Source organism: Girardinichthys multiradiatus, chromosome 18, assembly GCF_021462225.1.
Source record: "Girardinichthys multiradiatus isolate DD_20200921_A chromosome 18, DD_fGirMul_XY1, whole genome shotgun sequence".
NCBI lineage: Eukaryota > Metazoa > Chordata > Actinopteri > Cyprinodontiformes > Goodeidae > Girardinichthys > Girardinichthys multiradiatus.
Window position 1 is genome coordinate 22442895 of NC_061810.1, and position 54611 is coordinate 22497505.

The following is a 54611-nucleotide window of genomic DNA, read 5'->3' on the forward strand; positions in this document are numbered from 1 at the left end:
AGCCAGTTGGCTTTAGGTGAGATGAATGCTGACATATTGTCGTAAACTAAAGGTAGGAATGTCTCTATTTCAGCTAGCACGCTATTTTACTGTAAATCTTTATGGTGAATCAGTTTTCCATAAAGAGGACACATTAGTTGTTTCAGTGTTGACACATATCAGTGATGAAGAAGCCCACACTACCAGAACTACACTGATAAACCACTCATTCATTAATAAAGAGTGCGGTAATGTAGAAACATTAACAGTAGTAGTAGATCATTTAAATCATGATCAACAAAAGCTGCTTTGCAAATTGTCTGTTTATGTTGGTGTAGAAACGCTATAAACAAACACACCATTCAACATTTAGCATCCTCCATGTTTACCAGCTTGTTGACAAGAAGCCAAACGTAGCGGAGACACATTTCTGCTCCTTGTATCCCAACCTACTGCGTGTAAATAAAACCTTCCCAACAACAATAGGAATTCCTCTCCTTTTTTCCTCCCGTGTTTTTGTTCTGTTTGACTCGCACCGACACTCCTGATGGATGGATGGGAGTCCTGCAGCAACAATGACGCTTGTCCACCTTGTGAATCGACATGACAGGGGAATTTCGTTGGAATTGTGCTCCACGCGGGGGTTCGACCTGGACTACGGGAAGGAAAGAGACACGCTGAAAGCATCTCACGCAAGCAGACACACAACAGCCTGCAGGAATGTGTTTTCCATGGGGAGTAATTAGCACATCGGGGATAGACCCTGTCCCTCTTACAGTGCCTGGACCCCCCAACCACAACAAACACGCAGCTGGTTTTAGTGGCATCTACATTAAGTCAGAGATGGTTATCAAGAGGAAGTATCTTTGTAGTTGCAAATCATCCACTTTTGCAACAAATCGCCTGACTTCGTTTTCATATACAAGGATTGTTCCAACTTTTGAATTTGGCTGAAATTGCAAATTTGAAGATGCAAATAAAAGCTCAAGCGTAAATGTGGCCTCAGAAATTTATTTTTTTTTGACATATTTTTAAAGAAAATGCAAGTAGAGTGATTGCTTCATCTAGATTCACATCATCAGCACACGTCAGCAGACGTTTGTATATCTAAACTATTAAGATAGAATTTTGGTGACTTTTAAGATGCCTGTTATTGATGTGTTTTCCTTACCAACAATACATACACAGACAATATAAACACAGCTAGCTAATGAAGTATGGATTTCCAAATAAAGATTTTATTAATCTATTTCTAAAACAAGAAAACTTCATTCGTTTTTTGTGTACTTGGTTTATGGAATTAAAGGAGGCCCAAGAATGAAGCTGATCAGCTTGAATTACGTAACATTTATGGGTGAGCAACTTTTAACAGATTTCTACATAGACTCTGAGCTAATCAAGTTGCCTTTGAGTTCCAAAGGGTTCAACCTTAGGCGCTGGAGCCAGAGTTTGACACAGATGACCCTCAAACCATGATGGATACGGCCCTGGATGGAGATGCTGAACCAAACGGTAACAATGACAGCGACTATCTTTAGAATCTGTATTTCTGTTTCAATGTTTCCATCTGGTTGCTTTTGTGCATATTTACCACTCATACAGTGGTGATCATACAGCCTTGTACTGCAGGTTCAGGCATGGGCGGAGAGGGGTTACTGGTAGGAACGGGCCTCTTAGAATAAGTATTTTCAGCAGAAGTAGCAGGTGATGCAGCAGTTCTGTGGGTCTTGAAAACCATCTCAGTGAAACGCATCAAATGGGACATATGTTTTTTTTTAATAACTTGATTTGAAATGATCGCTGCAGGGCTTTGATAATATAACCTGTCCATTCCAGTCTTGTCTGGTCCTCTTTACAAACCAATTCAGTGTTTTCTTGTTACCAAACCTCACAGAAATCCATGCATGTTCTCACATACACCTCAAACATTTTGCTGCTTCAAACCAAATACTAGTAAACCCATTTAAAGGACTTTGATTAAAAACATACAAATACAAAAGAGAAATACAAACAGATACACTCAAAGGCATTTATGTGATGTCACCTGCCAGTTTCTGCCAGCCTTTTGATGGGAGGGTAGATTTCATCATGATTTAATAGTGATTTACAACAAAATGGCAAAGTGGAAAAACTCACTGATATGTTATTTTAGAGATGAAAACATATCTATAGTAAGTTGGGTTGATTTTACAGAAGTGTCTGGCTAGTATCGTTAACATCTTAAACATTCATCTTAATTTCTTTTTACTGAACAGTGTTGGAAATAACCTGTCGAGTTCCTGGAATACCATCTACATGGAGCTGATGAGGATAAACAGAAGAGGAGCAACAGGCCAGCAGATGTTTCACCAAACGCCCCAGACTGTTGAAGTGGCTGCATATGGACAGTAGATCAGGTTTTTGCTCTGATACCTCCAGGCTGTTCCCATCTTTCTCCTCTAACCCTCATATGCATCTTCACTTTATAGTTTTAGGAAGCCAGAGTGCTTTTCATGTGCGTGTGTGTGTGCGTGTGTGTATCCATTTACCTTTCCCTGCGGAGGAAGACAGGAATAAGAAGAAGAGGAGGAGAAAGAGGAGAGGCTCTTAGTCTGTCCGTCAGGCTATTTCTGACTGCTGCCATTTCTCTGATTAGATTATAGAGAAACAGAAACCTGGCCCCTCAATAGTCCAATAGCCTCCCTCTATCTCCCCTCATTTTGCCTTCTGCTGCGTCTCTCTTCTCCTGCATCCTTCCTCCCTTCTCTGCTGTCCATATGTCTGTCTCTGCCTCTCCATCTCCGCCTCCTCCTGCTGGATGAGAGTTAAATGTGCAAAAAGGATGCAGAAACAGAGAGGATTGGGCAACAACACAGCAGCATTACGACTTTCTTTCCTCAGATCTGTATGTTTGCTTTCCATTTTCTGGATAACCCTGCAATGAGCTGTGTTCGAGCAGCCTCGGAGAGGTGCAGCAGCCAGGTGGAGGTGCTGAATGATGAACGACTACTAGTGGCTCTCCCATTATCATATTTGTCCCCGCTCTTAACGGGGCATTTTCATCCATGTCCCTCCGCGCTCTGCTCCTCTCTCCTCCTCCCTGCCTCCCTCCGGCTCTCATTGTGCTCCCCCAGGAAGGCGATCGATCCCCCACCCCACCCCACCCCACCCCTCAATTATACCTCTCAGCTCTCGCTCTGAAGATGCGCCTCATTCATGCAGCCTGCAGAGAGCCACAGTTTGTCACTGAGCAGTCCCTTTGGACGCATATCTTGCTTGAAACATTCGACCCGTCGTTTTAGCGACTGCATTTGTTTCTGCTCTGTTATGATGACCGGGAAACATTTTCATAAAAAAAAAAAACCCGACAACAATAGGGTGGGTAGGTTGCTACACACCAGCCCGTCCTCCCTTTTCTTTTAAAGAAAAGGAACAAATCCATTCTGCCTAATTCAAACCTTGCACAGGGACAGCTCGCGTGGCAGATTGCAGCCTAATTAGTTTAGAGGGAATTTAATTCAATTAACTTTCCACAGCTCCGCGCGCCCCGCCGCTGGGCTGCTTTCAGAGCGCGAGGCCAGAGCTCCAGATCTAATTAGCGTGTTTGGAGAAGCTCTCCTGCGCGCGGCCGTGCCTCGCTCCTCCAGCTGTGCTGCTGCTTCACAGCGCGTGCGTGTATGTGTGTGAGACACTGTGGTCTCCCGGGAGATGTTGTTTTTTTTTTTTTTTCTTTTTTATCCCAAAAAAAGCTTCTTTTTTAAGTAACATGCCGGTGTCCATTAGGATAATACGGGTCCGGGTACCGCAGGAGAGATGTAAGCAGCATGTTGAATAACCGCAGCTGCTCTGCGTCATGTTCCGTCTGATGGATGCGTGTCCAACTCAACTTTAGAGTGGACACACACACACACACACACACACACACACGTACAGAGGGAGATGGATGTAATCTGATGGGTTAAAACGTGCATTTGCTTGGGAAAAATTGGAGTTAAATCAAGGTGAACCTTTTTGATGCGTATTTATTTTTGGCTCATTTTAGTTTTAGATTGTTTTAGGACAAATAATGATTTTTTCCATGTCTGTTTTCATAAGGCCCAAGGAGGAAATTCATTTTTCGTGTCCCTATTTCGTACCATTCCTATTTTCGTTTCGAACAATGTACTTAAACGATTGCGTATCAGTTTATATGAATGACAGATACCCACGTTTTACATCTGATCTAAATTGTATATTATTTTTGTGAGAACCTTCTTTTCCCCTTGATTCTGGTTCTGATCTCTGTCTAGGCCAACTGAAAGACGAAGCGCGAGGATTCCCTTTGTTATTTCGTAGTTTTCCGGATTTGGTCGTTTCTTACCCATATTTTTGGGGTAAGAAATGTTGCTGTCTTCCACAGGAAATCTTTGTACGGAGCGTGTCTCAATTCATATATACCAGGTGGTCGTTTCGTACCCGCTTTAATCCGATTTCCAGCGATTTTTTATACTGTTATTGTGGACATGTGGTTATATGACTCTAATAAACAATATCTAACAGCAAGCAAGTCTAAGTAAAATGACATCATGTTATTTTGGTTATTCAGGGGTCATAATCTGTCATATTCATGAGTCAAGTGGCCCATATGGGAACCACAATCAATGCAAATTGGATGTGATTGCTTTAAACAGTCTTTAGAATGAAGTCAAATTGAAATTGTACATCTGATTTGAGAAACTGTGTGACTATTTATCGTCATAATTCATGATAAATAGAAAAATATGAAATAGTTTAAGTATGAAATTGTTAGTTTGCGGATGCGAAATAGAAAGGCTGATACAAAATGGCAAGGCGTAGGTACGAAACCAAAAAATGCTTGACCAACCTCCTGTCCGCGTTGGAGTGACTGAATAGTTTCCTTGTACTGACTAAAATATTTTAAATCATCGTTTGAGGAGAGGTACGATATGGTTTTTATTCAACTCTTATTCAAGTATAATAACTTTAAAATTGTAGATCTAAACAGAAATTAGCCTTTTGCGTCTTTATCATCGATGTTCTGTTGATGTGGTGCATCATTCTGCAGATGTTTGGCGGCTGATGGTTCTGGGTCATTTTGCCCCATTCACCTATTCATTTCATCTGTTCCTACTTCCATCTCGTATACTTGAAACATGGCGCATCAGTTTGTTCTCCTTGATAGTTAAGTTCTGTCGTAACACGTGGTGATAAATAAATTAATATACCAATACTAAAATCTCATGCATTTTACATTTAATTGCATCTGTTTACAGTAGATTGTGGTTCTGATCCCCAAATGGACCAGCTGACTGAACAACTCTCAGCGACCTATAGATTATGTTTACTGTAGTAACACACCCACATTTCCTTGCGGTGAATTATGAGTTGATTATACATAATTACCCTAAATAAATGGGGCTCTATCTCCTACCAGGAGGAAGTTAGAAATGAAACAACCAAATCTACAGAGTACGAAACGGCGAACGTTCAAAATGCCCTGGATCCGACTGTGGCGCTTAGCTGAACTTTTCAGGAATATATTGAAAACCAGTTTAATCAGGAAAAAAGTGGTTCGTTTTATATTTTAGAAGAGGCGGCTTTATAATTTAGACGCGGTTGCCTCCGTCTCTCACCCGCATGGATGTGCTGGTAATTGGGGAGCTGATATGCGGGGAAATGCAGGCGGTACCGCCGGGACCTCTGGGGCACTTCAGCCTTCTTCTCCTCGTCTATCATCCATCACTGAGCAAATCAAATGCGCGCCGCCATCCTCTGCTGTCGCTGTTGCTGGAAAAGGCGCAGGTTGATGTGAACGGCGGGATCTGCGAGCTCTGAATTTATTTTATGCGCAATCAAATCCACCTCTGGAGCGAAGAGGGGCTTCAAGAGGGGGCGATGACACGACACATTTGAGTGACACTGCAGGCAGGCAGCAGGGCAGGAGAGCAGATTGCAGAGTCCTGATCAAAATAAATCAAAGCGGAATGTTTACAAATAAGAACAAAATGTTGTTTGTTTATTGTGATTTATATCGAATAAGGTGCAATATAAAATCATGAACACCCTTCTATGTATGTAATATAAATAAGATGATGGAAACGATCGACCGTGCGTATTTACGCACGGAGAAACCTGTTTACATCCAATATATAATTGTGTTTACCTCGGCTGTATATATTGCAAATATAAAAACCAAAATTCAACAATGGGGGAATTAAACTAATTTTGTTCATAATAACCGAAATATATTAAATCATTAATTAAATTATGCTAAAATATAATAAAGAAAAATGCAACCAACGCTTCATCAGTTCTAAAGCAACATAGTGGTTAATTATACGGAATTTGCAGCCTAATTTAGATGGTTAAAGAGGAGAAAGGTCTACACTGTGAGTTCATGTGAAGATTTAAATCAAGCCATGTGTCTCTTCGTTAGTTTAATTTTTCTAAGTTATTTTTGCAGTTGTTGCGTTTAAAATCCACTCCATTTTTATTCCTGGGTTTACCTGCTTATTTAAAAAAGCTCCACAACAAGAAGGTTAATATCCAGAATCAATAGCTGCCCGATGTTTGAAGCAGGAAAAACTGCTTTAGACTCATGGAAGATGTTTTCTTTCTTGAAGTGTTGGTGATGGATGGAGCTGGCAGCCTTCCTCTCTGACTGACAGCTTCACTTGGATTTTTAACGGCAGGGACACAAACCTGGACGGGCCTCCCGCATGGCTTTGTCTCGTCCCTCATTTCGCCTTTATCCTCACGTCTCTGTCCCTTCCACCTCTGCGTGTCTTCTGTCGGGGATCGCAGCCATCCATTATATAGGAGCCCGTCCCAAAGATCTGCAGCCGGGTGGAAAACCATCACACCATTACAGAGAGAGGAGTCAGAAAACACTCTGGACAATCTGCGTCCAAAATCAGAGAGGGGCAATTTGTCATTTTTTTTTTTTTTGGAATAATTACTGATATATTTAATGTTGCAAATAGTTTATATTTATAATAGCCATTTCTCTCCAATCATTATAAATTGTGTTGTTTAATAATATGATCTGTGAATCACTTGATCATCTCTCCTCATTAGTCACAACCTGCACGTTTCTCTGCACACGCTGTTTTCCCTATAGCCAGCGGGGCTATAATCCCTAAAGTCAGGGTTCCTCTCTCAGGGTCCCTCAGGAGTCTCTAAGGGACCCATTGTGTCCCCCCGTGTTGACTCAGACGCAATGAATGCCAAAGCTCTCCGTTACTGTTTCCGGCCCATCGGCCCCATGAATGTAAAAGTCCAAAGTTAAACCCTCTGCGGAGGAGAGGTTACCCCCCCCCCTGACTGCGCTGCGTGGAGCCCTATGGGGCGGATTAGTGGCCTGGAAGGGACCGGTTCCTCCTTTTGAAGGGATTAGTTTAAATGCTTGAAAGCGGGAGAGCTAGAGTCGCTCCTGGATGCTCTTTTTGATGCGGGAACGAGTTTAACTTTGAAACAGTTTAAGTTTCTCGGTAAACTCACCTCTGAACCCTGTAGACGGAGATGCGCAACAGACGGTTGGGACTGAGTGGAAGAATAAAATAACAGAGGCTTTTTGTAGGACGTCCAGCGGCCTCTCTGCAGAAGTCCAACTAAACCTATCCTTATTTATTTATTTAAAAAATAAATAAATAAAAAGAGCGCGCATGAAATTATGAATAACAGGGAATTTGTGTTGAACTTACACGCATCATTATATCTCTGCAATGCAGGACTCGATTTATGCCAGGTGCCCTGAAGTTGAACTTGCAGACAGAGCCGGCAAAAGGTTTCAAAAGCAGAATTTAATTTTGGACCCACTTTTAGGTAACCCCACCAGCCACAACAGGCGCACCGAGCTCCAATTTAGATTGGTTCTGCTTTTTTGTCTTTGTTTTGACATTATTTTACTTTAATTTTGTTTATGCATTTCTATTTTCTGAATTATTTTTACTTTTTTGCCCTTTTATTTTGGCCTGCCATTCAAACATTTTGGTGGTTTTGAAAAATTCTTGTTTAATTTATTTAGCGTTCTACATTACACAGCTACTTCACCATGACTGATGTCAAGCAACCACAGAAAAATAGGCTATTACTCGCTGACCTACTGTATTTGTAAGAGGTTATGGTGTACCTAAAATGCTTTCCCAGCTCAGACATAAACAACATAAATGATTAAATCCGCTTTTAGGTATGACTCTGCTAAGATTACTATCAAAATATGAAGGTTTTGCTGAGTATATGTTCAAATAGTGCATTTGTCAACACAATCCAAGTGGGGGTCCAAATTTCCTCAAGCCAGCATAAAAAAAATATCTGGTTCAAATCAAGAATTTGAAACATTCTTGAACTGGGGAAAGCTTTTGATACTGTTAAGCATCACATACAGTACTAATAACAACACTGACTTGCTTGAATCTTTCTGTGGGTGTAATATTTTATCTAGATTTACCTAAGAGTGTAACATCACACTTCTGAGAGAAAAACATTGGAGTCCCACAAGAATCTGTCTTAGGATCATTGTCATTTAGCCTTTACATAAATGATCTGTTAAGTTGCTTTCCACCAACTGCAATGTCAGATGTATGCTTATGACACCATTCTGTGCGTGTACACCAAAACTGCACAATAACAACTGTCATGAGTAAAATATGTGAATAGTTAAATTCCCATATCCATCTCCAAGCCTGTGTCCAAGAGTATTTGGATAGTTTTTTTAGGAGTAAACATTGGCCTAGACTCCATTATTTTGCTGCAGGGAAAAGACTGGAATTAATACAATCATAATATCCAGGCAATATATTTGACCATCAACGTAGCTTCAAGCATTTTATAAAAAAATAAACAGTTACAGAATAAAATGTAATTTGTTCACTGTTGGTTTTTGCTTTTCACAGTAACCTTCCATGTCCTGTTCTCCTTGTGTGATTTTCGTAAGTTTGTCCATTTTATTATTAAACCACTACAATCCTCATCCCACGGTCCTGTCTGCGCTCTGGTCCCAAAATTACCCACAAAACACGCTGTCCCTTTTTCAATTAAATAAACTTGCAAAGTTTGCCTGTACCTGGGGCCGGCCCCTGTCCACACTTAACTTGCAAAAGTCTTGAACTATGCGCAAGGACACATGAAACGTGCCTGTAGTTGCCTGCATAAACTACGAGTACTTGAATTTGTATGGGCAATATGAGGAAAGTGCATAGTAGCATAATCTTACATATCTAATCTGTTATAGGATTCTTTTTCTTTGCAACATCTGTGCAGACCTTTAAGAAACATTGCATGATTACAGAGAAGGGAGCTCAGTGGCTTATTTCTTTCAGGCAACATGCTCAAACCTGTGCATGTGCAGGAAATGTTTAACCAGGGCTAGCCAACGATTGTTTGGGGCCCTAAGCAGAAAAGTAGCCTGTTGTTCAGATATATGATAACAGATTTTAGTTTTTTACACCTGTAGTCTGAGTGAGAAGTCAAACACCCATGCAGCTTCCACCGGCCTGAATCCTGAAGACAGCAGCTCAGTTAGCATGTGCCCTGGGTCGAGTCAGCTTACCACTAAAGATTTTAGCATTATGATTAAAGTTAAATTTAAAAACTATATAAAAACCTTATTTTTTTAACTTACAAAAAGTAGATTTTTTTTTTTTTTTTTGCTCCACACTGCAGTTTAAAATGAGCACGGGGAGCCGCCCTGCCTCATTCACCCTCAGACTCTCTCCAACCACACAACAACTGCTGTAAACAGATCTTATTATTACTAAAGTGAACACGGAGTGGTGAATGCACGCATGCGCGTGCGTGTGGCAAGTTAATGCCATTAAGGAACATCATCATGCAGCCTCTGGTCAAGCAGAGATAAGAGCGCGCACTTTTGATCCTTTATTATGACATTTTACGCGCGGGCACGCAGGCCAAACTCAATTAATTCCTCCTGTACGCACCCAACGTAATTTTGGTTTGTGGATCATATTATTCGGTGAAATTTACCCTCTAATAAAAAGCCTGTTAATTTTACCAAGGGCGCACATAAAGCAGGGAGCAGCAGTGTAAAAAGAAAAAGCATCCGTACATGTTTGGAGAGCATTTGCGCTCCTGCAATGCCTCCCGGTTTTAGAGCCTCTGTGTGACGGAGGGGCCGCGCGGGATATGACTTATCACATTGTATGACACCGTACAATAAACTTAAACCAATTTATGGAGCGTCAATGCGTTTATGGTTAGCCCGTCGCGTCGCGTCGCGCCGCGCTCGTCTCCGCAGCCGCTGCAGTTCCCCCCTCTCTCCGGTCCGATACGTCAAACTGACGCGCACTCTGGTGACACGTCGGTAAAAAGTGATCGGAATCAAATCAGAGCTTTTAATCTCGCCAATCACCGTCACATCTGGACGTTTTCCCTCACATAAAGACTCGGGTGGAGGAGCTGCGGCTGCTTCTGCGCATCAGTTGGAGACGCAGTGTTGCTGACCAGCTTTTGGAGGATCGCGGCCTGCTTCTGCACCAGTCTTACAGGGATTATGCCAATAAGAAAAATAATTAGAATATTAATTTTTTTAAAGGTTGTATAAATTATTATAATAGGAAAAAATTAGACCCTAAATTTCAAATATTGTGGAAAAAATATCTAAATCATTCCTACATAAAATTTGCGGCAAAGTATTTTCTTACGAAAATGCGACAGTTTATTATTTGTATTATTAGTCTATAACGCCAAACACACACTTGTAGAATTATTATCAATTTAAAACCAGCATTTTAAAAGTTTCTAAAGTATCCTTTTAAATGAGGATTACTTATGGGCATCTTCAAATTTCAACGTCTTGATCCAAAAAGCCCAGCTTCCAGCTATAGATTACATACCATAAGTTGTAAATAAACCCAATTGAATTTGACTGCACTATATAATAATTATAACTAGGATCGAACTGGAACATATCCAAATGCATGTGAATCTGCCTATGACTGGATGCGATCGGGTTGATAGGTATTTCCCGAAAATGAACCGAACCTGTTTGTCTCATAAAGTGCTTTGAGAAAACATTTGCTGAATTGATGCGATATAAATAAACAGAACAGCTCTTCATTGAATATTCCATGCGAAATTAACGCGATTACATGGAAACACAAGAGGGATATTTATTTCTCGTCACATCTGGGCTGAGCTGGAAAAGTGAAACCCAGCAGAATTAGATACGTCCGATTATGGAAGCATGGGCTTAATAACTGATTTGAACGAGAAAAAGCTGCTTGTCTGGTAGACTGCTGCTTAAACTCATCCCGTGGACCGCGTGGGCGGTGCAACGAGCACTGGTAGGATGGAGAAGATGGGGTGGAGGGGCAGTCCGTTTCCACGCTCACTCACTGGTGGCATTGTCATGGAAACAAGACCACCGCTTCGCTATTGTCTCGCGCCCTACAGAGTTTATTATAAGCACCGCGCGAGACCCAGCGCGCGTCAAACGGAGCGCAGCGCGGAGAGGAGAGGAGAGCACAGCTGAAGGCACGCACAGACAGAGGGAGGTAAAGAAGGAGAAAACATCTGGATTATCCAGGGGGAAAACTCTGCAGACAGAGATATACAAACTAAAAGAGTTTGGGAGAAGAAAAAAGTCGGAGATTCTCGAGAGAAAAGCCTAAATCCGACACGCCGTTACCTCCATAAACAAGCAGCAGCTGCGTGAAAGCCGCGGACCGGTGTCTGCACCGGCTCACCTCCATGTATAAGATGGATTACTCCTACCTGAACTCCTACGACTCCTGCATGGCGGCCATGGAAGCGTCGGCCTACGCGGACTTCAGCTCCTGCAGCCAGGCCAGCTCCTTCCAGTACAACCCGATCCGGAGCGGGCCGTTCTCCAACCCGGGCTGCACGCCGCTGAGCACGGCCAGCTGCACGCTGGGAGCCCTGCGAGAGCACCAGCCCACACCGTACTCCTCCGGTAGGAAACGGCTGTTTTAGTCGGCTCCAAAGACTTCTTGTTAATTGTGCTGTTTTTAAGGCAAGAGGAGCAAGTTGGAAAGCTGCGTGTTTTTTTTTTTTTTCTTTTTCTCTCTCATGTTTTTAGTTGTGTCAAAAAGAAAAATGATGAGTTACTTTTAAGAACTGAAATTGCTCAACTTTCGAGGCCGACACAAAAATGTGTATTTTTCTTTATCTCAGTATTATATTAATAATTTTGTGAGCACCATTAGGCAAAATCATTAAAGGTTTGCAAGAATAATGAGCCTATACCACATAACAAATTAGTTTAAACATTTTAAACTCAACATGCCATTTTTCTCATTTTCACACTGAAACCTCGACGAATCTGCATATTTTATTATTATTATTAGCTACTATGAATTTTACACGTTAGGCATGAACCCAAATATATTGCACACTGTATCTGAAATTAAAATATCAGATGCATTTTACATGAAATACAATAAATTCAGAATACATGTAATTTCTGAGAACATTCGCAGAAATAAACGAAATGTAAATTTTTATTCTTAAGATGAGAAACATAATTATATATGTGGCACATTCCTTGATTTTTCAGAAAAGTTGTCAAATATTGTTTTTTATTTAAATTGTATCTTTTTGTAAATTTAATAAACGTTTTATTAATTAAAAATATCCGTGAGCATTCAAAGGGACGCTGCAATTTTAGGCAGTGATTTCCCTGCGGACTGAAATTCCGTTCATATGCATATTGTGTTTGTTCCATAAACAAATTAAACTTTTTTTATTCCCTTTCAGTCCCCTACAAGTTCTTCTCGGACCCTTCTGGGCTGAACGAGAAGAGGAAGCAGCGGCGCATCCGGACCACCTTCACCAGCTCCCAGCTGAAAGAGCTGGAGCGGGTCTTCGCCGAGACGCACTACCCAGACATCTACACCCGAGAGGAGCTGGCACTGAAGATAGACCTGACCGAGGCCCGGGTGCAGGTGCGGGGATCAGGCTTTTCTTCTTTTCTCCTGCACAGGGGCGCCTCCAGTAGGCTCCTTAAATGGGTGGCTAGATTGGGGCCAGGGTGGGACCCCGAAAACGAAGGAGTTTTATGATTAATGAACAAATGTTGTGCCTCGTTAAAACGTGGTTTCCCCGTTTTCATATTCATAAATTATATTATACATAAAGGTGTCTGGATTGGGGGTTGAATCCATTGCCCCTCCTGGTGCCCCCTTGGTGACTGCTATTACATACCAACCAGTTTTCATCCATCGGTCCTAAGGTTCCTGTGTTTGTGCCTACAGGTGTGGTTCCAGAACAGGCGTGCCAAATTCCGCAAGCAAGAGCGGGCAGCCAACGCCAAGGCCAACAGCTCTGGTGGCAACACTGGCAGCAACAGCAGCAGCTCTGGGGGGAAGAAAGGCGGAGAAACAAGATCTTCGTCAGATGATGACGAGTCCAAAGAGTCCACCTGCAGCCCCACACCCGACAGTACCGCCTCCTTGCCCGGCTCGGCCAATGGAAACCTGGGGAGCCCCGCCAGCCTGAGCCCCAGCCCGGCCCCCACCAACAGTGGCTACACCAATGCGTCCAGCTCCCCGGTCCTCCAGGGGCTGAAGCCGCCCAGCTGGTCCAGCCTAGGGCCGTCCAACCCGGCTGTGGCCCAACCGGCTGCTCAGACTCAGGAGATTCTGAAGGCCTGGCAGCCGGCGGACAGTATGACCGGGCCTTTCGCTGGAGTTCTGTCCTCCTTCCACAGAAAACCCAATCCTGCCATCAAAACAAATCTGTTCTGAGGCAAACAAGGGGAGAAGAAAAGGACCAATCAGGAACAGATAAGAGCTTCAATTTTTTTTTTTAGTTGGAGAATCAAAACAAGCCCATCATGTTCTGGTCAGAGCTCAGATAATACAAGGTCTGCTAGTTCAAGCATGTTATGCAGATGTACAGAACCTACTTGGACATGGACAGATTCCTGTGACTCTACTTTTCACCTGAGTTGTTCCTTTCTAAGACCAAACTGAAAGACTTTCTCTATTTAATGACATTGAACTCTACAGTACAGCCCCCAGTTCCTTGCATCTTCTCTGTCTTTGTTGCATACCCACATTCCCACACTCTGCAGCAGCTCCGATGACTCATGGAGGTCAGGTACGACCTAAAAGCAGAAATCCAAACATCACCGATCTTTGCTGAGGAAACAAAGCAAACCTTTACCCTCAAGCACAACTAGATAGACAGTCTTTTGTGAAATGCCCCCAAATCTCTTTGCCAAGCGGAGTGGGGGTGCCACCAAAATCCAATTAGAGCTGCTGGGTTCAGACCAGACACCTCCCCAGATCAGCTCATTCCCTCCTCCATATGCAACATGTCGAATTCTGACTTCTAAGAAAACACTTTCCACTTTGTTCAAACTCTAAAGGGTGCAGGTTTTGGAGCCAAACTTCCAGTTTAAGCCTACTGCACATCCACAGAGCTGAGCACACCCTGCAAATCTATGGGTCCAACTGCATAACTGATCTGTTCTGCTGCTGGTAAAGCAATGCAACCGGATCCCACAGACAGAAGAGGTTGCTTTCCCTTCCTTCAACCTGCTTTCATCAGCGTTTTAGACTAACACAGGATTATTTGTTCTAAACTTACATGAAATGTCCAGTTTTGTCCCTTAATGCCTCAACCTTGGGCTTGTTGATGCAAAACTGCTGGTAAATTTTCTGTTTCCTCAGAATAAAAAACAACATGTATTTATTAATATTTTTCACATGTCTTTGAGTGGCTGTAAATTCTGTAGATAGTAATATAAATATTAGATAGTTGTCCCACCTTTTTTTGCTTTTACAGATCTACTTCACTGCAAAGCATCTGTCTCACAGGAATGTGTGGAGCTCTGGTGAATGAGAGGTTATAGCACTACTCTGGATATTCTAATAAATCTACATTATGAAGGCACTACGTGACACATCTCATGATCTGGTTTCTTGCATGTGACAAAATGTGGTGTTTTTGCATTTCATCGGACTCGAGGATTTCCTGAAATTAAAAACATGAACTGTTCAGCAGACTAGACAAAAAGAAAAAAAATAAGGAGAAATATAAGATTTTAATTGAAAAAAAACCAACAAAACAAACAAAACAAGGGCGAATAATTAACTTAATACAACCAAAAGCACAAGGCTACATACAAGCTGAATGGAGTGGAGGAGGTGAAAAATAACACAGGTAAGTCTCTACTTCACAAACACACACATATATAAACACATCACTGAGAACACTGAAAGGCTTGGAAAGATTAGACACATTTAAATGACATGTTTGGCTGTTTGAAATAAGTAAGCCACAAAGAAAACCGGGAACAACAAACTGGGAATCTGTTTCCACAAAAGGGCTTGATTTCTACATCCGAAGACTCAAGTTTTTTTCTAATATTGTTTCACTGTAACGTGTAAAAACAGTAAATAGTTAAGCGTGACCCTGTGAAAATGTTGTAGAGCATTACTGAAAAAGGAAATCATTGGCAAACCGCTGGCTAACAAGTAACAAAACTTTGTTCCTCAAGTTTCCAGAATCAGCGTCTAGGGAGGCTGTGTAAGGGGGAAACAGCTCCACCTGCTGGTGAAATTAAGGAACACGAGCCCAACAATTTGTTAAAGAGGAAAATATTGCCATAAGTACAAAATATGGACCTAAACAGCAGAAACATCTCCAGTTATGACAATAAAATCAGCTCTTAACCATAAACAACATTATGATGGCTAATTAAATCTGTTCTAGCAAATCTCCTCGGCTATATTAACCAATTCCCTGAACGCTGCGGCATTTAAAACAGTTGAAATGAAGAAAATACAAATGTGACAACGTACACAAATGCCAGCTCAAAAAATGGAAATGTAGCTGCTTAAAACACGTAATATTCAGTCTCATCAGACCTTGGTGCAGCATATATGACCTGATGTGTGTTCGTAAATTTATAGCCATCCTTACTCAGTTGTACAGGAAATGTTCCGTACTTGCACATCATCTGCGGGTAAATATAATGTTTACATTATGGCAAACTTTTTTTTTCTCTTCTGTATTGCAAGATCTCAGTATGAGATGTGCGAGAACAGTGGGTGACATAAATGCTGCATCGAGGTGAAAATACACAGTTCCAGCTCTAAATGTATCAATTTGGTTAGCTGAAAATTCCCTTTATAATCAAAAATAAACTTATAATTTTAAATACATGCAGAGACACTGACTACCGACCATAAATCAAATAAACTGTGGCCCAGACATTACCAAATACATGATCGGACCAAAAAAAGTGATCTCCGATTATTTGAAAATTGCCTAGATAGCTTCATTTCTGTCGCTACATCTTGTTCGCCCCTATCCCAGAACCTACAAACAGCTCTTCCCAAACTCTGATTTCCAAGAATTAGGCTTTGAAAGTCTCAAATTTGCCCAGTTCTTAATGACTCCTCATTCAGAATCCAGTTCCCAAGTAAAAAAGGAAATGGGCTTTAAATTTCTTGCAGCCACAGGTCAGATCTGATGTCACAGCATACATTGCACCGCCCCCATGCATCAGTTTTACCGTTATAACTATGTGGAAATAATGTTCTTACTGCATTCACAGCGAGGGATTCTGTAGTGATGCTCGAAGGACTGAAATGATTAAATAAGGCCACATCTACAACAATAACAACAATAACAACACACATACAGTACAAATGAAAGAGGACGTTGGGTCACCAAGTGTTCTTGAAAGTACAAAGGGAGTGCAATTCTCTCTCAGAAGGCACTGTCTGGCATCACTTAGCAGGTTCCAGCACGGACTGGGTCGGTTCAGCTGAAATCCGGCCTTTTAGGAACTGGTGTGGCTCCGTGTCGGTTAAGATAAGTCAAAGACCAATTTGCTGCAGTTTATTTTTGCTGCTGCTGCTGCCTGAGGCTCTTTAGCAGGATCTGCTTGTGGGCAGGATCCAGCACTCCGGCCTCTTCCAGGTCCTCCTCAGTGATGTCACTGGAAAAAAACAAAAGAAAATGACAGTGGGAAATAAATGAGAACTAGAACTGAGGTCTCAGCACAAACCCTGTTGTTTTAGTGCTGATCAGAGGTTTACATGAACTCATTACTATTCAGATTAATTTGGGGTATTAAATGGTTTATTTAAACTGCTCCTCTGTGGGGGGGCTGCTTATACAAAAAAAAAAAACAACTACAATGAATTTTAAAAATCAGGATTGAGTGGACAATTTTGAATTTATTGTGCATTTTCCTTAATCCACTTAAGGTCAAAATAATGCATACCGGCTCAAATATCTAATATTTGGAAAAGCTCCCAAAACAAGCTGCAGAGAAACCAGGTGTTTTTGTAGCAATCAAGTTTCTGGCATCATGTTGGCTGCATATTTAACAACTCGTCTTGACAAAATCGGTAGAGCTTAATTAAACTGGTTAGTTTCCTTGCACAGACCAAGCTTTTATGTGCAACCAATACATTTGTACATGTTTGGAGTTAAAGTCGGGGCCATTCCAGAAGCTTAATGTTAGCCTGTTTTAACCATCATTGTCCTTCTGGAACATCCAAATGTGTCCACGTTTCAGCCGTTTAGCTGTTGATTTGAGCAGAAGCTGAAGAATATGGAGGTGGTCCTCCACTTTCAGGTTTCCAAACATTTTGCGCAATGCACTAGTTCCCTGGCTACAAAAGAGCCCCACAGCATCATGCTGCCACCTCCATGCTTAACAAATATTACCATGTTTTTATGTTTGAAACCTTCATCTAGACTTCTCCAAACATTCATTTTGTCCACACACCTCAATGTTTGTATCCTCTGACCAGAAGCATTTGTCTTGTCCGTGTGAGCAGCCAAAAGTGTCAGTAAACCCCAAAAGTTTTGGTTTGGAGCCAGTTTGTTCCAGCAGCTTCCAGTTCATGACCGGCTTGAGCCTCTGGGTCGTTGGTAAACATCTTCACCGCTTTCCTTTCATCAGAGGGTGACAGTTTGAGTCAGAAGGTTCAAACTTGACGCAACTGCGACAAAAATGCTAACATTAAGCTGGACCTACGTCAGCTTCAACACGTGGGGATATTCCAGCGCAGGAAACTTACATACAATATCAGTGTTGGGACCCCAGCCATGGGGACAACATGAATGGCCAGTATGAGCTTTTCTGGAACTTTCAAAATGAATCGCATTAACAGGAAAAAGTTGTAACAGTGGACTTCCTGTGACATCACTGTCCCAATAAAAGCACCGCTCTTGCTACATCCTGTCTCTTCCACGCAGGTCTCCAGTGAACTGAACGGAGGGACACAGCGCGCTAATGTCTCTTTGCTGGCAAACAGACATAACTCTTCAAACTGGATCCAAGAGTGTCGTACGATCACGCGATCATATGCACTAAGTTAAGTAGAAATTAATTGCTGTTTGTGTATCCGGTATTCATTCATGAACAAGGGAATTAAGGTACAAGCGTTGCTTGACTTTTCTCTCTGAGGTCTACAGAAGCAAACTGTGTTCCAGAGAGTTCCCAACAGAGACAATTCAATTCAACTCAAAGATACTTCATTGATCCCCGAGGGGAAATCAGAATTCCAGTACAACCCATCCGGGGGGACGGGTCACCGAGGCTTTGCTGCCCACTCAGGCGCCCTGTGTCTACGACGCCGAGTCGAGCAGTTTTTCCTGGTTTGAAGGAAGGACAACCGGGACCGCATCACCATGGTTACAGCAGTAACGTGCAGTTCGGCCGGCTGACAGAGCGAGCCGCCCCATCCAACAGCTACAGAGGTTAGCTGGAAGCTAACTCTTTGTTCACTGTGGATGTTTTCTTCAACTTCGTCGCCCCCGACAACTTTTCCTCAGCACGGTTCACGTAAGAAGTTAGGTTTGGGCAGAGAGAGAGAAGTAATTTAGAATGAAATAATCTAAACATTTTCCTTTTATGACGTTTGGTTCGTTTGTGTTGAAACTCAGCCATCTTAGTGCTAGCAGATTATCTGCTCAGCACATGTGCTCAGTTTGTTTTATGTGTTTGTTTTTTTAAAGGTGAGACTAACTTTATTTAAAGGGTGATTTTAAACACAGAAGATTGGCCATAACGTGCCGTCCACGCTTATCATCAGAAGCAAACACACAACTTTAAAATACCGTTAATAAAAGGGTTAAAATGCATAAGCTATTAGCATCTTTTGTTAGTTTTAACCGCTAACAGCTAAGAACACGTGCTTGCCTTCTAAAGATCATTTACCCAAAAAGGTTTTTAGTTTTCAATCTAGAAAATAATATTTCCCTAAATATTATTTTACTAAACTTGAAAACTATGTAAACACCATTAAGCCAATTTATCCAGAAAGATTTGGTTCTTATTCAAAATAATATTTCCTTAAATATTATTTTAATAAATAAAGGCAGCTAATTAAACGCTGTTGAGAATTAGTCATCCAGAAGGTTGGTTTTATTCAGCAGATCATTCTTAAAACATTATTTTATTAAAATAATATTTTATCTGATCTTGCATTGTGAATGGTTGTCTAAATGTTGCTGATTATTTTCTAGGTTAGTCCTTAAACTAACTTAACTTCATTTCCAGATTCTTCAAGATAATCCTTGGTTCTCAAACATAAACATTGCATGGTAATGTTGCATCACTCTTTTGGTCATAATTTTCAACCATCTTTAATCAACTTGTTTATATTGTACGTAGCCCATTAGTCTTCATTATTCTTTAATTCTGCTTAGTAGTTTAGTTGGATTGTTTTAGCATAATAAAGAGTTTGTTGATTGAAATATGTTTGACTTTGAGTTGACTTATTTTTGTTAATAAATCCTTGTATTTTAAGAAATTTTGTGAATTCATTCCATGAGTTTATGCTGTTCAATAATGTCAGAGCTCGTCTCACACCTTTCTATTTTGTCCTAATACCATCACCTTACTGGGCTGGTATTCACAGGACAACCCTTAACAGACTGAAATATTATTTAATAAATATTAAAGTATTAATATTAAATGTTAAATCATATATTCATATTCATAATTACAACATCAGCTCAACTATTTCTGAAAATTATAACTGATAAATATGCAGCCATGATTATGTCAGAAGCTTGTTGATGTCTACAGACAGCTTTAGGTTTCCTTGCAACTCGCTAAAGAACATTTATCCCAACATTAATAGGAGTGTATGCATACATTTCAACCTGTGAGATAATCCACAGTTAATTCAAAACTGGGCACCAAAAGTTAATATGTTCATTTAAAATTTTTCAAAATCATTCATTTACAATTCCAATTTTAATATGCTATCACTGTTATCATTTCAAATAAATGAAGATCAAAAAGAAACTAATTACAAGAAAGAGCACATCTTTTAGGAGCTTTTCCTCTAGCTTTCTTTCACTCTAGGTCACTTGGTACAGTTCTTCCATTACAGTCTCCCACTGCATTAATCCGAGCACAGACGGTCTACGTTTGTGAAGACTACCTGAGGAACTCCAGATCGTCCCAGCCGTTGTGTAGAAGCCCCTCCTCATATTTCTCCAGACCCAGTCTCTGCAGCCACTCCCCCACTGATGACTCTCCCACAGACAAGGATGAGCTACTGCTGCCCCAGAGTGCCTGAATAAGAGAAACGCAGAACCAACTAAATACATCTCAGCTCAATGCAGCTTCTGCAAAACCTATTGTATGCCAACCACTGCAACACCATTAAATGACAGAAAACATTGAGGAGCTGAAACTGAAGAAGGAAACTCAAATTCTCTGGTAAAACAGAGAAATATTACACCAAATCTGCACTGCAGCTGTTAAAGTTTACAGTGCTTTTCAAAAGGTTTTATTGTTACAACCATAAACATCAATGTGTTTCATTAGCCTCTATGTGATAAACCAGGAACAGAGTCATTGCTGAAAGATTACTGAACACAGCAGACATGTGGAAGAAAGTGCTCTGGTCAGATGAGAACCAAATGTACCTTTTTGCCCTAAACAGGGTTTAGGACAAAAAGACCATGAACGTGGTGGTGGCAGCATCATGCTGTGGGGATTTCTTCCTTTAGCAGGAGAAAGGCAAGCTGGTCAGAGTTGGTGGGTGGAGCTAAACACAGAGCAAACCTCAAAGAATACCTGCCAGAGGCTGGAAAACACTTGAGACTGGGGTGCAGGTTCACTTTCCAGCATCATAACATCTCTAAGCATGCAGCCAGATCAAAGCATGAAAGAAACTGTCCTTTTAAGGTTTCTTCCACTTCACAATTCTGCACCAATTAGAATGTTTTTCACACAGGTCACTCCTCCTGGCAGCCGTTACACTGTATAACCATACCATGGGTATGAATAACTTTGGGCAAAACAGTATGTAAGTAACCTTTCTCACCTCCTCTGGCATGTCCTCTGCAATGCTCTCTGGGATAGGGTTCCTGGGTGGGAAGGTGCGGCACGCGTCCAGAATACCAATTGGTGTTACTCGAACAGGTGGTGGCGCAGAGGGAGCTCGGGGAGGCTGTCCAGGAAACTCACTCTCACTCAGAGTCTTTGCCATTTGCAGCACAGAGCAGGACTGATCGTCCAATGCCCCCCCCCCCCCCCTCGCCTGAAACCCTCTCCCAGGCCAAGAGGCCCACCAGGACCAGCTGATGGGATCTTGACCTCAGCTAGGTCCGGGTAAAGAGAACGAGGCTTGCTGAACTGGGCCTCTGCAACGGTCTCTAGAGCTCCCTTAGGGAGAGGAGGAGGGGGGAAGTCTGGAGGAGGACGATTCAGCGTATTTCCGACTGTTCCTGCAACGCCTCCTCCTTGAGCAACTGCCAGAGCGGCACCTCCATCATCCTCTGAGGAGCTCTCCTCGCTGATTCCGCGGGCTAGGTGTCCTGCCACACCTCTGTGGCAGTGAGTGAGCCCAGAGGTCGCAGGAGGAGGTTTGGTACGAGCCCCAGCTGAGGGAGGTGGGGCTTTAACAGCCGGAGCGGTTGGAGAGGTAGAAGATGGGAGGAGCTCAGGAGAAAGAGCAGCAGCCGATGGGTGGGGAACGCCCTCCAGGATGTAGTAGGCAGGATTGTTGAAGCTGTTTTTTCCGATAGACGAATCCCCTTCTGGTGTGTCCTGTTTGGGTCTGTGCAGACGAAAGGAAAACATCCCGTATTTTAATCTCTCCTTAGTTGCGGATGGTTTATCTATTTGATTAATTTTTGTGGTTAGAACATGAGTGTCTCTAATGAGTTAGTACCTTGCTGCAGTTTCCTCCTTGCAGCTTTTTTCCCCCTCCTCATTGACCTTTCCCAGCTCTCCGGGTTGTTTACGATCTACAGACTGTCTGCACCCAAGAAAAATCAAAACAGGTTAGCATGCAGCTCCAAAACGGGACTGCAGGGTACCGACGAAAGCTTTCGGATACCAAAAGATATTCCACACACTGATTTTAATTTCAAACCACCAAGTGATTAAATACCTCTGTGTTAAAACAATTTAAAATAAGAAGTTTTAGTGAAATGTTTATTTCAGTTTTATTCCAAACATGAAGAAGTTTGGAAAGGGAACCTATGCATGGACGGGAAAGAGCACGCAAACTCCACGAAGAAAGAGCCCGGGCCGGGTTCAAAGGCAACAGCGACAACCACAGGTCCACAATCAAGATGTAACATGTTAATAACATTACAGGGTATATTAAACATTTATGTTTTCTATTCAACAAAGCTGTTCAGACTCCTTAAATGTCTGGTGGGTGTGTTCACTGAAAAACTCTTTTCTCGATAATCTAGTTTGTCTTGCAGGCTCAGTTGGTCATGTGGTATTTAGATTGTGCCAAATATAAAAATATTCACACATTTGTCTACGAAAAATATTGAAAAGCAGAACTTGTTTGTAGTTATTTCTGTTTTAGTTTATGTAAAATGAAGGTTTTTCGGTTCCCTGACACAGTTTTAGTCTCATAATGTCAAAGATCTTCTACTTTCTGTACAATAATTATTTTTTTTCTGACACATAGAATCAATATTAATATTTATTTAGTTTATGATTACGTTATCTTAACTTTAAACAGCATTTATAAACCATATTTAAAGCTGTAGGAATAAACAGTTAATTTGCAGAGTCAGTATCTCATTAAACCAGTGGCACATATTTCACAATAAACTTCCTATTTGTGAGCATGTTCCTTTCCTGTCTGAATGCTTAAAATGAAGACAAATACATGGTTTCTGGTTTACTACTGCTAATAACAGGAAGCCGGGTCACTGTGCTCTATTCTGGTCATTCCCAGATCGAAGCTCTGACGTCTGACACAAACTAGACAAAGTGTCTACCGGTTGTGTTGTTTATACACGGCTGGGGCAGGAAAATGTTTCACAAAGATTTCTAACCCTGTACAGAGATTTTATAATATAACGACTGCCAAAATGTGAGATAATGGCATTTCTGTTAAATCTAACTAATGTAGATAAATATGTTAGGAGATGCATAACGAATACTATGACAGATATGAATATGGAGGTCAAAACGTCTGTAATGTCAGCAAAGTTCAAGCAGGGCAGGGTCAAGCTGCAAACTGCACATTTTAGCAATCGATAAAATATTCTTAGAGCGTGTCTCATGAGCTTTTAGTTTCCTAGTTTTAGACAGCCACCTCAGCTGAGTGAGCAACAACAAAGCAAAAGCTTTTCGTTGGTTTGTTCTTTCGACCTTTCCCAGCCACTGGTTCTCCTTAAATTGTGCAGTTTTATGAGATGACCTGGTTAGTTTCAGTATCATTAAGCAGCAGTCAAGCTACACAGGAGTAAATGCAACAGACATGGCACCAAACGTAGAAGAGCAGCGTTGTACTGACCTCACATACTCGTGTCCCGCTCTGGACATCATGGTGTATTTCCCTTTGGGTCCGCCTGTCTCATCTTGGTCCACACTGATCCACTCTGAAACACAACAACAGTTCAATCGAACCTGAGACACTGAGAACTATGGTAAATCTAAATGACCTGAATGAGTTATGCCTGCAAATATAAACACCTAAAGACCCACTAAGTTTTTTTTTCTTTTTTCTTCTTATTTAAACTCCCTGCCTGCACCTGTCTCTGATCCAACACTGTTACATTACCATACAGCCGCTCCCTGGTGCCCATCCGTTCGGCTGGGACTCTGACCCTCATTGACCCCCGGATGTTCCCCGTTTCTTCTCCTCGGTGGGACAGGTACGTGTGGAACTGCTGGGCAGTGCTGCCAATCATTGATTTAAGGGCCAACACACACTCTCCTAACAACAGAAACAACACAGTTGATGGTCTTTAGGGCTGCAACAAACTCCCCCCTCTTAGTCCACATCACAATGATCTGTTCTTACCATAGGACTCGTATCCATCCACCGATTTGACTGTCAGCAGCAGATGTTGGTCCTGCAGGTACTCGATCTCCGACAGGAGAGGTTTGAGGGTGGTAAGCTGCTTGCTGGTCCAGCCCACACGCAGGAAGTTCACATTGTCGCTGCTCTGGCTGTCGTTCTCGTAGCTTTTCTTAAACTCTAATGTTAAAAAATGCAGAGGAACGTGGAGAAGAACGCAGGAGGATGAGGGAACAAGATGGGAGGGAGATGGGGAAGAAAGAGGAGCGAGACGTTTCATTTACATGTACACATGCAGCACAGGTCAATAAATGGATGCTGGCTGAAAGGAATACTGACTGTCTGGATTTAGGAAAGGAGGGACGGAGGGAGGGAAGGATCAAGGCGCAAAAACAAGAAACTGTAAGTTTTATCACAGTCAGGTTTTTTTTGTGTGAAAAGAAGGTCTGAGCTGTAGTTGGGTGTAGGATTTCTGTCTCCACTGAGAGGATTTTTGACTCACCTTCCAGACAAGTAGAGTAGAACTCTATGAAGAATTTAGTCCGGCTCGCCGTCTTCACGATGGCCTCAACGCTCTCAAACTCGATGTAGGCCTGCTCTGAAGACTTTGGTAGACCTACAGAGGAAAAAAAAGAAGCGAAGATTAGAGAATGAGGCACGGAGGGCGAGAGAGGATGGGATGAGTGAGAGTAAAAACATGAGTGGGGAGGTGTGGATTTTATAGGAACAATAGGAGCCATTTAACTAGCATCAAGTAAAGTATATTACCTTACAAACACATATACTAAACCAAAGAGGTGCATAATTTGTAGCATGTGCAAATCTGAAAAATGTGTCGGGCCTTCGTATTCAATCTTCTTCACTCTGATACCCTTAAATAAAATCAAGTGCGACAAATTCCCTTAAGAGGGAATTATTACGCTTTAAAGCAGGGTTATATTATCCCAAGCTGTCAGCTGTTATTTAAAACACTTTTACCTTTTTTGGAGACAAACTGAGATGTCACTCCAACCTCAAACGTAGCAAACACAGGGGAATGATCACTGGTCACAACATCATCTGTACAACCTGGAAAAAGACCACAATTAGCCATCGAAATGTAGTCAAAAGTATGCTAAGCCACAGACACAAATCTGTCTTGTTTCCTCTGTCTCACCATAGGAGTTGCACACAATGTGCGTTTCTGGGTAGGACTTCCAGAGGATTCGGTCACACCACGACGGCACATTGGTCCTCATCTAAAGAACAACACAAAGCAGAATGTTCCTTCGGACCCACGTAAAGAGGAAATGCAGATTAGTACCAGCTGTGATGTTTAAATCTTGAACTCACCCCTGTAGCCTTCTGTTTCTGCCACACATATGTGTCCCTTGAGCCTCGCTCGTAACGGTAGGTGGGGGGGAACGAGATCTCTTCTTCGGCTATAAACAAAATGAAACTGCTTATTTTTCTGTAAAGATCAAAAACGTATAAATGAGAACAGTTCATAACTTTCTTTCTGTTGTGTTGAGTCATCTTTCATATTTGATGTATGAGCAGAAACCTCCAGATGTTTTTTAAACAGATCTGACATCTAATATGAACATAATGATTTTATTCTGGAGGTACAGACCATCGGAAGCCTAAAAATAAGAAAGTCCCAGTTTTAACCTTTTTTTTTTTTCACTTCTAAGCTCTAACCTGTTTTAATCCAAACTAATGTTCTGTTTATATTCTGTTTGATTGGTACTTTGTGTGTTTGGACTGGTGTTATGCAGAACCTCTGTACTCCACTGGACTTTCCACCGCAGACTCTAAAGTACCAGGTTGATTACGCACATTAACAACAGAGTTTGGTGATTAAGTAAAAAATGAGTGGAGTTACCCTTGTTGCTTGTGCAGTTTTATCTAGCACATTTTTTCCCTCCTCCTAACTTTTCATTTATATGCTTGCATATAGCACTTTGAACAGCAAGCTTCTTTAGAAGTGACCTTTTCTGGTGTAACCCCAATGTGAACAGTGTCACTAGCTGTTTGACAACCATGAAGTCAGCAGTCTGCAGGTTATGCAGGTCTTAAAATAGCTATAACTTAACATTTCTGTGTCTCATCTAATATTCACAACTATTTGCGTGTCTACTTTCAAAAATATCTGAACTTGATTGACAACCCATTTTTAATCCATAGGGTTTAATATGAAGTTGGACAACCATTTGCAGCTGTAATGGCTTCGACTTTTCTGTGAAGGCTTCCCATAAGGTCTAGGAGTTTGTTTATGGGAATATCTAAACATGAGGTTTGAAGGTCTTGACTCTGCCGAAGGTTGGCCACCTCTGCATCAGAATGGGGTCAGCATTTACTGAGTTCATGCCTGAGTTGATTTCATGCCCAATGGCTTCCACTTTGTTGTAATACCACCAACAGTTGACAGTGACATATGTAGTGCCAAGGACAATTAACGAAATGACTTATGGCACAGGCAGCATCCTGTCATGGTACCACCCTGGAATTCACCGAGCTCCTAGAACCATTCTTTTGCAGATGTTTCTAGAAGCAGTCTGTATGCCAAGATGCTGAAACTTAAACCTGTAGCCATGAAAGAGAGTGGGACACCTACACTTATTGATTTAGATGGGTGTATAGTGGAATTACTGAATATGAAATGACCAAAATAACTTTGCATTGACATTCTAATTTATTGAGATGTACCAGTAAATTTCTACATGTCTTTTGTTCTTTTAAAAAAAAAAGGGAAATAAGATCCTGACTTTATTTTTACCATAGCTGTGAAAACTCTGAGATCCATCCTTCCTAATGAACAAATTTTGATTTTGCATTAGAGAATCTAAGACAATACGTCAGAGTCAGGCCAACTCTACCTCGACAGAACACACATTTCATTTTTGGAGCATATTCGATGTCTGCTCTTTGCACGCTGAAACACAACGGCTGATTTAAGACACTTACCCAGTTTCAAGGTTTCAGAAAGGATAATGGTGTTGGGTTGCATGATTTCAGAAAAACATCAGAATGTCGCAATGACGATAAATAAATGAATACTTTGGGCTACGGTGGTAATGTCCGCCTGCCTTGAGTTTATTGCGATCCCAGATCCAAGAAAGTAAGAATCATGGCATTCATGTAATTAGTTAATATCCATTGCCATCAAAGCAGCTCTTTGTGAATAATATCACGCACACTGATATAGTGACGAGGATACATTTGTGATATATTGCGCTGCCGTATAATGGTGTTTCTTTTATTAAGGCAGAAAGGTGTAAAACTAAGGCATGCAGTAAAATGCTTTTACAAAACAATCAGATCTTCTGAACTTAAAGTAATCATATTTTTTTTCACAATTTCTGAGCACAACAAAGAAACCAATGATTAAAATGTCTAGATGGAGGATCAGCTTAGCTTGAATCTTTCTATATTTACCGCCTGTTTTCTGGTCTGGTTTCTTCTTTACTTGTCCTAACTGAAGGAAAACTTGTGGTTTTGGTGAACTATTCGAATGGCTGAGACGATACTTTTGGTAAGTGTGAGTCACAGCTTAAGCTGTAGTTATGTGACCACTGAACCTTTTGGTAATGCTGAGATTACTTCCCCACATTTAAGCAAATCCACGCTTCTGAAGATGTTTTTGTGCACATGACAAAGATCTAATGAGGGATACAAACCAAATCGTAAAAACACTTTATTCTTCTCTCTCTCCAGATTAAGCTGGTCCACTTTCAGCAGAGGCTCAAATTCCTTCCTGTTAATATAATTTAAAATTTCCTGCAGAAACATGCAAACAATGGGGACACTGGATCAGAAACCAAGTTTAATGCAGGGTTACTGCAAGTTATCATGTGGATTTTGTTCTGATTCACCTGAATATCCATATCCAGCCTGTAGTTGAGGTCTCCGAGCCAAAAGAGGTGTGTGAAGCGCAGTGAGATGTCAAAGGAGCTCAGTTGTTTGTCTCCTAAAGACAGCAGTCGCAGGATGTCAAGGTAGTTCTGGTTCCTCCTGGAAAGGGTAATTTATTGGATGACGGGTGAGAGGAGACAAGATGGGAAAATAAGACACATTAGAGCTTTTTCTACAACGAAAAACAGTTTTAAAGTTACCATAAGAAGCAAATTAAAAGATTATATTGAGTATTCACTATTAAACAAAAACACAGCGAGGTATCACTCTAAGAAACAGCCCTACAAAGCCATGTCTCAACCCAAATCCTCCTCAGCTATCCTGAAACCCTAAGAGCAGCAAATCGCTTCATGTGGTTGCTTGACTGTTTTCTTCAGATTTTTGCAAAGTGTCCCGCTGTAATGGCAAAACTATTCCACTTCCGTCCATTAGGTGGCAGCAATGCTGAATACAATAAAAGGACAATGAAAACAGTGGACGGTCCAGTCTGCCTAAGGTTGATTGTGGATTTTCTATTTTGAAAATCAGGTCATTGATTGGAAAAGATGAATAGTAGCAGCAAATAAGTTTAAAACATCTGAATGGACAACTGCGATGGACTGGCGACCTGTCCAGGGTGTTCCCCGCCTCTCGCCCATAGACTGCTGGAGATAGGCACCAGCTCCCCCGCGACCCACTATGGAATAAGCGGTAGAAAATGACTGACTGACTGACTGACATCTGAATTATTAGATTTAAAGGAAGCAAACACTACTACTACAACTAGTAGTCGTTCTCAAACTTTTTCTCTTCCAGCTAACAAAATAAAAGTGACAAAGACCCACAATTACTGCTTAAACCACACAAAAACATTGCAGTAAGACATTAAACCAAAAACATCTGCACAACACAACCAACCACTTTCCTATGTTTACTCTCTTATGACTAAGGTGATTTATCATCATCATCTATTGCATAGATGTGATAATATTAGTCATTTTTTATTCAAAAAGATTTCTGGATGACTAAAAAGAACAAGATACAACCTCCTGTAGTGTGGCTGGGCTAAGCCTTAGGTATGGGTCTAGTTCTCTCATTTCGGGGGAACTCAAAGTAGAGCTGCTGCATCTAAAGGAGTCAGCTGAGGTGGCTTGGGCATCTGATCAAGATGCCTCCTCGGCATGTTCCTTTTAGGGGTTGTCCGCAACTGGGAGGAGAGCAACCGTACCTGGCAATCTTCTCATTCCCTGAGGTCAGATGACAGTTCACGAAACCAAACGACGTCCCATTGAACATGAACGACACACCGACCGCTCCTTTGTTACCTGGACAAACATTCAAAATAAGCATCCAATGCCATGAAAGTCTGAAAACACAACGTACTTAATTCCTTGGTTTTATAACATTAATATAATTTTGAAAGTTTGAGTTTACAAAATAGTGACATCATAATGAATAATCTTGATAACAAGTTTAATTAGGCAGCCAGTTATTGTTACCCAGTGTATTAGCGATTCCTGTCTTAACACTGGACATCCCCACATGGCTGATCCTGTTTTCATGTTCAGGTTTCACCAAAACAGCAAGTTTAATGTTCCACAGCGTCTGCACAGCGATCTGCAGAAACAACAACAATGAGGAACCTGTGGCGATCATTTCTGCATTTAGACTACACAAAAAGAACCCGGTCCTACTTCAGCTTTTTTTTTTTTTTAATTTGCCCCAAGACATGAGATCTGTTTTTCCTTTTGACCACCTTATGATTTAAACAGATTTGTGAGGTATAGTGAAGTATTTTCCTCACTGGTTTATAATCCAGCTCCGTCTGTTCCTTCAGCACGGTTCGTAGGGACTCCACCCACTCTCGATCACACACCGAGTTCTCCTGCGATCCGAACACGTAAAGGTCGTGGGGGATGGTGACGGTCATCTCGTCCAGAGTTTTCCCCAGGCCGCGGCACAACACCCAGGAAGCTACAGACTTAGGCGAAGGAACTGAGCCTAAAGACAAAGAGCAAGTCTGCCTGTTGTAATAAAACATGTCATACTTTGGAAAAATATCAGTGAGAGTTCCAGGATGCTTTTATGTTCCTGACCCATATTCCAGGTTCCTATAAAAATGGAAATCATGTCAGGCTCATCCTGGTTGGAATGTTTGTTCTTCATTAGCTGCAGCAGCTGGCAAAATGCCTCCCGCTTCTGAAAAAAAAAAAAAAAAAAAAACACATCAGAGAAAGTATTTTCCAGACTAAGATTTTTATTGAAAGACTTCTCTTATTTATTTTAAGTCAATTATGCAACGCAAGGAATGTCAAAAAGCGGTAGGACTAACGACATTGTGTGTGAAACAGCATTTCTACACACAATGCGAAGGAAACTCAAGGCACAAGGACTAAACATCTGTGTAGCAGTAAGGAAACCACTGACCAGTGAAGCTAATTAGAAAAAAACACTCCAGTTTTCTAGGAAACATAAAAAATAGGACTTTGGAGCAATGAAAGACAGTCATGTGGTCCTATGAGACCAGATTGACCCTGTTCCACAGTGATGGGCACATCAGGGTGAGATGATAGGGCCACCACAGAGTCCAGAACCTATCCCCAGTAAGATATTGGACAGAAATAAATGTTGTGACACTGCTGAAGCTCATTGAAACGATGGCACAACAAAGGCATGGCGTAATAAAAGCTAAAGGTGGTCCAACAATATATCAGAGTGTGCCACTATTTTTCTGGCGGGCTGAGTACCTTTTCATCACGGTTTAATGGAAAATCTATAACATCGTGCTTTCTTTTGGCTTAAAATCACTGTAGGTGTGAGAGACGTCATATATGTAGTGTTTATCAATGGATAGATAGATGGCATGGGGCCGTTTGGATGACAATACTCAAGGTTTCAAAGCAGAACACTGCCTCCGCTGGCTTGGATTCTTCCCATAGCGCAACCTGTCGCTCACCATGTGGTCCCCAGGAAAGCAACGTACCTGACCATCCGTGTGACGTACGAGAAAATGCAACTCAGTAAACTAGATCCGCATCTTTCATGACTAGTCTGTGGCTATGCAGCCCCATTTGCAACAAACCACGATGCTCTTTTTTTCTAACACCATTCTGTCAGAACCTGTATTAACTTCTTCAGTAATATGAGTTACTGCAACTTGTGTCAGCCTTCAGCTCTCCGTGTGCATCAAGAACCTGCTGAGGATTCACTACTTCTTTGGACTACTTCTGATAGATACTCATCGTCTCAGACCAACAACACCCGAGAAGAGCTACGGTTTTGGAGATGTTCTGACTCAGTTGTCTAGCCACTGCAATTTGGCCCTGTTAAAACGGGCTGAAATCGATTTGCTTTCCTATTTTTCCTGCTTGTAACACATTACCTTTGAGGACAAAACATTGATTTGCTGTATAACACATACCACCCTGCAACAGATGCCATGATGAATGACCCTATTCCCTTCACCTGTCAGAGGGCATAATGTTATGCCTGACCACTGCATATGTGTACAAACCTTGGCACTGGCAAAGATGAAGTCTTTCCTCTGACTCTTGTCCTTCTCCTTCTCAAACACAATGCCCAGTTTGTTCTGAACCCTCTGGGACTTGATCAGCTGACGTACTGGTGGGAGACAGACAAGAGAAACGATGGTTAGAGATGGACCGAACCTCTAACTTATCTGAAAATCTAACACGTTTATGCAATACAAAAACCTAACCTAACTGTTGGGATACGTTTCTACATATAGAGGACTTTTATTTTAATAAATTGGAGTAAATGAGTCATGAAGTGTGCATTTCGGCATATTCTGGTACATAGCAAAAAGAAACACATCTGGTATTCCCAACTGAGCGCAAACCGAAAAAACTATTTCACAGTGAAAACAAAGGTTATGAGACTTTTTGCACAGTGTATGCAAACATCTGGTTTCTACTGAGAGGAAACAGACAAACACAGTTTTGTCAAAGCAAACGTTTTACAGTGTAATCGGGCAACGCTGCTAATAGGGATGGAAATAAAAGCCCCAAACAAATGATACTCTGGGTATGTTTTTCTTCCTGTTATCAACAGGAAACGCCACGACACAATAAAAATAAAAACACTGTATCTGATGGCACAGCACAGCCAGTTATCATTAATCCAGCAACTGGACACCCATTGAATAAACATACCTGTTTGTATGTGCAGAGTACAATTTAGTGATTCCTACTTTTGTCGTGTGTAAAGGTGGTCCAGTCCTCCTGATTGTCCTTCACCTTCTTCATCACGACCAGCCTCCCTCCCTCAACGTCCACGGACAAAGTGTATTTCTGGCTCTTTCCTATCTTTGTCAGCTCTGTCAGGTAAACATCGAGCTTCACCTGTGATGAATAAAGAGACATTTTACAAAGCAGCAAACGCACTCAAAGCCCCTGTGTGAAGAACGGCCAAACGTAGCTTTAAACTTCAACGGGAACAAACAGCATAGGCAGTGCTTTTGATAGTTATTAGTCACTCATCTCTCGAAATGCTTAAAATCACAGAAAAAAATTCTGATGCTCTGCAGCAGTTTTTATGCAGTTGTTAAAGTTAAGCCCAAAATGGGCAAATGTAGGTTTACAGAAGTCGTTTAACTTTACCAAGATTTGTTTTTATCTGTGTGGACGTAATACTAACATTTAGGACTGGTCCAGCCACAAGCCCAGCTAAAACCTGATAGAGAGTCTCTGGAGGAAGCTAAACATTAGGGTGATGGAAAGGAGACCTTCCAAACTCAAAGAATTGAAGCTCATCACCAAAGATAAGTCGTTAAAATATCGGTGGAAACATGCAAAAGGCTGGTAGGTCATTATAAGAAGGGTCTGATTGCTGTGATGCTAATAAAGATTATTTCACTGATTATAAAGAAGGGTAAAAAAAATAGTTGACAATACATTTTTTTAAAAGATACATCAAGTTTAGATGTTTTTATTGTCGCCTATCTCCTTTCCCACCAGAACCAAACTTCTTGGTTGAATCAAAATAATTGGAAAACTGCATCTGCCAGGGGTATGACCAATTTTGGACTTATCTGTAAAAAAATGTTTGACCCATAAAAGTAATTTTATCGTAAACCTAAGACAAATAACGACCCACGAAGACGCTCGTCATTCTCAGAGGTAACAGCAAGTCAGGTCGATAATGTTTGCATCTAAACATCGATAGTAATGTCCAACTGGAAGCTGCTGTCACCACAACCCTTCAGAATATTTCTATAAATCTCTAATTTAATCTGATTTCATTTTTCAAAATATATCTTATGAATACCAGAGGCATAGATATTCTTACTTTCTCGAATGCTTTCTCCATTACAGAGGTGCCAAAAGTATGAAACGGCAGCACAGATTCAAAGATGATCCAAGAGGAAGTGCATTACGAGCATTCTTGATGCTGACACATTTCCTGAGTTAGAGATGGCCGAGACTGTTCTGTTTAGTCATAATTTCAGTCTGGTCTGTACTCTGCCACGTTAAAATTTTCCCATTAAGTTTTCTGTTTTTAAAACACCTTCAAACAATAATTTGACTTTAAAGCTGTTGATAAACACTAATTCAAATCTTTACTACTAATCCTTTCAAATATCACTTCAGCAGTAACTCTGGTTACCATCACCCTGCAGTGAGATGACCACTAATGAAGTAAATCTGGTTGTGGTTGGCATCTGCGTGGGTGGGTACCTCAAAGGCCTGCACAGGAATGGCTTTGCTGTGGCGCATGGAGAACAGCGGAGGGGGGCACGGTGAGGACAAACTCATGTCCTGTAGAGCTTTCAAAGCCTGAAGGAACAAAGAGGGGGGGGGGGTGGAAGTTAAGTCGTAAAAACAATTAAAAGTAAGAGCGAGCTAGAGAGAAGCGGCTGAGGAGAAATATAAGGCAAAGAGAAGCATGTGAAAAAAAGGGGAACGTGTTTAGACATAATGCTTTTTTCCTCAGTGTTTGTGAATACAGGAATAGGTTCCTCATTTCCTAAAAGCTGATTTGGGCAGAGCCAGTATTTTCACATGCATCTGGACATGTAGCTCGGCTGCACTGGAGGCCATTTCCTCCTGAGTGAGAGGAAACCAGACCCAGTATATTCAAACCACAGCTAAGGATACCACACACTCTCAATGCTGCAGATGCATTTATTTCTAAAAGCGCTCACAGCCTTGAATCCTTTAAGATGTATTTACGTTACAACCACAAACGTCAGTGTATTTTGTTAGGATTTAAAGTGCCAAATCAGCACAAAGCAGTGAATAACTGTGGGGTACATGTTTTTTCTAACATTTACAAAAATCTAATTAATTCATGCATTTGTATTGATGCACGTAGGGACAGGGAAGCAAGTCAAAGTTCATAGGAAGATGGATTTAGCTGAATACAAAGTGATTCTGGAAGAAAACCTGTTAGATGCTACAAAAAGGGCAGAGGTTCACCTTCCTTAAGACAAACTAAACATTCAGCCAGAACTACAATGAAATGACCCAAGCATACCCATGTGCTACTATGGTCCGGACATAAATCCAGTTGAGGATCTGTGGCTAGACTTGACATTTTTGTGAAGTTTTGACCACCCCAAAATCTTTAAATAGTGGCTGCATGAGTGTGGGCACCAAAAGAAAGCCAGAGTCACAGGAGAAGAGGAAGCAGACCTGATTGTATGTGAAGATAAAAGACCACATTTAAATCATGAGTTTCTGCTTTTTACCTTCTTCTCTATAGAGGACAGCAGGTCTTTGAGAATAGCCAACTTGGTCACTAAGTTCTCCAGCTCCTGGTCTCCTCCCGGATTCACCGACTGATGGATAAAGGAAAAAAGAACCTATTATAACCACTCAGATGTCAGGGGTTTTTAAACGCATAATAAGGACAAAGTTAACTAATGGTGATGCATTGTTTGGGGGTTTATTACCCTAAACTGCAAAATGCATTATCCATGTAAAAAAAGGACAGCTTCATTCCAACGTGAAACCTTTTGTGGATGCTGAAATGATGTTAACAAGTAGGACCTTTTCCATGTCAGCCAGAAATGATTTGGTTTAGGGTTATAAAATATAGTTTGCTTGTATACAGTCATCTGCAGCGCCGTGTCTGAGGCAAAAAATTAGATCAGCATCCAGTGTTTGCTTGTTTAAACCATGATTTTATCACAAGGATCAAAAGTGCATTATGGTTCAAATTGAGTTATAATCAAGTTTAAGCCAAGGTGAAAGTGCACGACATGCTTTCTAGCATCTGCAGACTGTTGTGACCTTGCTAACAAACAGCAGCTAAAATTTATACAATTTTTGTGTCAGCTGCCACACAGTAATTTCCTCACTGTTTTTCCTTGCTCTGTGTGTGGTTTGACTCACCCCTCCAAAGGCCGGACATCCATGAACATCTTATTACTGGTCGACTAGTCACTCGCACAATTCAGCCCAACAAGGCATGTTGCAAAGCACTCAGTGTTGCAAAAAGGCAAATTTCGGCCCATATGTTTTGTCCAAAAGTTGCCTCAGCAAAAATGTTCAAAGTCAAGCTCGGCTAGCCTTCTTTTTAACAGGGTTTAAACAATACTATAACTCTTTGTGTGGTTTTTCATTGCATTCCATTGCTGTTGATACTTGCATATAACTGGACCAATAAATGGGGCACCTTTAATTGGATGGACCAGACTTGTAGAGGTCCATAATTGTCTTCATTATATGTTGCCTGATTTCTTTAGATTATGCCACGATGTCACACAAGGAAGCAGTGTGTCTGAGGTCATCCACAGGTCTCTTTCCAGTTAACTCAATCATCTGGGCTTTAACAAATTGTTCAAAAGGAAACGGTAATCTTAGTGTGTAAAGAATTTTGATGAAAGTACCAAACAAAATCTCGCTCTTTCATTATTCTGGCATCTAGCAAATAGAGACAGCGTTGATAATCTTAATTGACCTAAAACAGGAAAAATTCAATCCGATTTAATGCCACAGAGTAAGAAAATAAGGTTGCGTGTTTTTATACACATTCATTATACAACTAAACTCTAACAGAAATGCTTTCCTGTTTGTTTTCCCGCTATTGTGGCTTTAAATGCCTTAAACCTGAGTTTTTCAAAAGGTAGCCCTGGGTAAAACTGTGGAAAAACCCATGAAGTAGTAATTTTATCAGGAGGTGTGATGCTGTGGGCTTATTTCTTGCTCAATGTTCCTGGGAATCTGTAAGGATTTATGACATCGTGAACTTTTTTAAGTACCCAGCCATTTTACATAGAAATATGATGGACGCTTGGAGAAAGCTCAAAATAGGGCGTCACTGAGTCTTTCAGCAGGCTAATGATCAGAAAAATGTCCAAATCAACACAAAAAGCTGCATTTATTCTCATTGAACAACCACCCGCAGAGACACAAGCACATACATGAAGGCAAAGATGCATACCTGTTGGATCATCTTAGAGACCATAAAGGCGCTCTGCTGGTCGAACACTTTAGAGAGGATCTCCAGACCAGACAGAACCTTATCCACCTCCCTGGCGGAGAAACAAAAATACAGATTTTCTGCTTGTTTTTATACTTTAAGCCCTTTCTCTTTTTGTATTTCAATTTGTCTGAAGGGAAACAACTTGTTTAAAACTAAAGCTGCACAATGCTCAGCTGGTGACGAACAAGCATGCAATACACTTGTCTGTTTTGACAATGTTTCAATGTGCATCGTGCATTGTGACTAAAACAAGAGAGACGCTGAGGAAGCTGGCAGCTCTGCAGGATAATTACACTCAGAGATATAAAGGCTGGCTCTGTAGGGGTAACAGAGTATGGATCTGTGGAATACGTGTCTCCACAGCTCACCCATTGAGACGTTTACAGGAGGCCACGAGGGTCTTGTTGAGATGAGGCAGGGAGGAGGCTCCCAGTTTGACGGCCTCCAGGTCCAGAGCATAGCTGCCCTTCAGGTACTCGTGGGAGATGGTGCTCAGACCGTTAGCTGCTGGTGTACTAAAACAAACCAGTTCAAGGCAAACGAGTAAGGTGACAAGTAAGGTGACAGTATAACAGGAAAATACATAAGTCTGCTTTTATGTTAGACTTTTGACTATGTTCTTGTAATTTATTCATTTTTCTTGCTTTTTTCATCTAAAACATCAGTTTTAGATGAAAAACGTGTGTGAAGATTTAACTGCAGACACAGTGGCTGGCAGAAGCATTCATTACATTTAAACTCATTTACAACCACATTTTATAGACAAACACAAAGTAGCAGTCGGTATCGTGTGCTGTGCATTTGCTTTCAGCCCCCCATGAGTCAGTCAGTACTTTGTAGAACCACCTTTCGCTGCACTAACAGCTGCAAGTCTTTTGGGTTTAAGTCTCTACCAGCTTTGCATCTCTAGATACTAAGATCTTTGTCTGTCTTTTTCAAATGAGCTCAAGCTCAGTCAGATTGGAGGTGGAACATCTGTTAAAATCAATTTCCAAGGTATGAACTTTGACCTGGGCCACTGTAACACATGAAAAATGTCCTGGCCCAATCCTAGTTCTTTAGAAGCCTCTTCTAGTCTTCTAGGTTTGCCTCTTGACTATTTAATTAGGTGACCTCTGAAGACAAATACTTGCACAGAATTTTATTTAGAGGTATCAGAGTAATGGAGGCTGACTACAAATGCACACCACATGATTTTAATTTGTAAAAACATATAAAAAAACAAGCAAGTGTGTGTCTGTGAGTGAGCACTGCTGTTTGACCGTCAGGATGTCTAGAACCAAACTTCTTCTAAGCCAAAATATATACCCACAATGAGAGACGACTACTTTTCCGCGGCCTTTCAAATTTCTTTTGTAGTTTAAAATACAATTAGATCCTTCTGAGCAGAACGTATACATAGCACTAGAAAGCAATAATTTCCCTCTTTAGTTATACATCTGAACACCTGAATTGTTATTGGTACTGGCACTTCAGATAATTAACCACTGCCTACAAGTTGTTTTTTCTGGCGATGAACCACAGAGACACGTAGCCTATTCCTTAAACCAACAAGTCACCAAATCCAAGTGCAAGGCACAGAAATTATGTCCTTCCACTTCCTCTAGAAATTAAACTTTTTTTTTTCAACCCAGGGATTCATAAAACATTTTATTATGAGTCATACGCAGACACAGCTAATTTTCGCAGCCAAATTCAGTCTTCTCTCCGTGACCAAATTAGGACTGCTGTGAGAAACTCTTCACTTGCCTGTGTTTGACAAATATCAGAAATGCTGAGTAGAAAACTTTGAGCCTGTTGTTAATGCATACGGGTCTGAAGCGTGCCGTCACAGAACCGCTAACACTTCAACAAAGTCCTGCATCATCTGTAAGGAGTGTGGTTTCCAGCAGGATGTGGTTTACCTTCTCTACGAATGCAGAAGGGAGACACATGTTGCAGGGTGGAGGATGGGAGGATCTGTGTCTCATCATAAAACTGAACGTGAAACAGCGTTCGTTACGTTGAGTATGAGAGAAACATACAAAGTGACTTTCTGTTCCAGTAACCGCTGCTTGTTGACATGTCGAATGTTGATGTGAAGCAACATGTTTCCTCTGTGTGCATTCCAAACATGGCTGTGTCTGTCATTATTGTCAGGACACAATCAAATGATCTGTAACAAAGACTTTGTACCTTTCTGTCGGCGTTTCAGGTGCGGGTGGAGTGGAGGTGGAGGCAGAGCGAGGGGGGAGAGGCGGCTTCTCGTCCTCTCCATCTATCAGTTACAGAAAATTTGAGTTAATTTGACAGATATCACAGGAACATCTCAAAGTCCTTAAACTTTCTCACATTTTGTCATTTACAATTAATAATTTCATGAGTTTTATCGGGATTTTATATGATTGACCAACACAAAGTAGTGCATCATTGTGAAGCAAAAAGAACCTGATACATGGTTTACAAAATTATAGACATAAACATCTGAAAAGTGTGGTCTGCATTTTTTACTCAGGCGACTTCATTCTAATACTGCTAAATAAAATACAGTGCAGTTTTCTGCCTTCAGGAGTCAAAACAGCTCAAGTTCAGTCAGACTAAATGGGGGGCATCTGTAAATGCTTGATTCTTACAGTCTTGCAACAGATTATCTGTTGGATTTAGGTAAAGAATTTGACTAGGCCACTCTAACACATAAATATTCAGTCCTCAAGGGCAGATGTTTCTCTGGTTCAGCACACATTAGTAGGCTCCTACAGAACTTAAGACATGCTGAGGAGGTCATCCAGCCATTTCAGTCAGCTGTGTTGCAGCATGGACACGTTCAAAACATGCAGGACGCCGAGCCTTTAGAACTGAAGTTGAATAATCTAACTTTAAACCATTCTACTTTAGCTCTGGGTGTATGTTTAGGGTCACTGTCCTTCTGGAAGGAAAACCTCCAATCCACTCCAAAGTCTTCGGGTTCTAACAGGTTTTCTTCCAGTATTGGATTGCATTTAGCACTACTTCCTATTAACACTAGGCAGCTTTCCTGTTCCTGCTAAAGGAAAGCGTGTCCACACCATGATGCTGTTACCACCTTGGGGATGGTGTGTTCAGAGAAAGCTGCAGTGTTATTTTTTCTCCAAACATAAAATATTGCATTTAGAACAAATAGATCAGTTTTGCTCTCATCTGAGCACAGCACATCTTTCCACATGTTTGCCGTGTCTTCTTACTGCTTTCTTTTTGCAAGTCTTTCTTAAAGGCCAGATTTGTTGGGTGAACCACTCACAGTTGACTTGTCGACAGTCTGTCCCAACAGGGCTGTGAATCTCTGCACCTCCTCCAGAGCTACCATGGACCCTTTTGTCTGCTTCACTGTATAATGCTCTCTCCTTGTTCCGCTTATTAATTACGTTACTTCTGAAAGCAAATGGTGACTGAGAACTTCATCAGATTTAGAAGTTTTTTATACAAATAATATCACATTCACAATTTCACTTCTAAAAACATTTTGAAAACTCGAGCATATTTTTCTTTAACCTAATAAATATACACTACTTTGTGCTGGTCTATTAAATACAATCCCAATAATGTAATGTGACAAAATTGGAAAAAGTTCAACGGGGTATTAATATATTTATAATGCACTGTAGTGAATGCAGATATTACTGGTGCTACCTGAATAGTCCCTATCATCAGGGACAGCCATCTCCTCCCTGTCCACGGCGTACAGCAGGGTAGTAACCAGGCCCTGGTTGGGCTGCAGGTAAAGAGACACCAGCTCTGGTAGCGTCTTAAACCGCTTCGGCTGAACGCCCTGGGACGTCTGAGAGGGAGAGGGGAGGACAAACACAGACAAGTCACTTCCTGCAGGGAATTATCTCCATGAATACATCCGAACTGCTTGGCTACAGGTGGTCCGGCAGCCAAATCTCTGGTGGCCCCTATTGTTCCATATTTAATGTTGTGTAAGCAAAAGCAGCCAAGCGAGCTAAATATAATTCAATCCAGGAAGAGCCCTTTTGATAAACACTCAGAGGAGCAAACTGGATGCTAAGGAGGCCAAGATCGACATTTTCTCCATAACCAGGGCTAAAAACATCAACTAAAAACAGGGGGAGAGATCTGTCATGGTTTTAAGCACCATGCTGTCGTGTGCACGTCCGTCTTTGAGTGAGGCCCATAAATGGACGGGGGGAGAGGAGGGTTTACAGCTGCCAGCCACAAGGCACAAAGCGGCTGCTGTCGGTGTGTGTGTCCGCGCATGCATGTATTTGTGTAAGAGCGAGCTCAGGGCCAACACAAACATATCTCTGGCTGCCAGCTGTTGCTAAAGCACCACAAAGATGCGTGTGCGTTATTTCTGTACCTGGACGGCCAGAAAACCCTCATCGTCCGGTAGGATTCTGTAGGTGTGGACGTGCTTCTGAAACCTGCAGGGACACACAGTCAGACAAGATTAAAACACACCACAGACAGTCAGATGAAGCGACAAACAGAACCAGGAGGATGTCAAGCAAGGACATATTTATGTTGTTTCAGTCAAGGAAAACATGACATACACCCACGTGCTTGACCTCATCAACAGCACTGTGTGTACACGAGGTTGTGTGTGTGTGTTGGGGGTGTGGTTCACACACTGCAGACAGCTTCAACCTGCTGCTGTCTATCACCGTTGTGACTCCCTGCTTTATCCTTACTGTATCACGATACAGTAAAACAGAACCCCAGAGTTTATTCACTCAGCTGTTAACGACAGTACAGTGAAGTAAAAATGAGTAAACTAGCTCAATTGTTTTGAATCACAGTGTTCCTGACTGAAAGCAAGTCGGATCTCCTTTTGTTTTTTGCAGCCAATCACAGATCAATGCTCTGATATGACTACGTGCCCGCAGCCCCGAGCTGCTGAGTAATGATTTACATGTCTGCAGCTCGTGTCTGTTCAGTCGACCAGTCACGTATGTGCGATTTGCCAAGCAAACACTGTGGTTTTTGTCGGTTGGTGCAAATATGTATGTGTGTTTTCACAATTTCAGGGCTGAGAATGGCAAAATGCTTGTGCGATGCTTTTACAACCAGGACAGCGTTGTCCCTTTTTATCCTTAACTGTGCATACAAGGAGGAAAGGAAATGAGAAATTATTCAGCTCCGACACCTGAGCCGTTTTGCCCTTTTCTCACATGACAGGAAATAAAACTGGGACTTGGATGAAACCTGTGATGGTTTCAACTGGAGGAGGGCTGAATTACAGAATAGGATTTTCTATGTACAATAGTGCAATCATACTGACACATCATAAGGCTTAAAAATGTTAAAAACTGCCATTTTCAGATGCTTTTATCAGCTGCTGCTCCGGTTAATAATTAATACCGGTTTAGCACAGAGGTCAAGATTTGCAAAACATAACATGAAGCATTAGCTGATATGACACGACGTCAGTTGGGGAAAAATCAATCACCCAATGATCAATAATGGCCAAATCTCCTCCACTGGCTCGGACCAGTGACTGGCAGATTAATGACTGAAAAAACTGTCTCTTCCTGATCAATACATGCATGAAAATAAAAAGAAAAAAAAAATCACTATTTTTCTGCCTTCAAATGTGTCGACTGCATGTTTTCTGCTGTAGTTTTAAAACGTAAGCAATCTTGAAAGCCCCTCATTTTCTGTTAGATTTCAAAACTACTACCTCTATCAAAGAGTGCAAAGTTAAACACAAGCATATATAAGCTTCCTAGTTTTTGATTGTGCATCCAAAAGCGGTCACTCTCGTGAGCGGGGCTAAATAAAAGTGACCCATTCATCAACGGCTAAATGCCAAAACAACAGAAGCGATTAACATTATCACAATTTTGAGAAAAGATAAAATGAGCAACATTTCAAATCTATGAATTAGCATAAAATTTTCTGTTCAGCCTTTAGACTTCTGTTATATTTTCATAGCAGCCCAACACCAGTTCCTGCAGCAGAGGAAATAGTACAGCTTTAAACTGAGGTCAGAGGGACATAATGTGGAACTTAGACTCAGAAGTTCCTTTGTTGAATTGATTTTTATACACGGCAGCTTGTTCTCAGACTGCTGCCAGCAGAACTTCCATGTATGAGCTCTGAGTAACGCTGTAAACAAGATGAATATTGGCGTTGAATTCAACAGCACAATGCGCTGGAGGTCCCCTGGCAGCGAATCCACACGCAGACGTTACAGCTGCATACAGTGCGGTTTGTGTGACTTTTCCTGCAGCTGATAAAATCCTCTGCAGCTCGGTGGAGTAAAAGCTATTGTTTGTGAAGCTGCAGAGAACACAGGGAGGGAGACGGAGAAAGAGAGCAAAGTTTATTATGGGATGGACACTTTACTGTGTGAGTTTACTGAGCTCGGGTGCAGTCAACAATAGGTTTGTGTTACTGGTTGAGGTTGGCCTGCTGGCTCCCTCTGGTACCCTCCCATCTTCTTCCCCTCTTAAGATACACAGAGGTTTCCCCCATCTTCGCTGCTTATACAGAGAATTGTCATGGCTCCACCGTGATGTGAATACGGATTTCTTCTATTTTTGTTTTGGTGTCTCACTTAAAACCTTCAAATCATCAAATAAACTGTAACATTAGATATAAAACCTGAGATGGAAAAGCAGTTTTTAAATAACAGTTTCATTTATTATGGGAAGGACAATCAGGCTGTGTGTGCCAAATGCAGTTGTACCCCCTTTAAATTTTGGAATTAACTTTGAATAAACACATTTTTCCATTTTTATAGTCACACACTTGTGGATTCAAGAAATCACTTAAACATAACCTCTCTGACAACCTCAAGTAGGCTAGAAGGTCTCAAAAGCAACACATCATGCTCCAGTCTGAATAAAGGCAGCCACATCGATTACTCTGGAAAAAGATACAATGCCATCTCTATCGAGTAATGGCAAACCACCTCAAGAGTGACCAGCACCCAAAAATTACCCCAAAAGTGCATCAACGACTCATCTAGGAGGTCCTACATGAACCAGGAAGAACACCTAAAGGCATAACTTGCCTCAGGTAAAGTCAGTGTTCATAATGCAACAATAAGGAGGAGACTGGTCAAAAATTGTATTCATGGGAGTACAGGTCCTTCTCAAAATATTAGCATATTGTGATAAAGTTCATTATTTTCCATAATGTCATGATGAAAATTTAACATTCATATATTTTAGATTCATTGCACACTAACTGAAATATTTCAGGTCTTTTATTGTCTTAATACGGATGATTTTGGCATACAGCTCATGAAAACCCAAAATTCCTATCTCACAAAATTAGCATATCATTAAAAGGGTCTCTAAACGAGCTATGAACCTAATCATCTGAATCAACGAGTTAACTCTAAACACCTGCAAAAGATTCCTGAGGCCTTTAAAACTCCCAGCCTGGTTCATCACTCAAAACCCCAATCATGGGTAAGACTGCTGACCTGACTGCTGTCCAGAAGGCCACTATTGACACCCTCAAGCAAGAGGGTAAGACACAGAAAGAAATTTCTGAACGAATAGGCTGTTCCCAGAGTGCTGTATCAAGGCACCTCAGTGGGAAGTCTGTGGGAAGGAAAAAGTGTGGCAGAAAACGCTGCACAACGAGAAGAGGTGACCGGACCCTGAGGAAGATTGTGGAGAAGGGCCGATTCCAGACCTTGGGGGACCTGCGGAAGCAGTGGACTGAGTCTGGAGTAGAAACATCCAGAGCCACCGTGCACAGGCGTGTGCAGGAAATGGGCTACAGGTGCCGCATTCCCCAGGTCAAGCCACTTTTGAACCAGAAACAGCGGCAGAAGCGCCTGACCTGGGCTACAGAGAAGCAGCACTGGACTGTTGCTCAGTGGTCCAAAGTACTTTTTTCGGATGAAAGCAAATTCTGCATGTCATTCGGAAATCAAGGTGCCAGAGTCTGGAGGAAGACTGGGGAGAAGGAAATGCCAAAATACCAGAAGTCCAGTGTCAAGTACCCACAGTCAGTGATGGTCAGGAGTGCCGTGTCAGCTGCTGGTGTTGGTCCACTGTGTTTTATCAAGGGCAGGGTCAATGCAGCTAGCTATCAGGAGATTTTGGAGCACTTCATGCTTCCATCTGCTGAAAAGCTTTATGGAGATGAAGATTTCATTTTTCAGCACGACCTGGCACCTGCTCACAGTGCCAAAACCACTGGTAAATGGTTTACTGACCATGGTATCACTGTGCTCAATTGGCCTGCCAACTCTCCTGACCTGAACCCCATAGAGAATCTGTGGGATATTGTGAAGAGAACGTTGAGAGACTCAAGACCCAACACTCTGGATGAGCTAAAGGCCGCTATCGAAGCATCCTGGGCCTCCATAAGACCTCAGCAGTGCCACAGGCTGATTGCCTCCATGCCACGCCGCATTGAAGCAGTCATTTCTGCCAAAGGATTCCCGACCAAGTATTGAGTGCATAACTGTACATGATTATTTGAAGGTTGACATTTTTTGTATTAAAAACACTTTTATTTTATTGGTCGGATGAAATATGCTAATTTTGTGAGATAGGAATTTTGGGTTTTCATGAGCTGGATGCCAAAATCATCCGTATTAAGACAATAAAAGACCTGAAATATTTCAGTTAGTGTGCAATGAATCTAAAATATATGAATGTTAAATTTTCATCATGACATTATGGAAAATAATGAACTTTATCACAATATGCTAATATTTTGAGAAGGACCTCTATTTGGCCCAAAGGCCAAAAAAAATCAATGCCGTTCAAAAAGATCACAAAGGACCAACATCTCATTTTGGGCATAAAAACATCTCAATGATCCTGAAAGAATCTTGGAACAATAGGAAGTTGTGTGTCTAATTGTCAGTGTGGGAATGAGTGTATGAATGGGTGGATGACTGAATGTAGTGTAAAGCGCTTTGGGGTCTCTGGGGACTTGATAAACGCTATACAAGTTCAGGCCATTTACCATTACATCTAGCATAAAACTAACAGTATTTTAGAAAAAGAACACAATCTTAACAGTCAAACACGGTGGTGGCAGTGTAATGGTCTGGGGCTGTTTTGCTTCTTCAGGACTTGGATGACCGCACCACTCTCCTTGAGTTTTAGCATCTCAGCGATGCCTACCAAAAACTACTTTGAACAGTTCTTAAAGACTGTAATATTACACCCACTGAAATTGCAAAGATAATTAAAATTTCATATGCTGTGCAGCTCATGAATATTTACCTTGCTGACTAATACAGCTATGCATATTTACTCCTGACTGCTTATGAGTCGCAGTAAAGTAATGAAGCCACTAGGTAATTACCCAAGCTCAATACTCACATAGATTTCCCTGCTTCTGGGTCACAATTTCATAGTTTCATGCAACACACAAATAGGGTAAACTTAACTGGATTTGGATCGTTTAAAAACAGAATAACGACTAAATACGTTACAGCAGCAGAAAGCTGAGAAATCAAAGTTCTCACAAAAAGATTAACTTTTCAGGGACATTTTGCAAAAATTAACACCGATACATTTCTTTATAGGGGGGGCTGCACGGTGGAGCAGATGGTAGCACTGTTGCCTTGCAGCAAGAAGGTCCTGGGTTCGATTCCCGGCCTGGGGTCTTTCTGCATGGAGTTTGCATGTTCTCCCTGTGCATGCGTGGGTTCTCACCAGGTACTCTGGCTTCCTCCCACAGTCCAAAGACATGCCTGTTAGGTTAATTGGTCTCTCTAAATTGCCCTTAGGTCTATGAATGAGTGTGTGCATGGTTGTTTGTGTGTTGCCCTGCGATGGACTGGCGACCTGTCCAGGGTGTACCCCGCCTCTCGCCCATAGACTGCTGGAGATAGGCACCAGCTTCCCCGTGACCCACTATGGAATAAGCGGTAGAAAATGACTGACTGACATTTCTGTATATTAAACCACTGAAACTACAGTCATGTGTAACTTCTGAACAATTTAAAGACTTCTAACCTGAAGGCTAAAACACTGTATCAGTGCATGTTGTAGTAACAAATACAACAGAATTAAGCCTCAAGACAGGCCTTACCTCCTTGGTAAGGAATGCTTTGACAGAAACATCCATGTTTCAGACACACACACACAGTCCTGACACGTTAAGACGTGCCGTAGTTACACTGAAAACCACAATCTTGACTGTAAAAATAGAAAACAATCCAATGTGTCTGGCACAGAGATATTTTTTTTCTGTGTAGTTTAATTGCCAACTGGAATATCTCTTGTTAAAGTCTAAAAATAGATTTACAAACTTACTGCGTCACATTGCTGCAGCGAGTTAGGGATTTAAAGATGTTACAGAAGAGATTTTATGGGGGTCATTGGTAGAATATAAACACAAACAAAATGCTTACCATAGTACTATACATTTCCTAGTACATACTATTTCCTCTTATTAATAAATATACAGTCATGCATGTAGAAACACAAAACCTTGCAGATGGAAATGTATACCTAGAGGAAGTGAAAAGCAAAGGCCTTTTGACAGACCTTAGAGTCAGCGCCCGGCCATAAAACAAAACACTTCCAACACTTCGGCATCTACGAAGGCCGTAAAAAAGAAGGCCACAAGGGCCAAGTCACGTAGTCAAAAGTGGATAAAATGGAATGTTTTGTGCTTAAAATCAAGCTAGTAGTGGAGTTTAAAGCCTTATTTAATCAAAACTGAAACAGATTCATGTGGTGGTGAAGGAGCATCAATGTGGGTCTTTGGTTGTGCTGGCTAGCTAATACTCGAGTCAACAAAATACCAAACTTGAGGGTCCTCGCTCCACCTTCTGACAGGTATAGTGGCTTACATTTCCGATTTGGAAAGTCAGAACCAGTGAATGCACCATATCCAGGCTGCAGTAACGACAACACTCTTCAGTGTGGATGCTGTTAATGAGGTGAGAAGACTTGAAATTATCTATTTATTACAAGTATCAGTTAAAAGGTGTATTTTCTCAGATGTCTAGTCGATTCAGGCTCCAAGAGAACTAAACTTTCAGGTGATAACAGGAAGCCTATAAATCAAGTAGAGCAAGTTTGCTGTGTTTTATCCATTTGAGCATTTAACCTCTGTCACAGAGCATGCAAACGTTGGCAGCCTTTTGTAAGTCTCAGTTATGGTAAGGAACTATATTCTTCAGGGAATACACACAGACACTGTTTTAGTACTGTTTGCCACACCAACCACTAATATAGGATACTACAGACTGCTTCAAAGGTCAACTCCCTAATTATTTTGTCTTTGTTTTAAAATAGTTCAATCTGTTTCACAGCAAATACACTAAGTTTGTGGGAAATCTATCTATAGTCTAGTTTCTATGATTAAACTGGGTAATAATCAATGGCAGTGGAGATAATCTGGGTAACCCAACCCCCGTCTGTACCCGCTTCCCCCGAACTCAGAATGACATCGGTTTTAGGCAAAGAAGGATGAATGATGAGCTGCTTGTCAGTCTGCTAGTTCTGTTTCCTCACTACAGAGCTGTTTCTGACAACAATAAAAAGCTCTGTGGTTGACTGGAAGGGCGGTCTTCATGCACCACCAGTTCCAGAGAACTAAAGTCCCATTAGAATACTTTGATTCAAACAATGACACTTTTACCTTTTCTTTCTTCTGAGAGTTTTCTGTTTTGGTTGTCATACAACGAAACAGTTATGAGGTACCTAACCACATGTTAACCACACTGTCGCTCTTATAGCCTGCTGACGCAGCTGCTGTTGCTTTTTTCACAGTAACTAACAAAATTATTTTATTTTCAAGTTAAAACACTGCAGTTGGGCTTTAAACTATAAAAATAATCTGTCTGAGGGTAAGTCGGAGGGAGCTCAAAACTGTGACAACTTTCTTCATGGTTGTTTTAGCTGTCAGCTTAACTCGATAGCGTGTGGCACACAGACAGGCACAGATCATATCAATTTAAAACTACAGGAAAAGAAACACCGTTTTCCAAATATTTTCATATCCCTTGAGGTTTGTCATGTTATAGCATGAACCGCCATGGGTTTTATTGGCATTTTGTGTGACGGACCAATACAAAGTTAGGCTTAATTGTGAAGTAGAAGGCAAATTCTATTTAGTTTTCTACATAAAAAAAAAAACAAAAGTAAAATATGTGGCATCATGCATCTGTATTCAGCCCTCTCCACACTGATACCCCTAAATATAATCCATTGCATCCAATTAAGTTCAGAAGTCAATTAATTAGTAAAACGAGCACCAGTAACGCTTCATGATGATGTTTGTTCACTAACAGAACATTACAGAACAAATGTTATGAAGACAAAGAACACACCAAACAGATCAGCATAACCTCAAGTAAAGAGAAGCTCTTAATCAACTTTAACGCAGGCAATTCCAGTTTACAATCATGTACCACTTTATGTTGGTCTATCACAGTTATGTACCCAAAATTAATTTTGGTTTGTGGTTGTGTTGTGAGAAAAAAAAATAAAGTTCAAGGGTTAGGAATAAGTTGCAAGACAGTTAATGAAGATAGAAAGTTGTGGTTGTATGGCTACTGATTCAGTCAGTTTACTTCACCAGACAAACATGGAGAAAAGAAAATGAACTGTAGGATTAAACCTTTTTTGGTGTTTATTACTTTGACATATAAAACTTGTGCTTCTTCAGCATCTTCTTATTGCCACCCCTCAGTGACATTCTCATCGTGAAATCATAGTAATTTAAAGCTTAGCTAGAAATCTAACCTCGTGCCAAAAATAAAAGACAGAACATTAAGGAAAGCCAAAGTTCTTTCTGCGGCTAAATGAAGCTGATGCTGTGCAGATAACAGATAAACCAATAGTTCATAACCATTTCAGACCTTTAGAAATAACAATATTAAATACAGGTAGCAAAGCCGTTTCAGGAAATCTGCTTCATAAATATTACTTTATGTATTATTTTAAGAAAATCCTTTTTGAAGCAGAAATGAGTTGTGGGTTCCAGTTCCGGGACCGAATGAAAAAAAAGTGTCTGATCAGACGCCTCATTTCTCATGTTTTACTAATTTTACTGCATTAAGGGAAAGGAACTGTTTGCCTCAGCAGGAGGTGTGAAGAGACCGAGTGCTTTCAGACACAAAGCTGTTTTCTATCTGTGTAGCCTGGAGGCTCATATTTACCACATGTCTTCTGATGCTGGATGCTGTTTCCTTCTCTCATCTGCTGCTATGTCACTTTGACCTCTATTTTGTTTTAGATCAGTTAAAATAAACAGCATGTACGCTGCGTTTTCAAGGGTTAGAGTGACATTAGAAGGCGATGAGATAGAGGGAATCTTGAGCATCAGAAGGCATGGAGTAAAAAAAAACCCACAGAGGCCACAGGGTGTCACCTTGGCTCTGTGACTTAAAACCCTTAGAGCCTTTTCACACCTGCTGGTGATGCAAAAGGTTCTTTCATTTTCATGAACGCAGCAAAATTACTAAAAGGTGAGAAATGAGGTGTCTGACCAGATCATCTTTTCCATTGGGGCTCAGAACTGTTGGGACACCACAACGCATTTCTGCTTCAATAATGGTTTCTTTAAATGACATTAAAACATTTAGTATTGCTATGTAGCTAATTGTTTCCTGAATGATACAACGCTGGTCAATATGGCATGTAACAGGATATGTATTATACATCATTATGAAGACATTTATCACTCCTGTCATTGAATTATCAGAGGAAATGGTGCAATCTAAAGTTGGTTCCACTTTTACTTTTATTTGCATTCATGTCCTATAATCAAAATGGTCTAATAATGTTTGACATAAGGTCAGATGTCCAGGTGAGCTTTGAAATCACAATAAATTTAATAATGGATACATTAACATCTGATGACTGGCTGTCTTCAGTAGATATCAAGGGTGGTTGAAGAATTAGATGTGTTGCATGCATTAACTGAATTAGGACTAATACAACCACCACATGATATCTTCACAATAACAATGCCTTCCAACAACATATCACAACCGCAAACATGAATGTATTTTATCAGGATTTTATGTGATAGATTAACACAAAGTAGTGTGTAACTGAAGTAGGAGGCAAGTGATACGGGGTTTTATGAATATTCCTAACAAATAATAATAATCTACTGTTCCATAAAACTACAACAAGTAAATCATAAGTACATAAAAGAAAGATTTAAAAAAGATTTAATTTCGGTCCTCCGCAACAAAAAACTGAAAAAATGGCGCTTTAGGGTGTAGATGATGGTGATATTGTGTAGTTCGCTCCATCTCACATCCAACAATCTAAATCCCACTGAAAATAAAAAACTGAAACTGGACTACTGACAACGATTTGAAAATCTACCTCTAGAAATGTACAATTCTCCATAACTTCTCTTGTGGCAAGTGGTTTCTGCTTCAGCAGCCAATAAATTAAAATCCCTGTTGATATGTTTGCATAGATCCATGGAAGTATAGCAAAAAATGTATAAACACACAACACTCGGCAGCGCATGGGACAAAATATCCGATAGGGGATGTAGGTCAAACCAAAGTCAGAACGCTGAGTCACATGGCTTGGTGTTTCCTGCATCTGTGCATTCTTTTCAACTTCGAGTGTGTGCAGAGCGTCATTATAGGCTCTAAAAGTTAACCATCCCATTGCTGCACTTTATTTACCCAGCTTGGGTTGTTTTCTGTAAGTAAGCAAGAGGGCCAGCAAAGCTTCATCTGCTAATCAGGTATTCTTTTCTTGAACTGTGTTTGACTTGCTGGCTGAAAACTGTGGCGCTTGTTGGCAAAGTAACCTTTTGGTAATGAAAGTTGAAAATTTCATTACTTTCCTGAGCAGACAAGCATCTGAAATCCCCCTGAACAGACAGGATGAGCCCACATGCAACATTTTGACATTTCACTTCTCCAACATAAAAGCTAGTTTACGAAGCTAAAGAAAGAAAACTGCTGAATGCTTAAGAGAATAGAACCACAATGGACAGAACACGTTGCATAACAGTGTGCAGTATCCCAATTGCTCTGTCGGGACAGATTGTAATATATTCCAGTCCTTCAGAGTCCAATACCTTATATGACATATACCTTTTTGTTACTCTTTAGCAATTATAACTAGAGAGCAACTTCAAACAGTGTTTTTACTCATCTTGCCTATCAAACAAAAGCCTTAGTGTCAGTACAAATAAAATCATGTCAGATTTCGCTGACCTGTGGAGCAACCCAAGGCTCCACTTTGGGCACACTTCTTTTTTGCTGTATCTCCTATGAATTTTATGCAGATGACATTCAGCTGTATTGCTCCTTCAATAATACGGTTTTCCTTAAAACTGAATGAATTACTTGGGTGGCCAAACAAATTTACAAAGTGATTAAAAACTAACACCCTTCAACTGAGGTCTGAGAAGCTTAGCTTAGGGTGTTAGATCATTGCATCAGAGGGCATGGTTCCTCTGATCAGGGAACGGACAAGTCAGATGAATTCTGCCATAAACTGCAACTGGAACAAACACAAGAGCTCACGTCAGTCCGGTTTTAATGTAACAAACTCGAGCTGTCAGGTCCACAAACCACAACCTGACAGGATCGTTCCCTCTAGACTGTTGAATGAGCCTCCTTTGTTTTTATGTTGACTTGAGAGTCTTTTAATTTGCAAATGAAACACGTTGCTGATTGGTGCATTTCTACCAGATATGTCTGGAAACAACTTGATGAAGCTTGCCTTGAATGTTGAATAGTAGATTCTGTGGACTGAATAAGACAGCTCACTGAGCTAAAATCCAACCAGTCCAAACACTCAATGCCTATGCATCTTGAACATCCCCAGAGGGTCAGCCAAGAGACTGAACTAATTCATGAAAGCGTGCCACGCTTTTTCCACCTATCTTCAACCATCTCCAGAGCCTGCAGGTCGCCTGCAGCAACAGATCTAGTAAAAAGAAGAGGGCGCTGCAGGGAACCACATTCATTACACAGAGACAAGAGTGGGACAGCCCAGAGGTTTGGGCTATGCTGGAGTTTCACTGCTGGCCAGACAGGCTGTGTCTCTCTCCCACTCATTTCCCTTCCAGGAGAAAGTAAACACAGGCTTTACCTACAATTTCATCACATTTTCTGCAGCAGGACGGGTTTATTTATAACTTCTACAAACCGAGCCCTGCAGAGTAATAATAGACTGTGGAGTGTCTTTAAAATCTAGGGACTCTCTGGGAACATATTTGGGCTCAAAAGAACTTTAAGCTAAAAGTGAGGTAAACAAAGCAAACGGAAGGTACTCACAGCACACACAGGGCGTAAGCCCCGTTGACACTCTCGCTGTCCCGCACCAGAAAGCTGCCGTCTCTCCCCGCTCGGGCCAGCAGCTCTTCGGCCGCCGCTCGGCTGAGGTCCCGGTGGTACCACATCGGCGGAGTGGGCCCCAGAGGAGAAACCCCTCCGCCTCCTCCCCCGGCCATGGCCACAGCCCTTCAAACCGGGTTCAACTCGAGGCGCTTCCCGTCCTCTCCGATAGAGACGAATAACCAATAATGATAATCCAAAGAGGGAAGCTGGGAGGGCCAAAGCGGAGAAAAGTTAACGTCGTCCCAGCGGAGGCAGCAGCAGGGCTAAAAGTTGTTAATCTGTGAAGTTAGTTAGGCCGTTTGCGGCTGTTTCCCTCAGTTCCTGAAAGGCGCACAACCCTCCTCTTTCGCTTCCCAGTCCCACGGAAATCAGGGTATGTAAATCCACGCAGGACACAGGGCAGAAGCAGCGACACGCTCACACAATCAGCAACAGTGGCGTGTCAAAATAAAGCGCTTCCTGGTGGGAGGAAACGCTTTATTTTGGAAGTTACACCAGGAGGGAAGGTTAAATGGAGCTGGTGGTTTTCACTCGGGTTCATTTCTGGTGGGGTTGGCAGTATGTCATGTAGTTCAGTAATTCCGTTTCAAATATGAAACTTAGAAATAGATTAACATAATAAATATTAATGAACAAATATTTATTATATTAATCCCATCACCTTTAAACCATATTAATGTAATATAATTTATTATATTGGCTGGCTGTTCACGGAGGGCTGAATTCATCCACATTATTGTAAGGTTTAGTGGAAGGAAAAAATGTTGTAGAAAGGGATCACAAGGAGAATTGCAAAGCAAAGACCATTCAATAGTTTGGGGGAGATTTACAGCACATGCACTGCAGTTGGAATCACAACTACAAGAGTTACCACAGACAGACGAGATCCTGGACATGCAATACAACTATTGCATTCCTTGGATCAGAAACAGCATCAATTGGTTGGACTTTTGTTCACCGGTCAATTTTATTTGTAAATATAGATCCCAGAGTCTGGGCAAAGAGTGGAGAAGCACATATTCCAAGTTGCTTGAGCTGCAGTGTGAAGATTTTGACCGTCAAGTGATGATCTGGAGAGCCATGCGAGTGTTTGTCCACTTCGTTTTATCAAGTTCGAAATCAGTGCAGTCTTCTACCAGAAAATGTTAGAGCACTTCATGCTTCTCTCTGCTGACAAGCTGTTTGCAGATGCTGATGACTATGGTATCACTATTTCCAATCTTCCAGCAGCAAGCTGGGGCTGTGGTAGCACCAGTTTTTCAGGGCCAGGGCTAGCATTTGTCTTGGTGGAAACACAAAATAAAGCACGGGGACCAGTTTGGTACACTCTCTTGATCTAAACCCAACATAGAGTCTATGGATAGTTGCCAAGAAGACGAGAGGCATCAGAGCCAACAATAACACCAACTGAAGACCACTATAAAAGCAACCAGGGTATCCTGAGCATCTTAGCAGAGCCACAGGCTCATCACCTCCATGCCAAGCTGGATTGATGGAGTAACTCATGCAAATGGAGCCCTGGACCAGTACTGAGTGCAGATACTGTACAGTACATGTAATTACTTTACCGTAGGCCAACATTTCTATATAAAAATAGCATTTTTATTGGTCTTATTTAATATTAACATTTTCTGAGAGACTGAATTTCAGGTTTTCATTATGTTTAAGCTATAATCATCAACAGGAATAAACATTTAAAACATATCACTCTGTGTGTAATAAATCTACATAATACACAAGTTTCACTTTTTAAAATGAATTACTGAAAATAAATGTAACTTTTTAATGATAATCAGATTTATTGAGTTATCCAGCATAACTGTATGCAACTATTGTCCTTCCTCTAC

At 41.3% G+C, this 54611-nt stretch overlaps 3 protein-coding genes across 3 annotated transcripts in view; 2 read left to right on the forward strand and 1 right to left on the reverse strand.

Annotated features, from left to right (window-relative positions):
* clpb (caseinolytic mitochondrial matrix peptidase chaperone subunit B) overlaps positions 1–462 on the forward strand; it is a 46652-nt gene extending 46190 nt beyond the window's left edge. Inside the window, exon 16 of the mRNA XM_047392215.1 lies at positions 1–462. This exon is cut by the window's left edge and continues 623 nt beyond it. The gene's annotated coding sequence lies outside the window, so the exon portion shown is untranslated.
* Positions 463–11125: 10663 nt separating this feature from the next.
* Positions 11126–14645, forward strand: phox2a (paired like homeobox 2A). The gene is made up of 3 exons (XM_047390782.1): positions 11126–11890; positions 12694–12881; positions 13191–14645. Exons 1-3 carry the CDS (start codon positions 11668–11670, stop codon positions 13680–13682), a joined length of 903 nt encoding a protein of 300 aa, XP_047246738.1. The 5' UTR covers positions 11126–11667; the 3' UTR covers positions 13683–14645.
* A 322-nt stretch (positions 14646–14967) lies between these two features.
* On the reverse strand, positions 14968–53137 carry inppl1a (inositol polyphosphate phosphatase-like 1a). Its single transcript, XM_047390781.1, is given in 28 exon segments — positions 14968–16891; positions 20361–20494; positions 21252–21454; positions 21457–21986; positions 22101–22187; positions 23697–23781; positions 23964–24119; positions 24207–24383; positions 24706–24819; positions 25182–25271; positions 25360–25441; positions 25536–25624; positions 27863–27962; positions 28058–28196; positions 29305–29401; positions 29576–29693; positions 29881–30077; positions 30173–30275; positions 31591–31697; positions 32287–32437; positions 33773–33871; positions 34786–34875; positions 36483–36573; positions 36893–37039; positions 38700–38781; positions 40170–40317; positions 40861–40924; positions 52702–53137. Coding segments are annotated over 28 exon segments (3756 nt in total). The 5' UTR covers positions 52878–53137; the 3' UTR covers positions 14968–16791.
* Between the last annotated feature and the right edge of the window lie 1474 nt (positions 53138–54611).

Bases quoted from the DNA above. Each gene is read 5' to 3' on its own strand.
- phox2a (XM_047390782.1), top strand. From the start codon at position 11,668: ATGTATAAGATGGATTACTCCTACCTGAACTCCTACGACTCCTGCATG. The intron at 11,891-12,693 runs GTAGGAAACGGC...ATTCCCTTTCAG, and splicing joins GCCCACACCGTACTCCTCCG to TCCCCTACAAGTTCTTCTCG. The intron at 12,882-13,190 runs GTGCGGGGATCA...TTGTGCCTACAG, and splicing joins TGACCGAGGCCCGGGTGCAG to GTGTGGTTCCAGAACAGGCG.